Below are 72,089 nucleotides of genomic sequence, written 5' to 3'. Positions count from 1 at the left end.
TAAATATATTATAGCATTGTTTCCCTAGATTGCAGATGTATCTGGATTTCCCCATAACAGACTACTTATTTGTAGTTTTAAAACTTGGAAAAGATTTGGCCATTCTAGAGAGAGTGATCTCTGTTTCTTAGAACTACCAAACTGGCATTATATCTAGCAAATTTGACCAAAATGCTAACAAAACAAAAAGTGAGAGAATGAAAGTCTTCCAAAAGGAATGTCTCGGCCTCCTTCTTTCCACGGCCTTCCCTACTCCTCCACACCAAACGCCCATTACCACAAATGATGAGAAATCAGGATACAGAAGGAAATTTGACTTGAATGTTCATGTTTATTGTGTATCCAGCTGCTCTACTTGTAGAGCAAATTTCATAAACAAATGACCTAGCAGAAACCAATTTCTAAACTGGTCAAATTGGCATAGAAGTCCTTATTTCACATTACATTTTTATGTGTTTTAAACTATATACATAGTGCAGTTATGAAATCCTTATTTACACTGTGAGCATTTTAAGTCCACACTGTGAAGTAAACAAATGCAAATACAGACAGATTTGCATAACTTTGAGTTGTCTGTGATTTGTTTTTTATTAAAGTCCAAGATTAGTTCCTATATTAACATAATAGTGATAAATTAGTGACATATATATTTATGGATCATAATATGCTTCTGCATTCTGCTACTCACTAAAGACAACCTGAAATATCAGTTTCCTTCATCAGGGCCCCCTGCCAATGTGCATTATTTTCAGCAACACTTTATCTTTGACCCTGATAAAAACACAAAGAAAAACACTTGGTTGTAGAAAAAAGCTGTGAAAATATTTTTGCTATGCTTTCATGAAATGTCTTTCTTTTCCCTAGTAGCTCAGGGATAACAGGTAACAAAATGTTGCAAGTGCTTATTTCTTGTCTCTTGGTCTTTCCTACCTAAGTCTGACCTTTTCTAACTCTGTCTCTCTCTAAATATACACATACACATAAACACTCCTTCTCCACTCTATCGCCTATAGACACTCCCTTTCTCAGTCTCCTTTTTCTCTCTGTCTCCTACATACATATTCTTTGGTTCCCCTTCCTTTCCTTCTCCCTATGTCTACATACATAGGAAGAGTGGTTGCAGCATATTAATCAAGCATGTCCTTCAGTCTGAACATGCCTATCAAGGCAATAGTGCTGATGTCAGAATGCCCCAATAACACCTATGGGGGAGAAACTACACTCTCAAACTCACATAGCAAAATGATAAAAGACAGAAACCCATGTCATCTGTGAGTGAACACTTTTCACAATATGAAATTCATTCAATATTTGACCTCTCAGTCCTCATCCTCAAAGGAAACCAGCACAGCATCTTCAAAAGATGAGCCTGGGAGATTAAATTTGCAAGTTTGCTAGACACTAAAAATCAGGGACTGAAGAGAGACACTGGATTTTTTGTTTATTACAATAATCTGTAACCCACTATTCCCAACCCCAGCTTTTTTCCTTCCCTCCCACCCCCAACTCTCTCCATAATTGGAGAGATGTTAAATGGCCATTTCACCTTGAACAGTCCTTGGAAATATGTTTTAACTATTTATGCTAAACAATCTGTTCCACCTTGTATTTCACTGTGACACTCTCAGCACATTTCCCAGACTTGAAGAAGATATCTATGTAAGCTTGAAAGCTTGTCTCTCTCACCAACAGAAGCTGATCCACTAAAAGATATTTACCTCACTCATTTTATCTCTTTGATCCTGCAATGAGATCCATCTGGGTAGAACTTTGTATCCATGTGGAACTCCATTGACTTTAGAGGTCTGCCCACATGGAGCTGAATGCAGAACTGGCTCTGGTTTGTGTCACTCTCACTCACACACATGCATGCACAATCTGGAGGTGGAAGATAGCAAAGATTGAAGGGTCAGTCCTTAGTCTGGGAATGTTCATTCTCAAAAGAGATTTATGAATATGTTTATTGGTCCTCAAGTGAGCTGCTATTTTTGTGAATTACTGGTGGATATTTAAATAGTAGGCCTATCTGGTGAAAAAAAAACGTATTGAAATATCAAATGTACTTTGCATATATTTGAAATTATTTATGCACAATTAACAAAACAAGAAAGCTTATCTGAAAAAAAAGTGCTATAGATGCTGCAAAAAAAAGGTAAGGTGCTACCATGTATTATAAAGGGAAGATAGCTAGGGTAGTACATTTTCCGAAGCACCAATATCCAATTAAACCAAAGTGAGCTACCCTCTGGAATATTCACAATGCTGTGAAAGCAATTTAATGGGCTGCTACATTACAAATGGTCAATATTTTGTTTTTTACTCCTGTGATATGAGTGTGTGCAGTCAAGTTTGGATTCTATTACAAATGTAGCCAATATTTCAAATAGTAAATGTGCTAGTGTGATAAACCTGCACTCTTCACCAAGCCAGCAAGACTCCTCTCACTACACAGATGTAAGTATTGTTGTTCATTTTACTGGACTCCTCGGTCCTGTTTTTCAATATTTTTCATTTGTTGTTACTAGGCAACCAAAGCTATACTGTTTCACACAGAGAGAGAGATGCTTATCATTTATTTTAATAGGAAAGATCCATGACCAAAAGCAAAAGCTTTTCCTGTGACATTGTGACAAGTAATATATAAATGGGAATTTTCAAGGTAATACATATATTAACTTTTGTACCTGTTCTACCCAATGAACAAGCTAGTGTGCTGAATTATAGGTAAGATTTTTCAAACGGACTCAATGTTGACTTAACCCTTTTCCCATTTAAGTCAATGATAAAACTGACATTGACTTTAATGGGAGCAGAATGAGGCCCATGTTGAGTGTTTTGGAAATACCCACCCATCACAAAAAGTATTGAGCCCTCTCAAGACAGGTTTGAACAAGAGACATTCAGCATTCTAGGATAACAGTTAAACATATTCATGGTAAAGGGTAAAGATTCATAGATTCATAGATTCTAGGGTCAGAAGGGACCAATGTGATCATCTAGTCCGACCCCCTGCACAACCTATGCGTGAGTTATTGAAGTCTTCAAATTGTGGTCTGAAGACCTCAAGTTGCAGAGAATCCATCAGCAAGTGACCCAGGCCCCACACTGTAGGGGAAGGCGAAAAACCTCCAGGGCCTCTGCCAATCTGCCCTGGAGGAAAATTCCTTCCCGACCCCAAATATGGCGATCAGCTAAACCCTGAGCAAGTGGGCAAGACTCACCAGCCAGAACTAGGAAAGAATTCTCTGCAGTAGCTCAGATCCCATCCCACCCAACATCCCATCACAGACCACTGGGCATACTTATCTGCTAATAATCAAAGATCAATTGCCAAAATTAGGCTCTCCCATCATACCATCCCTTCCATAAACTTATCAAGCTTAATCTTAAAGCCAGATATGTCTTTTGCCCCCACTACTCCCCTTGGAAGGCTGTTCCAGAACTTCACTCCTCTAATGGTTAGAAACCTTGGTCTAATTTCAAGTCTAAACTTCCTAGAGTCCAGTTTATATCCATTTGTTCTTGTGTCTACATTGGTACTAAGCTTAAATAATTCCTCTCCCTCCCTAATATTAATCCCTCTGATATATTTATAAAGAACAAGCATGTCCCCCCTCAGCCTTCTTTTGGCTAGACTAAACAAGCCAAGCTCTTTGAGTCTCCTTTCATATGACAGGTTTTCCATTCCTCAGATCATCCTAGTAGGCCGTTTCTGAACCTGTTCCAGTTTGAATTCATCCTTCTTAAACATGGGAGACCAGAACTGCACACAGTATTCCAGGTGGGGTCTCAACAGCGCCTTATATAACGGTACTAACACCTCCTTATCTTTGCTGGAAATACCTCGCCTGATGCATCCTAAAACCGAATTAGCTTTTTTAATGGCCATATCACATTGGTGGCTCATAGTCATCCTGTGATCTACCAATACCCTTAGATCCTTCTCCTCCTCTGTTGCTTCCAACTGATGCGTCCCCAATCTATATCTAAAGTTCTTATTATTAATCCCTAAGTGCATGACCTTGCACGTTTCACTATTAAATTTCATTCTATTACTATTACTCCAGTTTACAAGGTCATCCAGATCTTCCTGTATGATATCCCGGTCCTTCTCCGTGTTAGCAATACCCCCCAGCTTTGTGTCATCCGTGAACTTTATTAGCACATTCCCGCTTTTTGTGCCAAGGTCGGTAATAAAAAGGTTAAATAAGATTGGTCCCAGAACCGATCCTTGAGGAACTCCACTAGTAACCTCCTTCCAGCCTGACGGTTCACCCTTCAGTATGACCCGTTGTAGTCTCCCCTTTAACCAGTTCCTTATCCACTTTTCAATTCTCATATTGATCCCCATCTTTTCCAATCTGACTAATAATTCCGCATGTGGAACCGTGTCAAATGCCTTACTGAAATCTAGGTAAATTAGGTCTACCGCATTTCCTTTGTCTAAATAGTCTGTCACCTTCTCAAAGAAGGAGATCAGGTTGGTTTGGCACGATCTACCTTTAGTAAAACCATGTTGTACTTTGTCCCAATTACCATTGACCTCAATGTCCTTAACTACTTTCTCCTTCAAAATTTTTTCCAAGACCTTACATACTACAGATGTCAAACTAACAGGCCTATAGTTACTCGGATCACCTTTTTTCCCTTTCTTAAAGATAGGAACTATGTTAGCAATTCTCCAGTCATACGGTACAACCCCTGAGTTTACGTGATTCATTAAAAATTCTCGCTGATGGGCTTGCAATTTCATGCCCCAGTTCCTTTAATATTCTCGGATGAAGATTGTCCGGGCCCTCCGATTTTGTCCCATTAAGCTGTTCAATTATGGCTTCTACCTCAGATGTGGTAATATCCACCTCCATATCCTCATTCCCATTTGTCACCCTTCCATTACCCCTAATCTCCCCATTAGCCTTATTAAAGACTGAGGCAAAGTACTTATTTAGATATTGGGCCATGCCTAGGTTATCCTTAACCTCCTTTCCATCCTCAGTGTATAGCGGTCCCACTTCTTCTTTCTTTGTTTTCTTCTTATTTATATGGCTATAGAACCTTTTACTATTGGATTTAATTCCCTTTGCAAGGTTCAACTCTACTTGGCTTTTAGCCTTTCTCACTTTATCCCTACATGTTCTGACATCACTAAGATAGCTTTCCTTGCTAATCCCACCCTTCTTCCACTCCTTGTAGGCTTTCTGCTTTTTCTTAATCACCTCTCTGAGATGCTTGCTCATCCAGCTTGGTCTACAACTCCTGCCTATGTTTTTTTCCCCTTTCTTGGGATGCAGGTGCAATTTAAAGTAATTCCAGGCCTCTTCCACATTTAGATCCACAAGTTCTTCAGTCCAATCCACTTCCCTAACTAATTTCCTTAATTCTTTAAAGTTAGCCCTTTTGAAATCAAAAACCCTAGTCCCAGATCTATTTTTGTTTATCCTTCCATCTAGTTTGAACAAAATTAGCTCATGATCACTTGAACCAAGGTTGTCCCCTACAACTACTTGTTATTGTGAAGTTGGAAGCTCACCAAAACCAACCGGCTGAGAACAGGCAATTGCCTCTGGTCTGAAAGCATCTAATTGATTTACCTTTTATAATGAAGAAAAGATGATGGGTGATGAGCACTACTAGAAAGGAGAGAAAAATCAAATAGATGAGAAATATTTCTAGAGATTATATTAAAAAATATAAGAAAGATGAATCTTTAAGTGATGCACAGCATTTTGGGTCTCAGCTGGAAGTACAGGGCTGTTTACAACCTGCCCAACAAATGAATCTGGCTCAGTACCTAAAACTACCTCTCTATAATAGTTAGTGCTGCAGGCATGTAATATAATGCATCAGGGTAACTATTTACACCTATAACAGAAATCATGATGTCGTTCACTCAGCTTTTACTCTGCTAAAAATATGCTTAAGTGACACTTAGGCCAGCAGCAGCCTGAGTTGGAATCAGCAGACACTGCTCTATAAAGCACTACCCCATTGCTGGCTTTACTGATTGTTCAGAAACCTAACTCTTTCTTGTGGGGTCCCCTATTTAACCCTCTACTCCCCTTCTCAAAGGCCTTTGTCTTTCTCTGTCTACCCAACAAGGGCAGGCTGATTCTCTCTACAATCCTGTCCACGTAGTTTATACTGGCCAGAGGTTAAGACAGAATTAAGATACTCCAGTGCCACAGGCATACCATGATAGGGGTTCCCCATGGCCCCACCTCCCACATGGAGTGGCAGGGACCCCTTTCCTTCCCAGGGAGGCAGGGCAGTGACATGAGGTCCCTTTCTCTACCCAGGAGTGTCAGCAGGCATCCCCTTGTACCACTAGTGGCAGGGTTGGCAGCAGGAGTTACCCCAGTAACAAGGGTGTGTCTTTTTGGGTGCATGGGCCAGTCCTGCTGAACTCTTCTCCTCCTGCCACACACAGAGTCCTCTGCTGGGATGGTATTTCTACGTCTTGTATCTTTGCTCTAGAGCAGTGAGTCTGGGACTCAGCCCATCACAAAGAGGAATGAGACAGTTCACCTCTCTCAAAGCTATTGTTGAAGGTTGTCCACAGACTTAGGAGGATAACACTGCATTGTTTGTCCACAGGTCACATTTTCAAGTTTTTCTTTACAACTATAGCTGCTGGAGTCTTACTTTTTTATAATGAAAGTTTAGATTTTGATGTAATCTCATGGCACCAGGATATGGGGCACTAGACATAGATCTATGGTGCCTAGGCCTTAATCTGGTCCAATCAGGCAAGGTATGCCTTAGAACAACAAAGACATTCTCTGCAAGTAATGGACTAGCTAAGAACTCAAACCCCCATCTTGTTCTGTACTGTTTACCTCTTGAAAAAAAGCGTTAGTAATTAAGGGCTGTCCAGAAAACAACAACTCCAGTTTGCAAAAATTTTCAGGTTTTGATATTTGTTTTCATTCCTCATTGTGATGAAGACAAGAACTTTCTACTTTGTTTGGATAGAAAGAAAGAAAGAAAGAAAGAAAGAAAGAAAGAAAGAAAGAAAGAAAGAAAGAAAGAAAGAAAAACCCACCCAAGAATAACCAGTTGCCCATTGGCTAGTATACACACCTGGATGTGGGACATTCAAGTGTCATAGTTTCAGGTTTAACTATACCTTTGACCCCCTCCCCTTGCTGGTCTTCCTTGAGGGCACCCACTTAAGTTTTAGACTTCCCAGACATTGCCTCTCTTGGGGCAGAAATCCACTTCTCACTCCTGTCAGATCAGGGGTTTAGACTTGCAGTCTCTCTTCACCTCATTGTCATTTCTTAGCAAGTCTGACTGGACTCCAGCACCTGTGGTTAACACTTTCTCCAGGGATTATAACAACGTACACCAGAAGTTAAAAGTTATCATGCAGCTCTTTCTATGCAAGCACCTTTTGTTCTTAAGACCAAAGCATTACAGAGAGAACATATAAAGACAATATATGTTCTTGTACATATACTAAAAGCTTACCAGAGGTCTTCTGGGGCCCTGGGAGGTCAAAGTCTTTCCAACCCTTCTGCAAGGGTTGGGCCCTTGGACAGAAAGTTCTCTCTATTTCTCTGACTCAGTTTACATGCAGCCTTTTTAACCCAAAACCTCTTCCTTTATTTCCTAGGTTTTGGAAACCCAGTTTGAACCAGTACATGCAAGCCTCCTCAGGTGGTGGTACCTCTGGTGATGGTTACAATGTGAGTGATTTATCTTACTTACCGCCCACTATTTAGTCCTGAAGGAGCTGTGGTAACCCTCCTCTGTGGATTAGAACACACTCATACATACATCCCCTAGCCCACAGTGATATGTACACATAATATAATATGTTACCCCAAAGATACTGCATGAATTTGCAATATCTATCGCATCAGGTTCTAGTCCCTTCTCTGAATCAGGCACCAGGCTATTGACTATTCAGAGGTGAGTTGTCCTCTCTCTGATTTTGACCAGAAATTCCATCCTGGACCTTAGGATTCTTCCCAGATATGGAGCATCTCCTTCTGGCAGCCTGGGGGAGTAAGAAAAGTGGTGTGACTGGAGCACCCTTTGTTCATCAGCAAACACCAGTTGCCATGATGGCTCCTGTGCCCTATTGCAGAGACCACAACTTAGGGCTGGTCTAGACAGAGAATTAATGTGTTGCAACCTGTTGTGTAAGTCTACAGCACATAGTATATCATGCATTAACTGTCAGTGTAGAATCTAACTTGTAATGTGTGGTCACAGGGTCCAATGGACTGTTATTTCACAGCACACTAATGCGCCATAGATTTAGATCCCAGCTTGCCGCACACTAACTGTTTGTCTAAACAAGTTCTTAGAGTACTCCTGAAACTCCTGAAACTGCTTTAAGTTCCTCCTTGGGACTGGAGCCCAGCAGATCAGGGAGACTGAAAACTTTACAGCCATCTTTACAGCATCCCCAGGCCTCAAAATGCCAATACCAAAAAGGCAGTCGTGAGCATCTGGCCCAGTATCCTTCTAGGGTTTCTTCCTCTTATTCATGTAGTTAAAGGCACTTCTCATGTGATGAGTCATAAGCAATGTCTGCAGATTTGGGCCTTATTTAGTTATTTCTTCGTTTATATTCAGTTGTCTATTTTGTTATGGAGCAAAATCATTCTGATAAGATATAAAAAGTGAAAGGAAATCTTTCTAAACTGTCTGTTTTTAATTTTCCCTCTGATTTCATGGTTTTTCCAAGGATGTACTGACAGCAGAACTGAAGGTTTTCTCAGCAGTATAATAAACTTTCCCCTGCTCTTTAAAGTGATTGAAAACCAGAAGAACCTTTATCAAATATCAAATAACATATTAAAAAAATGAGGAAACCTTTTTTTAATTACCAGGATGGTAGCTATTGGCTAGTCTGACTGAGATGTTCATATTAATACTGCTTTGTATAGCACATACAAAAAGAGGAAAATGAAGGAATTTGATATGAAATTAATTAGCAGAATAAACAATAAAATTAAAATATCTATTTCTCTATGATTCCTGTACCTAAATTCTGATTTTGCTTTCAGACCTCCCATGAATATCAAGGCTAAACTCTGCCTTCTTCTTTATTTTTGTACATTGATGGTCTAAATCTTTTATCTTGTGATGATATCTTTGGTAGTGTAAACTAGGATTGAAAGGTAACCAGTGATTTTTCCTAAGGAATTATTTGTATTAGAAACGTAGAGGCCCCAACCAGTCTTCAGATTCCTCTTCTACTTGGGGTTGTACATATACATTGCAAAAATACAGTTTCTACCTCAAGGAGATTTCAGTCTGGGTAAAGTATATGGGGTTTTTAGAGCCTCCTTCCACCATACAGCATGCCAGATCTAGCCTATGAGACCCATGAAACCCAGGCTGATAATGCTAGCATGGCTGCATGCTCCCTACCAACCTAGCTGTCTACATGTGAGCCTGGCTCTTCTTCTAAGCAACCAATGTAGCCTCTGACCTCAAGGAAGGGCAGGTAAATAGTATGAAAACCAGTCCTATAGCTGCTGACTTTTTATGGGAGGTTATAGGCCAAGCTTAGCCTAGTCCCAGTTCAGCACAAAACAAAGCAAATTTAGGAAAGGTAGTTTCCTGAGTGTCTGTGAGTCTTATAAGCTGTTGTAATGCATGTTGGGAAGAAGGATCAGGGAATATAAGGAGCAAGTTTAATCTATAATACCACAAGACTAGAATTTCTGTGGGGTTCTCCATCAGGAAAGTTGGGGAAGTAGATAGCTTGGGAGGATCTATGGAAAAGGCCTGTGAAAAGACAGCACAGAGAAGGACTGAGGGGAGGAATTAGATAAATGAAAGAAAAGGCCTGGAGTAATACAGTGCTGATGTGAGCATTATCCCTGGTGTTAACAGCTGGACCTTTAGAAGCCAAAGGCTGAGGCTTCCAGAGACAGCAGAAGGAAGTATCCTTAACTCCACTGTTTTAGAAGGTGGGGAGACTGAGCAGATTCTAGGAGATAAACTTTTGAGCCTGGGGAGACCCAAGGAATTTTTAACAGTAATATCAGTGCTGTCAACACAGATGAAGGCTGTGTCCTGAGCAATCTGTGTTTTGTGGTATTTGGACTCTGATTATCCCAGAAGGGGAAGGCTTTTGCTTTGGTTCAAGGACCAGAGCACTAAAAAAAATCATTCATCAAAATGATCCAACCAGCCAGAGTGAAAATGAGACAGAGCTGTGTGCTTGATACCAAAAAGGTAAGAACCCATTGCATGGGTTAAACGTGGTGCTCAGAGACAGGGGATTCCTGAATTTGACACTAAATCCTGCATGACCTTAGTTAAATCACTTTACCTTTCAGTCGTGGTTTTTCTGACCCCCATCTGTAAAATGACGATTATAATGCTTTCTGCCTCACTGAGGTGCTGTGATAACTAACTGATTTTTGTAAAGCGCTGTACAAGTGCCCAAACTTACCCAATTACACAGTGATTTTTTGTAGTGACCCAGCCACTCCCAGTCTTTATTCAGGCCTTATTTGATGGTGTCCAATTTGCAAATTAATTCCAGTTCTGCAGTTTCTCATTGAAGTCTGTTTTTGAAAGTTGTTTTTTTTTGTTGTTGTTGTTGAAGAATGGCCACTTCTAAGTCTGTTATTGAGTGTCCAGGGAGGTGATTGAATTGGCCTCGCTAACACTACAAAAAGTAATTTTCCCTCAGTTGATATTCATCCCTTCTTGTCAACTGTTGGGAATGGGTCACATCCACCATGATTGAATTGGCCTTGTTAGCACTGACCCCCTGCTTGGTAAGGCAATTCCCATCTTTCCATGTGCTGTATATTTATACCTGCCTACTTTTTTTCACTCCATGCATCTGATGAAGTGGGTTATAGCTCATGAAAGCTTATGCCCAAATAAATTTGTTGGTCTCTAAGGTGCCACAAGGACTCCTCATTGGGGTTTTTTTTTTAGTCTAATTTACACAGACAAATGCAATGGTGGGAAACAACAAGACTCACAGATGATAACAAAGGAATACCGTCACCATGGACATTAACATTGGGTTGGTCAGTTAATTATGGTTTTAAAGAGAGATTTGAAAGAGGAGAGGAAAAGTGCTTAGTGGATATGAACTAGAAGGCTGCCCCACACACTAGGGATGGCTAAAAAAAAAGTGTAAAACTAAGAGTGGGAGAATGCAAAGATCATAAGAAATTAGACCAGAAATATAGGCAGGGGAAAAGCCATGAGGGTGAAGAACTTGAATCTGTTGCAGTAAAAGACAGGAAGCCAGTGAAAATCTTTAAGGACAGAGTGGTATGGTCAGAGCAGTAGGAAGAGTAGAGTTAATTTTGAAAGAGGAGAGATGAGAGTGAGGGAAGCTAGAGGATGGGAGATGACCAGGGTTTTATCTGTGAAGATAGAAAGAAAAGGTTGGTTTACTTTTGTAAGTGTGTTTTGCAAAGAAGAAGCAAGCAGAATTATCAAGATCCTGGGTAAATTGAAGGGGAGAGAGAAATTGAAAAGCAAACCACAGTAATACACTCAGGTGGACAGGAAAAAGTGTGGAATTCTCAACAGTGAGAAAGAGAGTGAGAGAAAAGAGTTATTTGGGGCAGTGAAGGAGTCATGGGAGTGGTAATAGAATAAAGGGCTCTTCACTTCTAGCTCACCTGTTCAAATTCATTTCAGCTTTGAAAGAAAATTGTTAACATCTGATAGCTGCTCAGTGTTGTATGTAAAATGAGGGTCATGGACAAAGCCCTGTTAGCACTTTACAGAAGCAAACACAATTGGCTATAACTAGCACAAAAGTAATAAGAATTGAATGGCTAATGAGAGTGAACTTCCTACCATTCTTAGATTACATTGCACCAAATTCTCTGCTGATATAAAATCCTAGAAACATCAAAAATGTAGGACAGGATCCAGGTTGGTAAAGTCTTTGAGACAGCATGGGGAAACTTAGAATACAGCTGTCTATGCTATTTTTGTTTTGTGGTTAGACTGAGGACTTTGGTCTCTAGGGCTGTCAGTTCAGCACCTTCCACAAGCAATACATTTGTGTGTGTGTGTATGGAGCTAGGCTGTTCTCAATGGTGGCAGATGACAGAACAAGAAGCAATGGTCTCAAGTTGCGGTAGGGGAGGTCTAGCTTGGATATTAGGAAACACTCTTTCACTAGGAGGGTGGTGAAGCACTGGAATGGGCTACCTAGGGAGGTGGTGGAATCTCCATCCTTAGAGGTTTTTAAGGCCCGGCTTGACAAAGCCCTAGCTGGGATGATTTAGTTGAGGTTGGTCCTGCTTTGAGCAGAGGGTTGGACTAGATGATCTCCTGAGGTCCCTTCCAACCATAATATTCTATGATTCTCTGTGTGTGTGTGCACACATGTGCATGCAAACACACACAAATAGTCTGTTATTTATTTTGCTAATCTTACCATATCACATAAGCATATCTATGGTTGATCTTGCTACCTATGCTGTGGACCTCAGCTACATTTCCAACATCTTTCTCCAACTGGTAATTTCCATCTCCAAAGGTAAACTGGTTTTTGAGATAGACACATATACATAGTTCTTTTCATAAACAGAAAGAGGTGGGGGGAAGAGGAGAAGAAGCTTCTCCAGTTATTATTTCATGATCTCTGCTGGCAGTGACCATTTCTTGTTTGCTTATGTGTCTAAATAATAAGCTTAGTTTACAAATGGTCAAAGCAAACACGGTATGTCCACAAGCTGTGGGGGCTCTAATCTGCACAGCTTTTATTGACTGTTCTTTGCTGTATAAAACTAACATGAAAATGCAGTCCTGATATTCCAACTTTATTCTGGTTTCAGAATAGCAGCCGTGTTAGTCTGTATCAGCAAAAAGAACAGGAGCACTTGTGGCACCTTAGAGACTAACACATTTATTTGAGCATAACTTTATTCTATGACTCTGTTAGTGAATTAGGCCCTAATCCTGCAAACATTTATGCATGTGCTTAACCTGCTCATTGACAGTAGAAAAGTGAAGCATGTGTGCATTTGCAGGATCAGGAGGACTTAGTCTGTTTAGTTTTCTGGGTATGAAAATACCTGCTGTCAGTAGTTCCTTACAGATAGAAAATACTTATCCTCCTTCTCCCTCCCCTATCAATATAACTCGCTCACTACTACATGAAAAATTAGTCTATGAAACATTCTGTATCTCTTATGCTAATAAAGTGACCTATTAACACCAGATGGAAATTCTTCAAACAAGAGCGTTTTACACAAGTCATCTAATCATGGTTTTGGTAACTCATATATAGTTAATATTAACTTTGTCCATTAATGGGTACATTAAATAAAGAGTAATCCAATATTCTCTATTAAGAAATATATTAAATATTTTTATATCTGGTCCACTCAGAGGGAAAAACATAGTAAAGAGAAATGTTTATATGCCTATATGTTAATATGTTTATATTACTATTAGCTAGGCACTTTCCAAATACTTTATGATCTTAAATACCCTTTTATTTAGACTTGAAAGAATTGGATGAAATGGGATTTTTGGGTAGAGATGATAAACTACATTCTGATACACCCTTTTATAACTATTACTACATATTCTCTGACTCCAGGACTCCAATGACGGCTTTTTTATGGGGATGAGGGGATTGTTTCCCCCTTCCCCAATCCTCACCTTAATTCTGTGGTGGTCAGTTTGGTCACAGAAGGAAGAGAAGGTTTAACATGGATTCCAGTCTCCTAAATTACTGCAATTGATCCTGTAACAATTTTCTAAGTAAAATTCAGCACCTGATCCCCTGATAAGTAAAATATTGAAATCTTCTGTCCTTTGGCTCTGTATTAGAGATGTTAATTTTTTTTTAACCAAAAAGTAAACGGATGCTCTCACCCACTCTACAGGTGACACTGAGGACTCTCATGTGCCATGCTCACACTCTTCCACAGGCATGAATAATGTCACTCTTTAAACATGTTCTAATTTATTGCGGGCTCTTGAATGGTGTATCCATTGCAAATTGTCTTTAGTCATGCTGACTAAATGTGACTGCACAGCAGTCAGTAGCCTATGGTATAATCCGACAGAGGATGTCTAACATAATGAATACCAGTGAAAATGAGGTAGGATCAGAAAAGGCTAAAATAGAGAAAGAACAAGTTGAAAATTACTCAGACAAATTAGGTGTCTTTGAGTCACCAGGGTCTGATGAAATGCAACCTAGAATACTCAAGGAGCTGACTGAGGAGATATCTGAGCCATTAGCGATTATCTTTGAAAACACATGGGAGATGGGAGAGATTCCAGAAGACTGGATAAGGGGAAATATAGTGCCAATTTATAAAAAGGGAAATGAGGACAACCCAGGGAATTACAGACCAGTCAGATTAACTTCTGTACCTGGAAAGATAATGGAGCAAATAATTAAGCAATCAATTTGCAAACATCTAGAAGATAATAAGGTAATAAATAACGGTCAGCATGGATTTGTCAAGAACAAATCACGTCAAACCAACTTGATAGTTTTCTTTCACAGGGTAACAAGCCTTGTGGATGGAGGGAAGTGGTAGATGTGGTATATCTTGACTTTAGTCTCACATGACCTTCTCATAAACAAACTAAGGAAATCCAACCTAGATGGAGCTACTATAAGGTATGTGCAAAACTAGTTGGAAAACAGTTCCCAGAAAGTAGTTATCAATGGTTCACAGTCATGCTGGAAGAACATAACAAGTGGGGTCCCATAGGGATCAGTTATGGCTCCAGTTCAGTTCAATTATTTAGATAATGGCATAGAGAGTACACTTATAAAGTTTGTGGACAATGCTAGGTTGTGAAGGGTTGCAAGTGCTTTGGGGGATAAGATTATAATTCAAAATGATCGGGACAAACTGGAGAAATGGTCTGAAATAAATAGGATGAAATTCAATAAGGACAAATGCAAAGTAGTTCATTTAGGAATGAACAATCAGTTGCACACATACAAAATGGGAAATGTGTGCCTAGGAAGGAGTACTGTGGAAAGGGTTCTGGGGATCATGATGGAGCACAAGCTAAATATGAGTCAACAGTGTAATGTTGTTGCAAAAAAACCCAACATCATTCTGGGATGTGGTTTTTTTTGAATAATTAAATGGTTATTTAATTATTATTAAGCAGGCTTTGGTTTGAAAAATGCAATATTTCATTTGCTACATGGATATTTCATAAGCAAGACACGAGAAGTAATTCTTCTGCTCTGTTCCCCACTGATTAGGCCTCAGATGGAGTATTGTGCAACAAAAATGATTAAAGGTCTAGAAAACATGACCTATGAGGGAAGACTGAAAAAATTGTGTTTGTTTAGTCTGGAAAAGAGAAGACTGAGGGGGGACATGATAACAGTCTTCAAATATGTAAAAGGTCGTTACAAGGAGGAGGGAGAAAACTTGTTTTTCTTAGCTTCTTAGGATAGTACAAGAAGCAATGGGCTTAAATTGCAGCAAGGGAGGTTTAGGTTGGACATTAGGAAAAACTTCCTAACTGTCAGGGTACTTAAGCACTGGAATAAATTGCCTAGGAAGGTTGTGGAATCTCCAATACCGGAGATTTTTAAGACCAGGTTAGACAAACAGCTGTCAGGAATGGCCTAGATAATATTTAGTCCTGTCATGAGTGCAGGGGACTGGACTAGATGACCTCTGAAGGTTCCTTCCAGTCCTATGATTCTATGTCACTTTCTAGACCTGGTGTCTTCAGTCAGTAACTGGAATGGATGATTTCTGATGTATTTCAAAGGTTTGTTGATCAGGCTATGTGTTTGGCAGCATCATCAGGGATCCCAGCACAGCAAGAAGATGGGTGTGATTCACTTATGAATCATGGGAGGTTTCAGTGGTCATGTCCTGGAAAGGTCCACATCAGAGTCCATGATATGTTGTGCAATATTTCCACTTCTAACACTCCCATTCTGCCACTGATTATCATCATTATACTAGCACTTTAATTCTAATGCAAGCCATCCCCTAGACTAATCTACCTTTGGACACCTGAATAATCATTAGGACATAACATCCTACTCAGATCAGGGACAGTAGCTACTGCAACTTTAGATGTTTTAATTTCAAACTTTCCAGTCTGTAAAGTACTGATAAAACTATTTTTATAAAAGCTCTAGTAAGGGTTGGAATGGTGGTTTAATGATATCTGTAAGCACTGTTGCATAAAAGAACTGGGCCATCAAGCAGGCTGGCTAGCATTGATGCAAATCTGTCTGTGGGAAGGGGGCGGGTGTCACAAGGGAAAACAACATGTTTAAGATACAAACACATAGCCAATCTTAATAACTTTGGATGCAATGATGATAAATGGACTTAAACAGGATAATGACACTTAGCAATCTATAACCTTTCCATTGATGCCTTACATGACATACTTTGTACAAGATTTATTGCAACTTTGTAACAGTGTTGACTGAATGCAACTAGTTATCTTCCTTTTTATACAGTAAAAACAAAACTGTGACTCTTCGTCTTCATTGTGGGAGGCTTGCCAAATGCTATTCAGTGGTATGTTTCGGTCAGAGTTTGGCAAGCTGGGTGTCATAAACAGACAGCTAAGGGTTAATTCCTCTTTTACCTGTAAAGGGTTAAGAAGTTCACACTACCTAACTGACACCTGACCAGAAGGACTAATAAGAGAACAAGATACTTTGAAAGTTGGGAGGAGAGAAAACAGTCCTTTGTCTGTTCTGTGTGTGCTTTTGCCTGATGGAGGAGAGGAACCATCACACTCCTACAGGGTAATGAGTAATTAGAGAAGGAATGTACTAAATTACTTTTATTTCTATTTGTGATTTCTTTTTGCAAAATAGAAGGAGAATCAAATTGGGTTTCTGTGTAACTTTAAAGTTTTGCCCAGAGAGAAACGCTTTGTGTTTTGAATCTGTTGTCTGGGAGATTATCTTGCATGTTAATCTCACAGACGTATTCCTTTCACCTTTTTCTTTAATTAAAATTCTTCTTTTAAGAACCTGACTGATTTTTCATTGTTTTAAGATCCAAGGGTTTTGGATCTTTGTTGAGAAAGTGGAAAAGTTATTTACTTATTCCCATAATACAAGAACTAGGGGTCACCAAATGAAATTAATAGGCAGCAGGTTTAAAACAAATAAAAGAAAGTTCTTCTTCATGCAGCGCACAGTCAACTTGTGGAACTCCTTACATGAGGAGGATGTGAAGGCTAGGACTATAACAGTGTTTAAAAGAGAACTGGATAAATTCATGGTGGTTAAGTCCATAAATGGCTATTAGCCAGGATGGGTAAGGAATGGTGTCCCTAGCCTCTGTTCATCAGAGGATGGAGATGGATGGCAAGAGAGAGATCATTTGATCATTGCCTGTTAGGTTTACTCCCTCTGGGGCACCTGGCATTGGCCACTGTTGGTAGACAGATACTGGGCTAGATGGACCTTTGGTCTGACCCGGTACGGCCATTCTTATGTTCTTATGATCACTGTTCACCAGGAATTGGTGAGGAAATTCTCTCAAGTCTAACCAGGAAAGGGGTGTAAAGACTTGGGGGACGGGGGAGGAGGAATTAGTCTCAAATCTGCCCAGGAAAGGAGGGCAGTTAGAGACTTGAGAGAGTTTTGGGGAAAGGCACAGTTCCAAATGACTTTTCCCTAAACATGTGTTTATATCATTTGGTGGTGGCAGCGACTGTTTTGCCCAAGCTGGTAAAAATAAGCTTAGGGGTTATGCATGTAGGTCCCCAAATCTGTACCTGAAAGTTCAGAGTGGAGAGGGAACCTTGACACTGGGTCAGCAAGTTACCGTGTCATTATAAAATCATGCAGCAAGTTAGTCATTATAGGACAGATGTGACTTGTTCAGTTCTGCACAGTCGCTGGCTAAAAAGACTAATAGCACATCTTCTAACCCAGGATCAGGTTCTTGCCCATTTGACTTTGTTGATGATTATGTCCCTATTCTCTCTTTAATGCGGTACTACTAATGAATGCATTTTTGTAATAAGTCCATAACCCAGACAGATGGAAGGGATCATTTGATGTTTGCACAGGGAAAATAATGTATCTTAGAGCGTGAGTATCTTACAGTGATTGTGATGATCTGTATGACCAGAGATAAAAAAACTTTGCTCTGCAAATTGGAGTATATTGCATGCTGCTAAGAATAGCAGAAAATATTGGGACAAGAAACAGTCATGACATAAGAAAAAAATTGAACTATGCACAGGTGTGTTGTTTAGAAATTGACCTGTTTTATATAAAATAGTGTTACTTCAAAAAGGAGCACAGATTTCAGGACCAGGCACACGGACTCATTAGGAGGTCTCACAAAATGTTGGGCGCCTGTCACTGAAATCAATCACAGCTGAGAGTGCTCACCATCTTGCAGATTCAGGGCTGCAATTTAGCACTGGCATGGTAACTACTGGTGGCAACTTCTGGAAGAAAATCATAATCAAATAGTGCTAGTTCATTGGGATTCGCCCTTCTGCTCCCACAGAAGCTTTAAGTTAATTTTATGTCTCCTTCAATGCTGGGGCCACTGAACTATTCCTGAGGCACAACTTAGAGTACTCTTAGGTCTGGTCTACGTTATTCTGGCTGGTAATGGCACTCAAGGGGTTGTTAAAGCAACAAGGCTGGATATAGACTCTTCCCAGGAAAGTCATTGTTTTCCCTGAATATGCACTGTACATTAGGGTCTAGACTAGATATAGCATAATCACTTGAACTCAACCCTTGTTGCTGCCATTGACACCTAGCAGAAGGGATGCACATCCAGTGAGGAGAAAAATAGCAGCATTTTTATTATTTGCAGTGTGGTAGCACCTACAGCCCCAGTCATGGACCGGGACCCCATTGTGCTAGGTGCTGTACAAACACAGAACAAAAAGACAGTCCCTGTCCCAAAACAAATAACAAATTATGTATACAAGATCTAGTGGTGGATACAGGCAGATAGGGGAGCACAAGGAAATAATGAGAGAAGATTGGCCAGCATGATAGGCAGTATTTTAGCACACCAGTGGCCTAACCATTTTCATCTACACCCATTCAAACTAACCAATGCGTATCACATTTGCAGCAAACTGCTCATAAGTGAATTACAGACCAAGAAATAGCCCTAGAAGGTACTAGCAAACAGTTTTAAATTATAAAACTACCAATTGTTTGTAGACAATTTTGTGAAAAAGTAAACACTATGAACTCTACTATTCAATAAGTAAGTTATTAAAAATGAATTTTCAGAACATTTTATAAACATACTCATCACCATTCCTATCTCGTGTTCTAATTTGAAAGAGAAATGTCATCTTAGTTATGCTTTACTGCATGAAGTCTCATCTAATGATAATGTTTGAGATATTGGGAATGCAGTTTAACATTTTCATGCATGAAAGAGATGGGACTTTTAAATCTATTATTGTAAGAAATGTTCTATCAGCTATACTTAGTTTTTGGTTTTAGGGGTGGGAGGTGATTTTGGTTATCTGAACAACAATTTATGAAGTGACAAGATGATGTCTTCCCATTTATTATTCTGTATCACATTTAGATCACCTCATTGTGGATGTAGCATCAGAATTTGCATAGCAGTGTTGCTAAATCTAGATAATGTCCATCTCACATTTATTATTTATTATAAAGAAAACAGGAAGTTACATATTGATCATCTGATCTCTGGCATTTTTTATTCCCTTCAATAAGTTTACAGATGCAGGATCTAACACTTTAAATGACAGCTTGAAGAACTGCCATAAGGAATTAGTATGATGAAATTTCTCCGGTCATTTCCTCTTAGATACTTGCTTATGCCACATCCATACTAAGGGCTAAATTATGGCTTTAATCTAGTGCATATAAGGGCTGAAAAGGAGCCCCACATCAGTAGAAATCTTTGTAGGAATTCTGGCTGAGTATGAAGATGTGTAGATTGGAAGCTCTGCCACCCTTTTGCAGGGTGAAGCACATGCTTTCCCTGCTGGGGATCATCTCTTCTGGCTGGTACAAAGTTATGCGGAGCTTCAGCTCAACCCTTGCCTCATCCTTCTCCACCCATTTGAGGGAAGATAGTCACCTGTCTACCACTGAGTGCTAACCTGGACCAATCTTTATATTCAGTGAACACAAGAATTGCAGCCATGGCCAGACCTTGTGCTGGGGTTTGGAGTAAGAAGGTTCCTTATGTCTTCTCCCATTTCATTCATCTGTTCAGGGCCAGACAGCATCTGAAACAAATTTGTTTCTAGACAAAATCTGAGAACAAGGAAAAGGAATGGGCGATTGGGAGTTGTGTGGGGATGCACTATAGTATCACTTTAATGCATACACACCTTCTCTGTTACTCCTTAGCACATTTGTTATAGATACCCTCATTTATATTAGTGAAATAAAACAACTTTTAACATAGCATCACAGAACAGATTCTTCAGATTTCACACATAATCACAGCAAATGAAATACCTTATCCAAAAATCCATAGAATTCTAAAGTTAATTTCCTTGCATGTTAGTGATTTGAATGTAATACTCTCTCAATCTTTGCAAACAGATAAATGTTCATGGTACATGATATCAAAGGAATGCTGATTAAATTCCTGTGTGGCAGCTCACATGAGTCTAGACTGGAAAACTATTCAGAAGTTAGAGCAAAATGCAAGTGCACATGTGCTAGTCAGTGTGAGACACATGGAGCATGAAGAATGAAGAGCACTTATGTCACCTTGGAGACTAACAAATTTATTTGGACATAAGCTTTTGTGGGCTAAAACCCACTTCATTGAATGCATGCAGTGGAAAATACAGTAGGAAGATATATACAGAGAACATAAAAAAATGTGGATTGCCATACCAACTAATCAATTAAGGTGGGCTATTATCAGCAAGAGAAAAAAAAACTTTTGTAGTGATAATCAGGATGGCCCATTTCCAACAGTTGACAAGAAGGTGTGAGTAACAGCAGGGAGGGAAATTAGCGTGGGGAAATAGGTTTTACTTTGTGTAATGACCCATCCACTCCCAGTCTTTATTCAAGCCTAATTTAATGGTGTCCCATTTGCAAATTAATTCCAATTCAGCAGTTTCTCTTTGGAGTCTGTTTTTGAAGGATTTTTTGTTGGGTTTTTTTTTGGAGAATTGTGACTTTTAGGTCTGTAATCAAGTAACCAGAGAGGTTGAAGTGTTCTCTGACTGGTTTTTGAATGTTATAATTCTTGACATCTGATTTGTGTCCATTTATTCTTTTGCGTAGAGACTGTCCGGTTTGGCCAATGTACATGGCAGAGGGGAATTGCTGGCACATGATAACATATATCACATTGGTAGACGTGCAAGTGAACGAGCCTTTGATAATGTGGCTGATTTGATTAGGTCCTATGATGGTGTCCCCTCAATTCCCTGAAGACTGCACTGCCTTGTTCTGTGTTTTCAGGAGCAGGTTGAAGTGATAAGTCTGGTCTGTGAAACCTTGCCTTGTTTTAGTTCTGGCTACTTCAGAAACTAATTATTTCCCCATGATTTGGAAGAAACAGAATGTTGTTTCTGAAGTTGATGCAGTTTGTAATTTCATGGGCTTAAATTGGGCTACTCTCTATTTCCTACCCTTTTAAAAACTATATTGTGCCAGAACAGTAAATACTGGATATAAAGGGCTAGATCCACAAAGGAGATTTAGGCTCTGTTGCAAAGCTTAACTTTAGGTTCGCTGCCACCTAGTGAAATCTACAACCCTGAATTAGGTGCCCAGGCTCCCCATCCAATGTCTGGTGAGAGTTCTGTATCTAAAAATGGGATTCAGAACAGCCAGCAAACTGAGCAGGGAGCCACCTATGCCTAACTCTGGGCCAGGGGGACGCACTTCCTCTCAGGAGTCACAGCTATGAACCTCTCCTGGAGTTACATGCCTAGGGCAGATCTGGCTTTTGTTAAGGGATGGGAAAACTATTTTTAACCCAATAGTTAAGTAGTTAGAGCACTTACCCAGAATGTGGGCAAGTCAGGTTCAAATCCCACTACTGCCTGAGCAGAGCAGTGACTTGCATATAGCTCTTCCAAGCTAACCACTAGGCTATGGGATAGTCTGGAGCTGGCCTCCCTCAATTTTTTTGTTAGAGCTGGTCCACTTTGTATTAATGCTTTAATATTCAATTATCAGAAAGAGAAAGAGAGATTGGGAATGAATCCTTAACACAGTCAGTCAGGCACTCCACTGAGATGTAAGATTCAGGTTCAAGTCCCTACTTCAGTGACTATTTTAGCATCATGTGAATCCTCCTGGGGCCCAGGCATGAGCTAGGAGCTGGGCCTCAGGACTCAGTAGGCATGTGCACAGTGAGCTAGCCGAAAGCTAGGGCACTTTAGGGGCAGAAACCTAGGCACCTAGAGGGTTAGTGGGCAGCTGAATAGTAGTTTTGAGAATCTAAATTTTGGACTCAGGCACCTAAATCCTTTTGTGGATCTAGCCCAAAGTAGACTGGAATGATATTAATTTACTGTATGTCATTTCCTTCTTTGGATCAAATTCAGAAGTGCTGTAAGGTTCTGTTGGCCTCAGTGGATTTTGATACTAGTTCTTAATGTGACTGCTTGAATCCACAGCCTCCTGATGTTAGAAAGAAACAGTCACAGCAGAGATCAAGATTAAGGGCTCAATTCTGAGAGGTCCTGAATCTTCATAACTTCCACTGACTTCATGTACTCAGGGTCAAATCCTCTATTCAGCACCTGATCCAAGTGATCAGATATGAAACCACAAAGCAGTTGCAGAATCATTTGATGGAGCCTGCAGTAGGCTCCACAGTTCTCCACAGAGAAAAGGATAAGAGGATGCACACCAATGGATCATCTGGCTCTACCCCCTGTCCTCCTACAAGGCAAGCTCTGTACCGTTCAAAGTATACATAACTCTGCAGATGCCCACCTGAAAATGCACATTGATTCCACTTCTGATGGAACCTCCATAGCTGCATAGGCAGAGACAGGAATTTCTCCTACAGCTGTAATTGTTGCATTTGGTTCAGCTGAATGTTGTAAATGAAAGAGGAAAAGGTATTATAAATAGATAGTGAGGGCTTATGCGTGCTAAAGACAATGTGATTTAAGCTACTGACTTTTGCAAGGGCAGAATCAGAGCCAAAATTTGCATACTACTTAAGTATCTTTTTTCATCCAGTATTAGTGTCAATTTTTGGAACGGAGTTAACAAAAATGGACTCTGCAGACTTTACCTACTTCATTAGCTTTAAGCAAACTTACAGTTCCACGTAAGTCTTACTCCCCAAAGAAGCGTTCATGTTCACAGTTCTATTCATGCAAGCACTGGAAAAGCCCATTGAATTACACAAATACAGACAGAGGCTTTTTAGCAGTTAATGCACTTCTCTCTGGCTGAGCAGAAAGGGGCTATCAATCAATCAGGGAGCCTTTTAAAGCTGTGCACTGCCCAAAAAATATCCAGAGCCAGTGGAAATTTTCCTTTTACTGTAGCAGAGACCAAGTAATTTAAAAAGCACACTTCCCTAGCTGCCTCCCCTACCCACACCACATGTCTATAGATGTTTAGGCAGAAGTAACACGGAGCCAGAAAATTCATTGCAGAGCCAGAAACAAAGCATAAAAATAAGTTTGCATCTGGCATACCATTCAGCAGGGGAAGAGAGAGCTCATCTGAATGAACTTTACAATTCCTGAGATGCTATGCAATGCCCTGGGAGTTGTTGCGGCATGAAGGTAAACTTAAAAACAACAAAAAAGGTAATTTCCCAATGAATCAGTTAGGAGTGGGATGTGCAATGTCTAAGTCTAGAAGTTTACTAAATATGAAAGCTTAGGACTATTTTTAATGAACAGGACCCTTTATAAGATATTTGTCTTACATCATTTTTAATTCATAATAACTGTATCACTATTTTAACAGCGAATATGAAAGGAAGTGGGCCATTCAATATGTATATTTAATTAGAGGAATGCTTCTGAACTACAAGTTTTAAAAATGCACCTAGGTTATTCTTAGCTATATGCATTTTCTTATTTTATTTTTTTGAATCCAGTGGAAAACCTCTCAGGTCAGTTACTTTAAGCAACAGTTTCTGACATGTAGTGACTTAACTTGGATTGTGAAGTCACCTTGGAAAACTCATCTCACTGGAAACATTAAAAAAATGAAATAGGGAATGAAGGACTAGACAAAGAAAAAAATGGTGTTTTCAATAATCCTTTCTTAACACTGAGATTAGAGGTCATCAGAAATCTATACACTTTGCGACCCCCTGATCTTAGGGTTAAATAAATGTCTATGGACTAATTTATCTTTACTAAATAAGGCTCTGTTCCTGCGAATCTCCCATTGCCTTCAAGATTCAGGCTCAAGGAAGCATGTGATTTTGTGATTACGAAATCCAGAAGATGGAGTAAACGTTACATATTATCTTGCTGAGCAGATGGAAAAATGCCTGGATACAATTTGCATATGTATAAGCTGGGGCGGGGGGAAGAGTATAAAAGGCGTTGTATCAAAACCATGCAACATTATATAAAATGGAATGAAACTTACAAGCAATATGCACCAAGCAGAAAAATGTCTGAGATGACACTTCGTCTCCTTGCATCATTTTAGCCCAGGAGCTTCTAGCTCATGTCCAGCAGAGGGAAACAAACACAATAGAAAAATTTCCCTATATTTTTAGAACAAAATGTAACAGGGTCAATCCAGTAGGATTGTAAAACACCCTGAATCAATATAACATTCTTTAAACCAGTGAAACTCATATTCTTAAAGTATTTTAGGGATTTAGTCTCATTTTCAGTTAAAAACATGTAATCTAAGAAGCACCTTGAGTAAACTTCAAACTTTTACATATAAGGAGCATAATTTGCCACTAAATTTCTCACATCCTTAAAAATTCAGATTAAAGTATGTGGTCTGAGAAACAACACTAGGTAAATCCCCAAACAGATGCTTTGAGACACTTGACAGTAATGATACTATAAAAAGAAGTACTTAATGGGTGAGGTTTTCAAAAGTGCTTATTTTTGGCCTAATTCTACTCCCTTTGAAGTCAATGATAAAACTCTTGTGGACTTCACTGGCAGCAGTTAGACCAATGCTGAGTGCTTTTGAAAATCCCTACCCATATGTTTAAGTCTGTCCCTACTGAAATATTATTTCTCTGACTCCAGGCTTAGCTGAACAAAATAAAACACTGCTCTCTTGAGACCAAGAGAGCCAAAAGGCATCTGACTGAAAGGGTAATAAAACTAAGAGCAAGGAATAAAGGGCCAGAGTCTCAGCTGGTGCAAACACTGAAGTCACTAAAGCAATATGCACCATCTGAGGATCTATACCGCAATGCTTGATAAAATTTGTTTTGGAACAGTTTGAGGGCCCATGGATTTTTGTTGTTGTTTGGAATCGTAACAGGAAGGAAAATGTACCATACTATTTTTGTAACACAATTATTCTTGTTAGGTAATGGATCCAATAACAGCAAATGAAGTGTAATCTACAAAAAGGCAATTACTCAAATAATTACCTTTTTAACCTTCAAACTCCAAAAAGAGCTAATATATTATGGATACATGCATTATGGATGCAAAATCAACTTATTTCTTATGAATGTTCTAGAGTTTTGTACTCAAAAGAACATAGTTACAAACTGCTATAGCTATATAATCCCTAACTGCAGTCCCCTCTTCAAGTTCAGTAGTAATGTGCCACATTTGAATAGATTATGGTGCTACATTGCAAAATGAAAACCATGAAGGACCACTGCATTAACTTTGCATTGAACAGGGCTGTGATGGAATGCATCCTGTATTCACACCCTACACACTGTTGTAGTAATCTTTGTACAAGGCACGCCTTGTGAGGCATCATTTGAAAACACAACTTGCTGATTCGTAATATCATGGTAAAATGCATGTAGCTACGTTATGAGTAAAGTTATGAACACAAGCTAAAATTATGACTGATGCGCGTTTCCCAAATAAGACCGGGGAGTGGCTAAACCAGTTTCTCAAAGACAAAGGGCAAGCTGATGCTCCAGACAGGAATCAACAATGCTGATGGGCCATCACTTATCAAATAACCATTCTATAGCAAGAGAGGGGGTAGGGACAAAGATATGCATCTCAGTGAAGAAACAGTATCGGGTTTCCTTCCTCCACCAGACCTTATCCCTTGGTGCTCAGTTGGAAATGCTTTTCAAAGAGGGACTCAAACTATAAAAATGAAGATCAAACACCCCCAAAGAACACCTCTCTTTCTCCCTGACCATCTCATTCTCTGCATCTGAGAAAACAAAGGAAGCAGTCACTGGACTCTGGGGGAGGGTTCCTGATCTGAAAATTCGATCTGTAATGCTGGTGGAAGCATGTGGTGAGAAACTTTGCTTTGAATCGAATACAGTTTCTTAAGCTAGGCACTAAAGTGTTTTTTTATCTTTGTGTCCTTATAATCATTTCTGACTTTTATGCCTCATTGCTTGTACTCACTTAAAATTTCTCTTTTTATAGTTAAAAAAAAACTTGTTTTATTGTTTTATCTAATCCATTGTGTTTAACTTAAAGTGTCTGGGTAACACCATTTAAGGTGGCAAGCTGGTGTATATTATTCCCCTAAAGAAATAACAGACATAATATTCTTTAACTCTCTGGGAGAGGTTTGAGCACTACAGGACATACATTTCTGGGAGATATTCTCGGACTGGGGATATGTTGGGGTCACCCTGCAGAATAACCCAGGCTGGTGAAAACCAGTGTAACCCAGCTGTGGCTGGCAGCCTGTAGTTACACACACTCAGGATGTGGCTTGCATGCTGGGAGGCTGACTGTGAGCAGCCCAGGTGGTAGTAAGACATCCAAAGCTGCAGAACAGAGGTGATACAGCCCCACACTGTATTGCACCCCAGTATGTCACAAGTGTACAGGCTAGGTGGGAAATTTCATGAACTGCTGAACTTTTATGCTTCCTTTTCCTGTGTCTTATGACTTGTCTCCCTTCCTACACTCTAATAGGTCCCACTGATGATTACTTTTTTTGACACCCTTCTTTTTTGGTGGATGACCAGGTAGCTTGCTTCCTCCCTCTGGTCTCAACTGAGTGACGTAAACTAGTAACCTTTCTGGTGGCTCTTTCCACCACGGTGCTGCAGTGCTGTTGGGCCAAAGATAGGAAAGTAGTTTAACATGATTTATATAGAACAAGAAAAACTGGTTGGTAGATAAAAAGGCAAACACAGAATCCAATGAGAAATTAAAGTTCCAGAATAGTAAGAACCTACTTCTTTGGGGGAAGATAAAATCCTCAGTTGCCAATATTGCTGCAGAATGTCCGATTTGTGATATTAGCATGGTATTTGACCCTGCCAGCAGGTAGGGGATCTTGGGGGACAACTATTGCACTGGTGGGGTGCAAAATAAACTTTATTAAGAAAATGCAAAAACAGGGAAAATTCAATAGTGAGGGGTATGGGGTTTGTTAAGGTAGACAATTGGGGAGGGGTTTCTTTTAGTAAATAGTATAGGGGGTTTCAATAGTGGGGTACAATACAGTTGGTAACCAATTAACACTGAAGTATAAATGTAACAGGTAGCTAACAATTTCTATGTAAAGGGTGTGTCACAGCAGCATATAACCAACTAACAGTTATGGGTAAAATGTGTTAAATAATCAACAACTTTAGGTAAAAATTTGTCACAGTGGTGTAAATGTAAAATGTGAGGTGTGTCAAAGAGAAGAAGGGTAACCAATGGGGTTTTATACTAGACTTCAGTAATACAATTAAGGTTTGGCAGCCGTAAGAGCACGGTGAACACGTGGGGGAAGGGATTAAAAGAGAGAGAGAGAGAGAGAGAAAGGCAGTGGTAGAGGAATGAAGTTGGAGGATGGGGGAAGAGGAGCACGTGGTGGAGCAGAGACCAAAGGCAGAGGCGCTGCAGAGGGAGATTTAAACTCAGGGAGACACAGAGGGCAGACAGGCTGCAAGTTTAAACAGCAGAATGACTGCAACGAGTGACTGGGTAGCTCACGGGAAGACACAGGCAAGCTTGTGGGGGGGTTAGGGCAGCGGGAAGACAGACTTAACCACAATTATACAAACACAGCAAAATCTTATTTGTGATCTAACTTAACCAAGACTACACAAATTAGCAAGTAACAGAACACAATGCAACAATTCTTTTTTAAAACCTAACTTACAGAGCACAATACAAACAATTCTTTAAACCTAACTTAACCACAGCTATGCAAAATGAAATTACAACTTATCTAGACTAAGAATCTGATTCTAATAGGTGCACCTTACACTATGCCGATTCTTTGATCGGGAGGGGGAGCAGTTCCAGAGGGCAGAGTGGTGTGTGCCCAGGGTACAGCCCTTGGGGGGGAGTGGCTGCAGCAGTGGGGCAGCAGTCCAGGAAGGCACAGCTCAGCAGCGGCACAGGCTTATTTTTAGCAGCAAAGACGCTGCGGAGCAAGAAACAGATTACAGTTACAGACCAAGGAGTTAGCTTGGGTCTGTCTGCTGGGGAAACAAGGCCAGCAGCTAGGACAGGGGGAGTCTGCAAGAGGGAGTTCTTACCAATCCCCAGGACAGCAGCAAGCAAAGAGGCAGGAACAGCAGTAGCATCGGAGGATCGAGAGAGGACTCGATTCACTTACAATAATCAGGAGATCTCCAGGCACAAATTCGTTGTTTGTGGGAGGGGAGTTTAAAAATGGGGGTACGCTCAAAAACAAACGAGAGCAGGGAGAGGGCCCCCCAAAGACCCCTAGCTGATCAGACCAGGTGGCAAAGCAAGGAGTGATATTTTCTATTTCCTGCTTTCAAATCTTCTGTTTACAAGTTGTGAGTACAAAGATGGTTTGTTGTTTTGTATTTACATGTCTATAGTTGCTGGAGTGCTTTGAAATGTATTCTTTTTAAATAAGGCTGTTTATTCAATATTCTTTTAAGCAAATGACCCTGTATTTGTCACCTTAATACAGAGAGACCATTTTAATGTATTTTTCTTTCTTTTTATATAAAGCTTTCTTTTAAGACCTGTTGGAGTTTTCTTTAGTGGGGAACTCCAGGGAATTGAGTCTGCAGCTCACCAGGGAACTGGTGGGAGGAAGAAGTCAGGGGGAAATCTGTGTGTGTTAAATTTACTAGCCTGACTTTGCATTCCCTCTGGGTGAAGAGGGAAGTGCTTGTGTTTCCTGGACTGGAAATAGAGAGGGTGGACTCCCTCTGTTTAGATTCACTGAGTTTGCTTCTGTGTATCTCTCCAGGAACACCTGGAGGGGACAAGGTGGTGTTGTAGATTACTTCTTTCCAGGTGAAAGAGACATTAACCCTTAGCTATCTGTTTATGACACGGGGGTATGCTCAAAAACAAACGAGAGCAGGGAGAGGGCCCCCCAAAGACCCCTAGCTGATCAGACCAGGTGGCAAAGCAAGGACCTTCTCCGAGGTCTGATCAGAAAATGTCCGGCTTTAAAGGCAAACTCAGGCGGTTTCCCACCAGTACTTTTGATTGGCTCCTCTTGATACAGGGGAGGAGAGAAGGCAGGGAAAGGCTACAGGTAAGCATAGGCATGCCTGGACATGTTCTGAGCCACAGGTATGACTCATATGCTTAATTAGTTGGTCACTTCAGGTCTTGCATTTCTGGGCAGCGCCCCCCACACCGAGCTCGGGTCTGAACAAAGGAGCCAGACAAAGAAGCAAGAAACCCCCCTCCTAGGCAGAGCAATGGCTTCAGTTAGTCTGTACAAGCCATTCCTATGAATAGGGCCGTGACTTTAGTTAACACAATGGCCGGGAGGGGCGGCCACACAGGACAAACAGAAAGGAGAGGAGGAAAAAGAATGCAGCAGGGGGACAGCTGTAACAGACAGTATTTTCTAAAGCATTCAGTCCTGGCATATGAACTGATGAAAGTTTTACAATTGAATGGAAGCAGTTAGGCCAGTACTGAGTGCTTTCAAAAACCTCAGTTAAATTCTTAATCACTTTGCAAACCTGTTTGAGGTGGAACTGATGGGAAAATGGGGCAACAATACTGTGAACAATTTCAAAGTTGTTTGCATTTTACAGGATTGATATGGATGCATTTTCCAATTTTTCATGATTTTTTTTCTTACTGAAAACAGAGTTCTCAATAAACTCATTTTGTTTAAATGTTGCAGAAAATTATGCAAAAATTGGAAAGCAGAGATAATGTCAACAATTTTTCATGCCAGCTTTAGTTTTTGGGAAAAGGCCTATCAACTGCTCTGACCTGAGGATTTCAAACATGAATAGAAGAACCTAGCAGAATTCGAGGATTTGCGTCTTGAACACCATTTTTGGGTTTGCAATGTTAGTGAGTTTTCAGACTTCTGCACAGGTATTTTGAGCCGGTGCAGAATTTCCCTGCACTTAGAATAGAAAACTAACTGCTGTCAGTGATGTATTATAAAGTGGCAACTGTTGGTAAATGTTGACTTTTAATGATTATACATTGTCTACACTTTTCAAGACACATTTACCACAAAATTACATATAACACACTGTAGTGACACAGCAGTGTACTTACATTAGTTACATGTGTTTTGTACTGTAACAGAGTGTAAATGGCAGTGATAATGGGAATACACAGATGTTTAAAACACTAGCTCTATAGATGCAAAGCGTTTTATTATTATTGCATTCAGTAAGGCTAATGGGATTCTTTCAGTATAAATTTTTATATTTAATTGTTTATACAAGGTTTGAACATGTAAATCTCTGTATCTGTGTTACTTCTTATAATAATAGTGATTAATAATAACTCCTCAATGTAACCCTTCTGCCCCTCTGAGTTGGCAGCAACAAGGGCCGGGTTCAGTATCCAGGGGTTCCGTTTTAATTACACCATGCATAACCGGCTCGAGCCCCCACCCAGTGACCTGGAACACTTACATACCACACCCTTCTGGGCGCCTCTAGGAGGCAATTCTTCCCCTCTCGCAAGCACGGAGTCTGAGTGTAGCAAAATCCTTTTAATAAAGGAAGGAAACAATGCAGCATTTCATTGGAGAAACACCACAAACAGGATTATAACACAAACCATAAACAAAACCCACCTCCAAGTACATTTGGCAATGTCCTTTTCCCCTTAGGGTCTTAAGTCCAATTACCCCAAAGTCCAACAACCCAAAAGTCTCTGGTCAGTGCCACCCCAGAATTCAAGAGTTTATCTGCAAGAGTTTATCTGCCATGCATCTGACAAAGTGGGTATTCACCCATGAAAGCTTGTGCTCCAAAACGTCTGTTAGTCTATAAGGTGCTTTGCTGCTTTTACAGATCCAGACTAACACGGCTACCCCTCTGATACTATCTGCAGAGTTTTACACCCCCCCATCCTGGGTGGAAATGGGGGGTGGGGGAGTCCACACAGGATGTTAAGGGGAACCTTACATGGGCCAGGGCAACTGCTCCGCCTCTCCATGGAGTTCTGCTGCAGCCTTCACCACGATCCGCTCCACCACACCAGCTGTGCCACTCCTCCAGCTGTCCTTGCAAACCACTTCACTCCGCTCACTGTTCCATGGGCTGCTCCAACATGCTGCAAACTGCTCCGCTCTGCCAGCCACTTAACGATAGGTCTTCAGGCTCCCCCACTGGTTAACACAGCACTCAGTGATTTCAGCTCTTAGTAGGGAAGCCCTGGTGCTGGTGCACCATTGGCCCAACATGAATTCAGCTCAGCAGTCTCTAGATGGACTCCTAATGGAATCAAAATTAGCTCTACTCTTTAACATTGGAGAGAGGAGAATGTGCAATTGGTGTTTCAGGCCCTCAAAAGGGGTTCATACCACCAGGTACACACACCAATCCCCAACCTCTCTCAATTCATGGGGTTTTGGAACCCATGTCCCATGTTTAGCAAGTACCACCCAACTGAGGTTGAGTCATTTCTGTCACAAAGCAGTCCCACAGCTCCCCATTCACACAATCAGGGTGACAAACTTTTTTTCCTCCTGCCCCAATAACAAAGAAATTGGAGATCCCAGCTGTTAAAATAACCATCCCAGTCTGCTGTGGGCTTCTGCTAAGTGGGGAGTGGATGCCAATGCAAATACTCGAAATCTCTTTCCACACTCTTTGAAATTCTTGAAATTCTTTCCACACTCCCTACAGTTCACCACCAGATGTCAGGGTAGTGCTCATCCTGACTCTGCTTACATCAATATCACTGAAATTATCAACATCCTCAATGGACTGACATCTTTTCATGAAAGACTTTAGATAAGGAGATACAGTGTGGAAGCAGGGCTTCATTACCTTGAGATTCTAGTGAAAAGACATGGAGGAGGATATAAAATCCCTATAGAGGCTAGCCAATTTCTTAGAAATCTCCTCTTGTGTGGCTAGCTGGCTGGATAACCATCTCCAAAGCAAATAGGATTGTCCGAAGGAGGGACTGAGATTAATTTAAGTGAATGGAAAAACCTTAAAACCCTGACCCTGCAATCTGATATACGTGGGTGGGGCCCCATGGAAACTAACATGGCTCCATATAGAGGCAACATGATGGTGAATCTGTTGCAGAATTGGGATCTTTAGTGTTTAATGGGAGATGGTTGAATTCAGGGTTCTGTCCTTCTGATGAAAGAATGAAACTCATAGGACAAGCAGATGCATTCATTACATTTCAGCAATAAAAGTATGATACAAGTGCTATGTTTCTCATTCTATTAACTAAAGTACAAGACGGAGACACATACAACCCTGAACTCAGATATCTGCAGGTAAATAAAAGTGGAGCTTTTTTTCCCCTAATGCTCTCCTTCAAAATGTATTAAACATACATACTGTGTATTCTCATAGGGGCCCTCTCCTTTGTGGCTACAAAGGGCACCAGGCACAGAAGGACCTATATGGTTCTGCTATGTAAAGAAGAATAGGATTCAGGAGGCCTTGCAGGGGATGTTCTTTCTGCATCACTGCAGAGGTGTGCTTGGAGGGAGATAGTAGGTTTGTGACTATGATGACAAAAAGGTATTCCTCCTCCTCCTCCCCCATACAAGGGAATGCATGGACTTCAGAAGATACTGTAATCCTGAGACATCAGCAGCAGCCATGAAGCAGCTATGTAGCCTAGGGAGGGGATTATTTTGTCCCAGTCCACCTCTGTGGAGCCAAGTCCATTTACTCAGGCTGAATGCATGGGGAAGCACATCATTCCCTTGATGAAATGAGGTTTTTAACAGGAGTATCTATTGTTTTACAGAGCTTCCCCTTTAAATTAAAGCTAGAGATGATTGCTTATAGTAAATAAATTAATATGTAGGTCTCTCACTTCTTGGAAAGTGAATCCTGCTGGAGGAATTCTCCAAAACTCATCTTCAGATTAAAGAAGGATCTTTGATTTATAAACTGGGGGTGCACTAGCTCTGAAATCAATGGATCAGCCATCAACTGGGGACCCAGGCCTTCTGCATTTGGATCCCCAGATGTATCACTACCAGATGAGCTGCCTATCTTGTTTTCAAACCATCATCCTCTTTCTTTGAAGTTGAACTCCTCCTCCTTCTGCTGCTTTTGCTGATAAATTATATATGTTCTTGTTCCAAAACTTCTGCATTCAGTCACATATTTCAAACACCACTTGCCTCTGTGGCTTACAGCTGTATGAATTCATAGTCATACAAGGCAATTGTGTTTCCTTGAATAGGTTGCTATGCCTTTATGACATGCACTTCCAAAGAGAAGGTACCTCCTGCAAACTGTGTGGCAGCCCTGCAGATTTCTACCTGGTGTTGTGATACATATCAGCGACAATGTGGAGGTTTTCACTGACAAAACCTTCTTGAGCCTAATGGCAGGACTTAACTTATGAAAATCAAGCTGATCAGTCAATGGAGAATTATGCTGCAAAGATGGAGCAGTTCCTTGGCTGTCTGAATTTTCTGTGGTGTCCAGCTCCCAATAGCAGATACAGCTGTCATCTTCATTTGTTGTCTCGACAAAAAATAAAGCACTAAAAAAGTGCAGAGAACAGGCAAGAAAGTCTTGTTATGTGGGCCAAATTGTGATCTCACGTTAACCTAGTGTAACTCCGCCAGTATCAATAAACTACATTAGGTTTATGCTGGTGTAAATGCGAATTTGATGCTTGTTTGGTCTCTGAACCAAATACCAAAATCCCAAATGGAAATCAAGGATATTGACTTACAAGGGAGTCGTTCCAATGATATCAGTGGGCTTTCGACTGGGATCATGTTGTATGCTGCCAATACATTTCAAATGACTATCCTTTCCTATTAATTCCTCCACAACCCCCACTGCAACCATGTTTAAAGGAAATTAGCAACCGCAAATTATTAGGTGAAGAGACAGTGGTGAGTGGTGCTATTTATTTATTTTAAAAAAGATTCAGACCACATGATCTCATTACTGCTGCTCAGATCCTTCATCCCCAGATTGCCTCCAAATAGTAGTGTTGCCTTAAATTTGATAATAGCAAAGCGGTGAGCCTAAACTCTTTGAAACAGGAACTGTGTATTTATATGTATTGGTCTAGTGCCCAACACAATAATAATAATAGAATCTGGAATGAACCAATATCTGTCTGTCTAGAACTATGAAGGATTATTTTTACACAAAGAAGAATATTGATTTTTTTCTCCAGTTTAAGGGAGTTTGTTTCCAACTGCTGCAAGTGGATGACGTAACCCTCAGGTTTAGACTGATTTTGAAATGAAGTAGAATACTTTCTCTTTAGTAAAGGTTTTTTTGTTTGTTTTGTTTTGTTTTTTCTTTAAAGGTAACTAACTACATTCAAAGAAATCTTCACAATAGGTCTGAAATCTGTTAGTTGTGGATTATTGGGAAAGGAGTAATTCAAAAATAAGTTCTTTGAAAGAAGTAGGTCAAAAAAGCAGTCTCAATACTCAACCATAGATCTTTTCTAGGGAGCAGAAAGCTTCTTTGTTGCAAAAGCCTAACAGGATAAGTCTTTGGCCAGTCCCAAATCCTGTTGAAGTCAATAGGTGTTTTTCAATTGGCTTTGCTCCAGTCCCATTGAGAGGAAAGAGAATGTAATCAAAACCGGGGTCAGTGTAGAATATATTTAACTTTTGGGGGGAAAGAGCATTTCTGGATATTGTAGAGAGAGAATTTGTGATAGTGGTGCCCACTCTCCTGGTACAGATGATGCACCCTCTTTCAAAATAGGTCCTCAGTTTGGCAGAAGGAAATGTCTTTTTCCTTGCTGACTTCCCACAGGAAAAGGCAACGACGTTTCTCTTCACTCACAAGCTGTCAGTCATGCAGCAGTGAACATAGACACTAGATGAGTCACTTTTCTTTCAGCTCTAATCTCTGTTTATAGTGACAAAGAAATCACATAAAATCAATTCAATTCTGACTCTGAAAATCTTCTGAGAGTTCATTGGGGGAGCAAAAAGAGAAAAAATAAGATGCTTGGGATTCCAAATTAGGGAAAGTAAAAGTTATAAGTATAGATCAGTTAAGTTAAACAATTCCTGCATCTGAGGGGAAAGAGGGGGATCACATGACCAAGAAGGTTGCCTGATTCCTGAACACCCACACACTAATCCTCATCAGTTAAGGGCTCCCAGGTATCTAAACTGTCACTTTCTATCAGAAATTTACAAATTAGACTAGGAAGACTCTTTTCTTGGGTTATTTAGGATGCTGCTGGGAAAAATAGAAATGCAGAATGATCCAAGCCTGAGTCTCCAAAGAAAGATAAGTCTGAGGAAACCCAGCAATTTCTCACACAGGACTTTGCATCTATGAAGGACTTTCTAACCACCAAATTTGATCTCTATCTCCAGATATGCATGAGATCTCTAAAGACATGGGAGAAGTCAAAGCTTATTTGACCTATTTATATAATGAACTATGAAAAACTGCCATAGAACTGAAAGAGGTTAAAATAAAGAATGCTTCCTTCAGGAAAAGACTAACCAGTCTTGAGGAGAAAAAGGCTCTTGAACAGAGTGCACAGGAATACTTTGCGGTAACTGCGGGTCTCTGAAGAGCTGGAAGGAAAACACATGATTAGATTTCTCTAGAATACCCTCTCTGAGGTACTGGGATTGGATCCTGGATTGCCTCCCCTGGAGACTGAAAGGGCTCTTCGAGTGGCAGGGGCCAAAAAGAGAGAGAAAAATAATAACCCTAGGCCCATCCTTTTAAAATTGCCCAGATTTAATGACAAAGTTAAGCTGATGTCTGTTTCTAGGTAAAAAGGAACTCAAGTATAAGGATTTTAAATTTTATTTGTATCCAGAGTTCTCTGTAAATTTAAGCAAGAAGAGAGCAGCATTTAATGGCATCAAACAAGGATCAGATTTAAATACAGCCTTAAATATCCTGTGATCTTCATAATGAATCTGAAAGACTCTGAAATACTTCAATACCCTGTCGAATCCTTGGCAACCACTACAGGAATTGAGACCAGATCTCACTAAGGTAACAGCATGAGCCTCTCATAAAAGGGGGGAAAATATGGAAATTATAAATCTCGAAGAAAAAGAACTGTGATTGGGAAAACCAGGCAACTCATGTACATATATCTGATATATCTAATAGTATTATAGGGTATAAGTAGTACTGTTAGACAGATATTTAATATAGCTCAGGGTTTCTATATCTATATATTCATAATTATATCACTTTTATCTCCTTATTTCTACTTAAATTAATATCTATATTTATGTCTATTTATATGTTTTAATATAAAATGCTAATATAATGCTTATATTTATAACTATTTATTTACATGTTCTTTGTGACTACCTCTATCACTTTATATGGGCACTTGTATGTTTTTTTCTACATTTCTACCCATATATTTGTATGTGCGTGGTAATAATATATTCATATTTATTTATTTGCATACATATCATTTGTCACTTCATGTTTAACTTTTTTATTAATATATTGCAGGGTTTCTCAAACAGGGGTCACTGCTTGTGTAGGGAAAGCCCCTGGCGGGCTGGGCCAGTGTGTTTACCTGCCCCGTCTGTAGGTCCAGCCGATCGCGGCTTCCACTGGCCACGGATAGCTGCACCAGGCCAATGGGAGCGCTCCCATTGGCCCAGTGCAGCAATCTGTGGTCAGTGGGAGCTGCGATCAGCCAGACCTACAGATGGGGCAGGTAAACACACAAGCCTGGCCTGCCAGGGGTTTTCCCTACACAAGCAGTGACCCCTGTTTGAGAAACCCTAACTTATGCAGTCATATCTATGAAGTAATAGCTTTCATTCCTTTATATAACCTGGCACATTTAGAAATTTGGTAAATATGAGTATATTTCCCACAGATTCCTAATTTATATTGAGCAAGTATATACCATCTGAAGTCTGAATGTGCCTGTATTGGATGCTGAGGGTTAGGTGGGTGATGTATGGGCTTGTCTGGTTGCTTGTTGGGAGGATGTTTGCATGGAGAAGCCCTTGGAGGCTCTCAATCTGTCAATTAGTAGCTGAACAATCACTGATTTTTCATGAACTCTATCAAGTTCTGTTACTGAAGTGTATAGGGGCTTAATGTACCCATGTTGTGAGGCAAACATGCCCTGTCACCCTCTGGGGTGGGGGAAAGGGTGTTATAGCCCTGTGGCTGAGTCCAACTGACCTAATGGCCAGAGTCAATAAGGTGGTCCTCCTAGCAAGAGCCATGTGGCCTAGTGCCAAGAATCAGTATGGCTGCCATCCCTCGCAGCGCTGTGGGGGCTAAGGACCAGAGTCTATTGGGCAGCCCTCTGTCACAGGGATAGGTAGTCTAAGGACCAGAGTCAGTACAGCTGCCCTCTGTTGCAGGATTGTGTGACCAAATGGCTTGAAAGGTTTGGGACACCACCCAAGACTGGGCTGCCAGGATAAGGGGACCCTGAAACTCCCTATTCCACTGAGTCCCAGCCCAGAGCCCTGCCAGCGGTGAGTGTACTCACCACTGAGTCAGTGGGGTCCAACCAAAACATGCAGACTTAGTTTTCAGTCCTACAACCAAATCGCTGCTAGTCCTCCTGGACTGCTTCCTACCCTGTCTTCCAGTGGTGTGGTCCATCATTCTCATGGGCCTCCAGGGTCTCTGGCCTGTGAAGCTTCTGATGGTCATGACACCGTTTGGGTGTCTGTAGGTAACTGGGTATCTGCCCAGGTCTTGGCAGGCTTGACCTCTGCAGCCTGAAGCTCTGGCAGCTCCTTGGAGGAAGCTTGCATGGCACGTCCTCTCTCCTCGGTGGTCTCTCACAAGTTAAAAAACAACAGTCTGAGCCTGAGAATTGAAACACATTCTTTGCTAATACCATAAAGATTTTGAGAGAATAGTTAATATATGAATGAAATTAAGATATAAAAAGAAAAGAGTACTGAAAGGGTTACTAACACGTACTAACAGCATAAATCTGGACTCACCACACATAGTAAAGGTTGAAGATATGACAGCTCCATGCAAACTTGTCTCATGCAGTCTTTTAATGTCAACATATAACCACATTTTGGAAGGAATTATGTGGTGCTCTATAAGGTAACTGGGGTAGGGGTTACACCTACATCAAGCCTCTGGGTTTTGGGCATTGTAGAAGATGTACCCTGGTCAAGTAATGCCAGGAAATGGATTGCTGCAGCACGTAAAGTAGCCAAAAGTGTCATTTTACAAAAATGGAAATCTAGTATTTCCCCCCACCCCATTCTTTGACTGACTAACTGACCTAATCAACAATACCTCATGGAAAAACTAACAGTCTATAGAGGCACAAGATCCTACTATGACAACACTTGGTCTTTCATGAGAGCATTACAAGCTAACTCCAGGTAGACTGGACTTCAGATCTTATTTGTTTTTAACTGAAATATTTATACTGGTACAATCTCAGCTGTGTCCACAGCTATTTCAGAATAAAAGTGCCTTACACCTGAACAGGAATAGCTGCACCAGGACAAACATCTATATATTGACAAAACTGTATCCTCACTTGGGGTCATGGAGGGGTGGGGTGGGGTGGTGCGCAATTGTGCCACTTTAGATACCTGTATAGTTAAAGTGGTACAATTTATGTGGTAGACAAGGCCTTAGAAAAAACGTTTCCCATGTCTCCCCTTATCCCCATTAGTTCATTTTGCACATTTATAGAGCATTCTCACTGTTTCCCCTGCATTGCCAAGCAGTGAGTTTACTCTTTTGTCCAAGTGGTTCTTTAACACAGCAGCTGGGGAGAAAAAAAAGTGCTTAAAAATATGAAAATGTGAATGGGGAAAACCATAACAATTGTCAGATGTGGCTTCAGCATTTGTAGCACGCAAAACTGTATTTAACTCAATTTTATGAGTTTAACTAGAGTTCAGACTGATCTCCCTTGATGTAACATCAAAAATAGTAAACAAGAGAATTTTGCTGGTTACTTTGCATCTAATTTTAAGCAAGGCAATAGCAGCATTCCTGAAGAGAACTGTAAAAAAAGGAATGCCACAAACCTTGTAATAGCCAGTCTTCATTTTGGCCATCTGTGGTGTATTGAAAACTGTAGGCTGTAACTTTACATTTCAGGGTTTTCCTGGTCCTGTTTGTAGGCTTGCGGGCTCTGTAGGGATGTGTGTGATCTGGACCTAGCAACAATCAGTCTGAAAACAGGCACCCTCAGGTTAGATAGTCAGTTGTGCCTGTTATAGGGAGCAACCTGCTTTGTTTCTCTGTGTTCTGAATTCTAAAAAATAAAATAATGTTATATTGCAAACTTCCAGTAAGAGTACTTTGTTTTTATCTAACTTCTTTTTGTGTTATATTTCCCAGCATACAATCTCATGTCCATTAGTCCGTTCATCTGCTAATCATACTGTAAGATACTTCTAGTCTGGAGTTGGGGGACAAGGTGCTTGCATCAGGGCTTAGACTTCAGAAATTCTGATCCTAGCCTCTTCCTTGTAAAACTTAAAACACGTTGACAAAAAAGCCTCAACTATACAACACAATAAAGAATTCTGTGTAACTGCAAGAAGATTGATGTAATGTAGTTTTAAGACATCACAAGATAATGCATCAGCACAAATATAAAAGCCCATAAATAATAAAGGCCTTAAGTAGTAATATACCCACTCTTCTTGTCAACATTATGCATGATCTTCACTTATGAAGATACAGCATCTAAATTCCTGATGAACTGTCTGGCATGTGTTCATTAGACACATTTACTATCAAGTAAGTATACACCATAAGTTCAGTGCTCCCATTTCTGTTCTGAAAACACGTGACCTAAAGCCAAGGAAAAGTAAGAAAATGCTTCTGAAAATACATTTGGGAACAGACAGTGCAGTATGTGTCATCACTCCAGTTCTCAATTACTTAGCTTCAATCTTTAAAGATGTGTGATATTTTTAGGACAACAGAAGACACCAGCAAGAGAAATGTTCAAACCTGTAACTACTGTACAGCTTTCGATAAAGTGTAATTAAATGTGGATTGGTGGACTGTGGAAATGTGGACGTTCACATATGGTGAACAGTAAAGTGCTGAAAAACCCTCTAAGAACAATTGAAGCATAATACAAAGCTGAAAAGGTATAGGACTAAACTGGTGCTATGATTATTAAATGCAGTGTAATGTAAATAATCCTCAGAGCAGAAATTTTTATATTTTGAGTTATACTAAAATAAAATACAGAAAAAATACAAATGCTATCCTTTTTGTTAATCCCCATGGAAAACCAAATTCGTCTATTATCTTTTTTCAGGATGAGAGTTATAAAAAATGTTTTTGTTTTTATTTATTTTTTAATCTAATGTTCAGGCTTAAATGACTTTCAACCCCTTCCAATGTGATACATATGTTCAGTGAGAAATATAGATGATCACACACATTAATGTATTTTTATATACAGGTCGCTACTGAGTACAATCAGAGTGGATTGACAAATATGCTGCCAGGATACTGGAAAGATCATGTAATTTTTCAAGTGGAATAATGACATCACTTTCAAACTTTTACAATAATGTCAACTTCTCTAAAATACATTCTAAGCTACATAACTTATTCCTAAAATGTAAATTTCATGTTTGTATTCTGTTGTGTTGACAGTTTGCATTAAAGGAGCACTAGCTAATGCTGCAAAGGGAGAACTGGTCTTTTCTTTATAAACAATGTGGGCCAGATACTGCTGTCATTTACAGCAGTAACTCTGACTTCAATTTCAGAGTGGTAGTAACTCTGTTGGTTCCAATGACGCAGTTACTCCAGCTCAATACTGCTGAAACTGGAAGCAAGAAGTGCATATAACTCAAGGGCCCATTTGGGGACAATAGGGTAATGTAGGAGGCAGAAGAGAGTTAAAGCATAAGATTAAAACTGATATATAATTTGGAAATGGTGGTGTCATATGTTAAAACTATTTTCCAGATGTAAAGTACCCAAAATAAACTTTCCCGGCTTTGAGATATATTTGTCAAGCTCTACGTAAAAACAAAAGGAAATAATTCTTAAAATGTTTCATTTGTTAAATTTAATTTATTTGCATTTTTCCTCTAAATCTCACTCAGAAAATGTGGTTTATTAAAAGAGCTCCATCTTCTGGTAAGTAATAACAAAAAATCCTCCATAGTCTTAGAAGAAAAGGCTTAAAATCATTTACAAAGCTTAATGAAAAATTGATCCTGGGTGACGAATGTCTAGAACTGCATTCTACAGGGAGTTTGTGACATTGCTGTGTTATAGCAATTTGTTATTTGATAACCTTCACCTCTAACCTCTGGTCAGAAAGTGTAAAGATTATTGAATTCAAATAAAAGGGCAACATATTTTAGCAACTTTGAAGAAAAGTAAGAGTCTGTATTGATTGTCTTTGTTTGGTTTCAATACTAGGTACTGTTTTCAAGCTCCTAGCTAGGTATATTCTTGGGCCAGAATAATGCCTCTGAAAAAAATGTTCAGCCTTCAGCAAGGAATAGAAAAACAAGCACATTGAAGAAATTTGATTTAATTTCTTCTGTCTGTCCTATAAACCTAAAATGTGCCTATCTCTGGGCTCCATTTAAACAAGCTAAACAGAACAAATTGCATGAAAGAATTACTATACTTCATTGATTGTATTGCTTTTTAAGCAGGGTTGTTCTCATTATTTTTGTTTCCTGGGGGAATGTTTCAGATCTACTAAGGAAGGCTATGCTGTCCCCAAGAGAGTCGTTTCAAGTTCTGCCAATGATCCCACTGCAATATCCATCTACAGCAGTGGTTTTCAACCTATTTATCATTGTGGGCCACATATGCAGCTCTCTGTGTGTTATGTGGGCCACATCCACACAATATATATTCTACTTGTATGGCCCTGAGGATGTCATATGGGCCACAGCTGTATGCTGATTGGGCTGCAGGTTGAGAACTGCTGATCTATAGGATGCTACATAGTCAGAGGCCGTATGAGAAGTTAAATTGATATTCTTACTGCTCCTCTCTGGTGGATATATAGGCAGACATTAAAGACCTCAAAGCATTTTCTGAAAGTGTGAAGGTACCAGAATCTACCCCCACGAGAGAGAGTTTTAATACACTCAGATCGGAAAACATCAAATCAAGAGTGATTAAAGGTGTCATTAAAACATCAGACCCTGTTTCTGCAAACAGCAATGTGAAGATGGATCGCCAATAAAATCACATCCATGAACCTGCAGTTGCAGGATCATGGCTTCTAGAGCATCTTGAAACACTGATAGCTAAAAACTGCTTTCAAATTAACGGTTAAAATTTGAGAGCTGGAAATAAAATATTTAAACTTGCAAACTATTATCCTATTGCAAGAATTATAAATACAAGGCATTGATTGTTTGCATTGCTGTTTCACTGTTGCTAACTATTTTATTGCTATTTCATCATTACTGACTAATTGCATGTTCTGTCAAATTATATGAAGAGTGTGTTTCAGAATAATTATTGACTATTCATCCTGTAATGACATAAATAACCAACCAGGAAAACTGTTTCCCAGATGATCCATCAGATTTTGTTGTTTAGACTTTAATAATTTTCTGTCAATGTGTGTCTGAGAAAGTAATTAGTGGTTTAGCTTTTTTAAAAAATCAAATATCTTTCATAGTCATCTCTAAAATGACTGTTAGACATATTGCTTTTCTTTGATTTTCTTTCAGCATACTTAAGTAATGTATGTAACTTCAGAATTGGAGTCTATGTCCACTTTGGACTTGGTCCTGACAGTCTTTGGGTAGTGTGCAGCAAGAAATACCAGGATATTATGCTCTAGCACACATATTACCATAGACTGCCCATGGGCATGAGTAAAGTTAAGCATTACAGCCCAGTTGTTCTAAATAGCCACTAATTTTGGGGTGTCCAAAATAGAGACATGTTAGGTCTGATATTCAGAGATGCTGAACACCCATAACTCACATACGCTTCAATTCAGTACTCCTGAAATTAAGGCCCAAGGAATCTCTAGCTGGCTACCTCAGAAGAGATGAAGGCAAAAATCAGTGGCCATATGTGAAAATTTTGCTCTAGGAATAGTCCTCCATGATGCATAGTAGATCTCAAGCCCCTTGCTCTCAAATACAGGGTAAGAAAAAAAATGGGCAGAATGCTTATGGTGGCTGGGCCTGTCTGAAAAGGTATGGACTTAAGTGAGGTCCTCAGTATACAAATATAGCACATACCTATGTGCTCATCTCCTAGGCCTTACTCCTTCTACTCAGCAAGAGTAGCTTTGAGGCTGCACAAGAGGTCTGTCATTAATGTATGAGTGCATTCCACTCTGCTTCGTGTCCTGTTTAGCACTGTTTTTCCTTGAGCTTGTACATACAACACTGCATCTGAAGTGGAGTTTTTTACCCACAAAAGCTTTTGCCCAAATAAATCTGTTAGTCTTTAAGGTGCCACTGGACTTCTCATTGTTTTTGTGAATACAGACTAAGACAGCTACCCCCTGATACTACATACAACCCTGTGCACCCACATAGTGCAGGATCAAACACTTCAAGGAAAACATGTCCGTTATCTGAGTCCTTTGTTACTATCATTTGCATGTTGGTCTTTCACTTTACCTAGAATGTGGTTTTCTGGTTGGTTACTTATTTCCCCCCACTGATTCAGCTTAGTGGAATGGCAAACCCAATAAGTGTGGGTATATACAAGTACACTTGCCTTTGAGCCATTTACACAAAGATCTGAAAAGAATCTGTCATATCTATTGCCTAAAAGCATGGGTCTGTCTTTCTGCATAATTTTCCTAAAAAGTACACCTCTACCCCAATATAATACGACCCGATATAACACGAATTTGGATATAACGCGGCAAAGCAGCACTCCGGAGGGGCAGGGCTGCATGCTCCAGTGGATCAGAGCAAGTTCAATATAATGCAGTTTCACCTATAACGTGATAAGACTTTTTGGCTCCCGAGGACAGCGTTACATCAGGGTAGAGGTGTAATAACTCAAAAGTATCCTTGAGCTTGTTACAGATTTCACTGCTACTCCTGAAATTCCCCAAACTTCAGCTTGGTTCTAGCTTTATTTTTGATTCAATAAGTTTTAGAGCATAAGCAGCAATGAAATTTGGACCTGGGTCCATTTTGGGATTCCAGCACCTTCAGAATTTCAGATTTATTGTGATTGGGGAGGTTCGGCTTAGCCCCATCTCAAAAAATACTATATTTGCACTGTATTATAGCAGGAGAAGAAAACTACAGTTGCTAAGATTGAAAATCTCTATAATTCACTCTTAACTTTCCGTAGCTTTCACTTTTGATGCTGAAAATGATTAGGCTCTGTTTCTGATCTTCATGGAAAGTTTGATTAAAACTGTTTCAGACACTTCTGTTTGCAGTGAACATGGATGGGAACATTTTTTGCATTACAAAATATTCTTGTGACTTTATTTTTGTTAACAGTCTTACAGACAAAAACCACTGAAGTTTGAGAACTGGAGATATCTCTCAGAGAAGCAGTGCACATTCTTATTACAAAGGTAATTTGTTTTGAGTTTATCAGGTTATGAAGGGTTGACTATCTAAGAAAAAGCAAATGACATAATAACTGGCACATTATAGGACTTGAGAACTCTTGAAAGATAGGCACAGTTAACATATGACAGACCTTTCATATTAAGCAGCTTTACACATAGAGCAAGTCCTATGGCTCTTCAGTACTGTCCCAGACAAGGACTATGAACTAATTCCATGTTGCTAATCATACCCGGAGACCAACAAATCTGTCTGGTAACCTTGTAATGACACAAAACAGAAGCACCACATGAAGGTTGTCATCTTGCCCCAAAGATGCCCAAGACCTGGCATGATGTGATAGTCATTGCCATCCTCAAACGTGGAAAATTGCTAAATGATGTCACCCACAGTCACCTTCTCCCAACTCGCAAGGTAACAGAGAGAGTCTTACTGGTCCATTTCACCCGCAAAAGGAATAGGCTGGCTTTAAACCAAGATGAAGCTGCTGTGACCAGGTTCTTGCCATTACTAGTCACATTGCAACTGGCTTCCTGCTTAATCTAAAAACCAAAACAACACTGACAGATTTGTCCACTTCCTGTGCTAAGGTACGGAAATGTGGGCTATTGCTCAAGTCATCGGGGTCATCGAATGCCATAGTACTATGCAACTCCTGGTCACAATGTATGAGCAACCTTAGACAGCATGTCCTTTAGCATGGGCAGATCAGCAAAGCATGCACCCTTGATGGTTTACCTCAGAGATTTGTGCTGGTTCCTTTTTACCATTCAACATCTACATTTAGTGACTTATCTGACACAATTTCATGCAAGTTCTTTTATACTAACAACATTGGCCTTGTGATAAAAGGAAAGATCTCATCACTAGTGGCAATACCCTCTCCACCCACCTCATGATAATGGTGGAATACTTTTAATATTGGAAGCTGCACCCCAGTGCTTCTAAACCATGGATAACAGCTTTTCACCTAATCAGCAAAGCCACCAAGAAACCCTCAATGTCACTTTTTGCAGTCAGGAGGCCTGAAATGAACCATATTCAAATTACTTGAGTGTAAACAGGGACAGAAGCTTAACTTTTAAAGATCATCTGGAAAAGATATACAATAAGGTAAAAGCAAGGACTAGCCTCATCCAAAACCTTGTAGGCACACCATGGGGTGTTGATACACACCTACTTCAAACAGCAACTCTAGCCCTGGTATACTCGACTGGTGAATATTGTGCACCAGCCTGGTCAGGCAGCTCACATTCTAACTCTGAGGATGTGCAATGTAATGTCACATTGAGAATCATAATTAGAACATTAAAATCAACAGTGGTGCGATGGTTGCCTACTCTGGTACATATATCCCCACTCAAAATTTGCACATGCACACACACACACACACACACACACACACACACACACACACACACACACACAAAGCTTGTGTGGCCATGACCAGATTGAATTTGCCAATTCATGAGGCCCTCCATAATCTTTCAAAGATATGTCTGAAATATCACAAGTATCTTTGTTATTGGGCTAAACTCTAAAAAACAACCTCATTTAATCCTGAGGCACATTGGAAAAAATTCTGGGATAATGCTAATGTCCCAAACAAGCATTCGATGGCTGACCCCACAAAAGAATTTCCAGGCTTCTCTGGAAACAATGATCTACATTGAACTGTTTCAGAACATTGCATAGCAGATGCTGTCATCTTTTTCTACCTCTGGAAGATGAGAGACAGTGCACAATGTGACTGTGCACACTAGTCACAAACTACGGACCACATTGTAAATCAGTGTCTGCTTTAATTTCTTGCCAGTGGCAACTCAGATTTAAGACAAGTCATGTCCAAAGCTATCCACTGGCTCGCTAATTTGCACTTGGATTATTTGAATGTTACTAATCACCTGTCTTACCACAGGAAAGGAGAATCTAGATCCTTGATTTTAAAGCAAAATTGCACCCAAAAAGGAGGCTGGATTAAGGTTATTCTAACAAAATCAGACTCCAGGTATATATTACATACAAAAATAATATTAGCATTATTATAATGCTAGGTTATAGAAACTCAAATCAGCAAACAACATTGATGTTAAAAATCAGGTACACAAAAGACAGAGGCAGTGTGGTCTAGGGCAGTGTTTCTCAACTTTTTGATACCAGAGACCAACTTGCTGCCTTCCTAAACTGTGTCAGGGAAATCTCGGGGACTGCGACCAGTCCATGGACTGGTCATTGAGAGAAACTGGTCTAGTGGATGGGGCACTGGACTGGTACTTTTAGGAGAATTGACTTCTGTTCCTGGTGTGGGACTTCTGTTCCTGCTGGGTTATTTGGACAATTCACTCTATACCTCTGTTTTCTCTGCCCTTCTTCCTCCCTTTTGTCAATTTATAATGTAAACTCCTCTGCACAGGGACTGTCTCTTGCTATGTGATTTGTAATATAATAATACCTTTCATTAATAGACTCATAGACTCATAGACTCTAGGACTGGAAGGGACCTCGAGAGGTCATCGAGTCCAGTCCCCTGCCCTCATGGCAGGACCAAATACTGTCTAGACCATCCCTAATAGACATTTATCTAACCTACTCTTAAATATCTCCAGAGATGGAGATTCCACAACCTCCCTAGGCAATCTATTCCAGTGTTTAACTACCCTGACAGTTAGGAACTTATTCCTAATGTCCAACCTAAATCTCCCTTGCTGCAATTTAAGCCCATTGCTTCTTTTTCTGTCATTGGAGGCTAAGGTGAACAAGTTTTCTCCCTCCTCCTGATGACACCCTTTTAGATACCTGAAAACTGCTATCAGCTCCCCTCTCAGTCTTCTCTTTTCCAAACTAAACAAACTCAATTCCTTCAGCCTTCCTTCATAGGTCATTTTCTCAAGACCTTTAATCATTCTTGTTGCTCTTCTCTGGACCCTCTCTAATTTCTCCACATCTTTCTTGAAATGTGATGCCCAGAACTGGACACAATACTCCAGTTGAGGCCTAACTAGCACAGAGTAAAGCGGAAGAATGACTTCTCGTGTCTTGTTTACAACACACCTGTTAATGCATCCCAGAATCACGTTTGCTTTTTTTGCAACAGTATCACACTGTTGACTCATATTAAGCTTGTGGTCTACTATGACCCCTAGATCTCTTTCTGCCATACTCCTTCCTAGACAGTCTCTTCCCATTCTGTATGTGTGAAACTGATTGTTCCTTCCTAGGTGGAGCACTTTGCATTTATCTTTATTGAACTTCATCCTGTTTACCTCAGACCATTTCTCCAATTTGTCCAGATCATTTTGAATTTTGACCCTATCCTCCAAAGCAGTTGCAATCCCTCCCAGTTTGGTATTGTCCACAAACTTAATAAGCGTACTTTTTATGCCAGCATCTAAATCGTTGATGAAGATATTGAACAGAACCGGTCCCAAAACAGACCCCTGTGGAACCCCACTTGTTATACCTTTCCAGCAGGATTGGGAGCCATTAACAACTACTCTCTGAGTACGGTTATCCAGCCAGTTATGCACCCACCTTATAGTACCCCATCTAAATTGTACTTTCCTAGTTTATCTATAAGAATATCATGCGAGACTGTATCAAATGCCTTACTAAAGTCTAGGTATATCACATCCACCGCTTCTCCCTTATCCACAAGGCTCGTTATCCTATCAAAGAACGCTATCAAATTAGTTTGACATGATTTGTTCTTTACAAATCCATGCTGGCTATTCCCTATCACCTTACCACCTTCCAAGTGTTTGCAGATGATTTCTTTGATTACCTGCTCCATTATCTTCCCTGGCACAGAAGTTAAACTAACTGGTCTGTAGTTTCCTGGGTTGTTTTTATTTCCCTTTTTAAAGATGGGCACTATATTTGCCCCCTTCCAGTCTTCTGGAATCTCCCCCGTCTCGCATGATTTCCCAAAGATAATAGCTAGAGGCTCAGATACCTCTTCTATTAACTCCTTGAGTATTCTAGGATGCATTTCATCAGGCCCTGGTGACTTGCAGGCATCTAACTTTTCTAAGTGATTTTTTACTTGCTCTTTTCTTATTTTCTCTTCTAAACCTACCCTCTTCCCGTAAGCATTCACTATATTAGACATTTCTTCAGACTTCTCAGTGAAGACCAAAACAAAGAAGTCATTAAGCATCTCTGCCATTTCCAAGTCTCCCGTTACTGTTTCCCCCTCCTCATTGAGCAGTGGGCCTACCCTGTCCTTAGTCTTCCTCTTGCTTCTAATGTATTGATAAAAAGTCTTCTTGTTTCCCTTTATTCCTATAGCTAGTTTGAGTTCATTTTGTGCCTTTGCTTTTCTAATCTTGCCTCTGCATTCCTGTGTTATTTGCCTATATTCATCCTTCGTGATCTGACCTAGTTTCCATTTTTTATATGATGCCTTTTTATTTTGTAGGTCACGCAAGATCTCAAGGGTAAGCCAAGGTGGTCTTTTGCCACATTTCCTATCTTTCCTAACCATCGGAATAACTTGCTTTTGGGCCCTTAATAGCATCCCTTTGAAAAACTGCCAACTTTCCTCAGTTGTTTTTTCCCTCAGTCTTAATTCCCATGGGACCTTACCTATCAGCTCTCTGAGCTTACCAAAATCTGCCTTCCTGAAATCCATTGTCTCTATTCTGCTGTACTCCTTTCTACCCTTCCTTAGAATTGCAAATTCTATGATTTCATGATCACTTTCACCCAAGCTTCCTTCTACTTTCAGAAGTAGAAGCGCAAAGCACTTAGAGCGCAAAGCACTTCACAAAGGATTTCAATATCATTATCCCCATTTACAGATGAAGAAACAGGCACAAAACAGTGAAGTGACTTGCCCAAGGTTACTCAGCCTGCCAGTGGCAAAGCAGAGAATAGAATATTGGTCTCCTGAGTTCCATTCCAATGCTCTGTTCACTAGACCATGCTGCCTCATTTGTAAGTACCTAGTATAATGGGCCCGATCTTGGTTTGTCCACTAGATTCCACTGAAATGCAAATAATTAATAACAATAAATGAAAAACAGCAAAGTTCAGTCTTGCTTTGGACAACTGTCACTATATGTGCAATACATGCAGTCTCCACATCTTTTCTGTATATTTCACATGGGCTGAGCATACTCAAGGATCACATCTTGCTAGATGTTTGTAAAGTGCCTAGCAAATTGATGACCCATTCCTAATTTGGACCTTTGCCATTGTTACAATACAAATAATAGACACACTTTACAAATGTCCTGTAAATCACATTGCCATTCACTGTATTTTTATTTATAATAGTATTTGGAAAGCGAGGACAGCAAGCTCTCAAACCATTAAGTACATCCTTCATTCAAACAAACACCCAAATATTGTGCTGTGTCTTGACATCTTATACTGACTCCTAAATCATCTTCCACCTTGATTAACAATTAGCGGGGAAAGTATTTGTCACAGAAATGCTGGAAGAAGCTTAAGCCAGCTGTAGATGAGGTGCTAGAAGTAGCTCAAAACATCAAAGCTAGATAAAGGGTCTATCATGTTGCTGAAGGGAGCAGGATTTTCTCTATCCCTTACAGAACCTCTTAAAAGCATCAGGACTCTGGGAGCCAGATTTTCCACCTGCACAAGTACCAAGTAACACAGAAATGGAAGGGAGGCAATTTGCATCTCCTCAATGAGCACAGGTGGGAGGAGGGAGTAGTTTAAAATACCCTTTGGGCAATGGTTAAAATAAATGGAAGCGGGCTGGGGAGTTCTCACTGAACTAGCCAAGGGAGATGCAGGGGAGCTGTGCAGGAGCACTGCTTACCTAAGGCAGAGAAGGGGAAGCTCCCATCTGCTTTTAGCAGAGAAGGGAGAATTCTCCTCCCTTCACTACTGTCATGTTCTGGGGTGCAATCCAGACCAGTAAGGGGTTGTGTCTCAAGATGCTCTGTGGTTCTCATGTATGAATGCTTCCAGCCATCAGACAAGGATGCAGTGTCCTCAGTGTCTGTGTGCTATGCAGACTTGGTTCAGCACTTTGACCCCAGTAGTCTGCCTACAACACAACAGCCCCACTCTAGTCTCTATCACCCAGTTACCTTAAGCAGGAGTGATCCCAACATACTCCCAGTCCTGAATTTTCCCAAAACCATGTGTTCCACAATGTCCAGCCCTCTCCTGGACCATTTAGAGAGATATTAAGGTTTGTTTGTTCCTTTGAACATATAATACCCAACAGCTTGCTACATTAACTGGATTTAACATTCACTTTAAATCAAACACAGCACTGGGCTGGTTTAGATTAAAAGTAAAACAAGTTTATTTAGGAATTGCTACAAGCAAATAAAAGTGAAAAATGCTTTCTAGAAGGTAAGACTTAACAAAACAAGCTACAGATTTTGTTCAAGGTAGTTTCCTTACCAATCCACCTTCCAGCAAGATGGCTGACCATCCATTTTATTAGGAACTTCGACAAAGTCCAAAGTGCTCAGTTCACTTGTCTTCTTAGGTGAAATATAACTTGGGGTTCTTTGCCTCTCACTTTGGCCAATGAACCTCTGAAATGAATTTTTGAAGGTTAGCCCTTAAAGTTCATTCAAAATTTGAGAAGTTGACATGGAGTCTCTTGGTGAGGAAGTTTCATGCTGGCTTCTTCCCCTAATAATGTTTGCTAAAATGCAGATTGATCTGTTTCCTGAAATTTCCTCCCCCAGCCGTCTTGATAGTCCTGTTTACCTTCTATGTAATTTGCATTCACATTGTCTCTTTTTGTACCAGTGAAATGCCTTCCAGATGGCAGAACCTTTGTCTATGGTGGAGTAACTTCAGCCTGCGTGGCAGATACACTTTAAGAACACAATTCCCAATATGGCTGTAATTTTGAATTTGTCCTCTGTACATACACCATGTAATAATATTAATGATCAGAATGTTATTTGTTTTCTATTGATATTTTACATGGTGCCTTTTAGATACATTAACCAGTGGGGGTACACTGAACTGGGTCAGGCCAGCTGAAACTTACTACCAGATATCACTGAGTCCCCATAGCCTCTTGCATGGGGAAGTTGTTAGGGTCACAACTGCCCTTTGTTTTAACCCTTGTGTGAGGGCAGTCCATGTGATAATAGCCCCACAGAGATTGGTAATGATATAGAGCAGTGGTTCTCAAACTTGGGCCACCGCTTGTTCTGGGAAAGTCCCTGGCAGGCCAGGCTGGTTTGCTTACCTACTGCATCCACCGGTTCATCCGATCGTGGCTCCCACTGGCCAGAGTTCTCTGCTCCAGGTCAATGGGGGCTGCAGGAAGTGGTGCGGGCCAAGGGACATGCTTGCCACCCCATTGGCCTGGAGCGATGAACCGCAGCCAGTGGGAGCCACGATTGGTCGAACCTGCGGACTCGGCAGGTAAGCAAACCAACCCGTCCCACCAGGGGCTTTCCCTGAACAAGGGCAGTCTTAGTTTGAGAACCACTGGTGTAGAGTAATCAGGGTGAGGGACTGCACTGGCCATTGGTCAAGACTTATTGGTTTCCCTGCCTCTGCCTACCCCAGAAATCTCTCTTCATTTGTGTGACTGCACAAAGCTGGTGAATTTGGCTCTGCACCTGGTATACAGTCAGTACTGCAATGGAAGAATTCTCGAGGGGGGGGGTTACACTTATAGAATTCTAGGTCAGTGGTTATGGAATCCTGTTTCATGATCATGGAATCAGAGACCCCAGGTTCCCTGAAAGTCTGTTATTGACCAGACATCAGGAGAACTGAAAAAGGAGGTAGTTAGGCTGGAAGCAATGCAGCCACATGGAGAGACCAGTTCACAGAGTTTAATACATTTCCATTCAGCTTCACTCTCTGCAACTTGCATTCAGCTTAACTTGCATTCAGCTTCACTCTCTGCAACTGAAACAGATCCCTGCAGTGTGTTCAAAAAAAATTATTGACAATAAATTAAGAAAACAACCTGCACACCACATTTAGCGCGAGTGAGGTACAGGTCATCAGTGCTCCCAGACTATGGGCTTGTCTACATCAGAAAGTTGCAGCGCTGGTGAGGGAGTTACAGCGCTGCAACTTTGAAGGTGTACACATCTGCAGGGCATCACCAGCGCTGCAACTCCCTGTTTGCAGCGCTGGCCGTACTCCCGTTTTGTCTCGGGTGTAGAGGATCCAGCGCTGGTGATCCAGCGCTGGTAATCCAATGTAGACACTTACCAGCGCTTTTCTTGACCTCCGTGGAAGGAGGAAGCCTCTGGTAATCAAGCGGGTCTCCTTTCCCGGTTTGCTCTCGCGTTCCCGGAACGCCGAGCAAGCAGGTCTCCTTCCCTGCGGTTTGCTGGGTGGCTCTGGGAACGCGAGAGCAAACCGCGGCGAAGCGGGTCTCCTTTCCCGGTTTGCTCTCTCGTTCCCGGAACCCCCAGCAAGCAGGTCTCCTTCCCTGCGGTTTGCTGGGTGGCTCCGGGAACGCGAGAGCAAACCGCGGCGAAGCGGGTCTCCTTTCCCGGTTTGCTCTCTCGTTCCCGGAACGCCGAGCAAGCAGGTCTCCTTCCCTGCGGTTTGCTGGGTGGCTCCGGGAACGCGAGAGCAAACCGCGGCGAAGCGAGTCTCCTTTCCCGGTTTGCTCTCTCGTTCCCGGAACCCCCAGCAAGCAGGTCTCCTTCCCTGCGGTTTGCTGGGTGGCTCCGGGAACGCGAGAGCAAACCGCGGCGAAGCGGGTCTCCTTTCCCGGTTTGCTCTCGCGTTCCCGGAACCCCCCTTGAAGCCGCCCAACAGCGCTGCAGTGTGGCCACATCTAACACCACTTGCAGCGCTGGTTGCTGTAAGTGTGGCCTCTCTGCAGCGCTGGCCCTATACAGCTGTACTAATACAGCTGTAACAACCAGCGCTGCAAAATTTTAGATGTAGACATGGCCTATGTCCCACAGCTCTAATGCACCTAACTCCCATAGTTTGTTAGGGTGGACACTCACACATTCCCAGAATACCTGATATTCCAGTACTTCCGGGAATGGTGTGGGGCTTTCCCTACTGGTGTGACCTTGTTCACATCATGTGCACGAGGTCACACCACATGGAGGATGCCATTTTGAAGAGAGTGACACTCCGCTCCTGCTGGCGTGAACTCACATGCACAGTGCATGCAAGATTATGCCAGGGTGGGACTGAGCAGCGCACTCTTCAAAATTGCATCCCTCCGCTGAGTACTGGATGATGGATAAACCACCCAAAGAGAAGCCTGTCTGGTTTAAAACCAGGTAAATGGCCTGCCTACCCCATAATGCCTGTAGGAGAAGACCATGCTAAGTCAGACAACAACATTGATTTTTAGGGTTAACTCCCAGCAAAATGTCCTGGCTGGAATGTGTCCCTGAATTGCAGCGATTAGGCACAGCTGAGCCTAGTTAGGCTCAGAACTTTAAAAGAAGGTGCTAGGTTGTTCTCAGAAGAAGGAGAGGTGGCTGTTTGGTATTTATGAGCTATGACAGGGAGTTCTAGAGGTAGGAGAGCTGCCTTGTTTATATAGCTTTATGGTTGAGGATTAAAGCTGTATTCAGGGAACATGATGAGAGACATTTGAATATTTTTGTGTCCTTTTGATTGTAGAAGAATGCTCAATATAAACCTGAAGCCCTGGAAATGGAGAGTGTTTTTTTTTTTATTTGTTTGTTTGTTTCTGTTTTGTCTTAACTTGGGAAATTGTATGATGTTTCCCTCCAGCTGTACAGATCCTGTTCCTGCCACAAGGTCGAGTCAGGCAGGTGTTTAGTGTTCTCAACACCCAGGACTGGGCCCCAAAGTATAGTGAGCAAGATGGGAAAAGTGTTGATGGGGTAATTCGTGCAGCAGATTGCCAAATGGGAGCCTTTAGTCACTTGAATAAATTATGTATAAAATCAGCTCGGAACATACTGCACAAGCTAGAAAGGGAAATGAAAACCCTTTTGCCTACTGCAGCACATAAAGAGTGATCCCACTGTATCCTGGATGTTTCTCTATGCTGCAAAAACTGCACAATCAGGGCCATCTACTGCCAGTAAGTGTCTCTCCTCCAAAGTTATTTATTTTTGTCTCTATTACTGAAACTGTATAATAAGGACAATTTAATCACAGTGAGAAGCTCCAAGGACTTTTTCACAGTATATCCAATAATTACGTATTGAAGTCGATGAAGTAATAGTATCCTGTGATGTAACTTCCCACAGAGGGATCTGCAAAAAACTCCACTAGAGCCAGAAAAAAGCCACAAAACCTGATACAAGATAATTACAGAAGAATAGCAAAGATCATATTGCCCAAATGTTCTTTCCTTCACACACTTAAGAGAATCAAACTGTTTGAAGAAAACAACTAACAAAGATCAGCCAAAAAGGGGGGAAAGATTCCCAAAGTGAGAACTTGTACAAAGAATCAAGCTTATTGTTCATTATATGTGATTGAACACATATTTTCTTTTTTCTCTCTTGACTTATTTCTCTGTACCAGGAACTATGTACCAGAGAAACTATTAGAAATACACAAAAGCTGCAAATATTTTATTAGGCCCTGCAGGAAAATTCTTTTCTATAAAGTGATTATTGCACCACAAGGTTTTACTGAAGAGAAAATGTCAATCTACAATTCCTGAAAATTTGATTTATTTGGATTATTAAATTTATTATAATTGTAGCCTCCACCTTGCAATGGGATCTGCAAGCTCTGATTTCAGGATTAGAACCAGTAGTGGTGTTTTGAGTGTGTTATTTTTTAATCAAAGCTTTTTTTCCCAATACATTTACTCACTAGTGTAACTCACTGAAAAATACGCTGAAGAACATGTGACAATAGCTGTGAATTTTCTTTTGTTATATATGATGGAGCTATGAAATGTGCCAAAAAATATTTACACTCATTATTAATTTATCCTGCAGGAAAATCAGCTGTGAATTATCCTCTGGCATGGAGTAATGTCCACCATGTTCCCAGTGTCTTTTCCTTATGCCCCTCAGCAGTGGTCAGAGTATATGCAGCACTTGCAAGTTTGCATGTCCTATTAACTGCCTTCCCAGTAGCAGCCTGTGGACTCACACCGCCGGATCATGATTTTCCCAGCTGTGGCCAACATGTGCCCTGAGCAGAAATTACTTGCTGAGATATCAAACCAAAAATTTGTGAGTACAGCAAACACAGCAGCATTGCCTTTTCCAGGCTGTATTGTGACTGAGGATTCCTGGTAACAGTGTAACCTGTAAAGGAAACCAATGTTTGAGTTGTTTGCACACATACCAGCTGCTTAGCTTGTACTGAGCATACTCACACAGACTGAGCATACTCAGTAACACTGCTGAAGGCTACTCTGCCCCCTTGCCACCACTATCAGCAGGCATGGGTCATCTCTGCTCCCTGAGGATCCTTTTTGGGGAAACCAGTTTTAAAGTAGAGCCAGTTCCCCGTCACACTGTCTGAGGCTAGCCAGGAGATAGATCAAATTCTTACATTTCCTAGCCATCCTTTATCTTGCCACTTCCCATCCCACCCTGCCCAATCTGGCCTTACTAACTTTGTGAGCTGTGCTGGGTGGCTCTAGCCCACCTCTTCCTCAGCAGAGTGGTGTTTATGGTGCAGCACCGTTGCTCCTGGTGGACTTTCTGTCAGTGAGACCCTAGAGTGGCATCAGCTGGCATAACTCAATCAGTGAATCTGGCCCAATATCTGTTTCCAGATCATTCATGAAAAAATAAAAGGGCTGAAATCATCAGATAATTTATTTGCTATGAATAGTTTGCCCAGCTACTAATAGTTCATCTAGCAGTGGTGATATACAGTACAACCTTCTGATCCAAATCTCTATGGATCCCATCTGCACTAGTCCAAAACACTCATGTTTTACCTTTCCATCCACTTGTTGTCAAACCTAAGTCCTCAACATAAGAAACATGTCCAGCCTTGATTCATTGGTCCACAGAATCTTGCACTAGTCTTCTCGTGTTCATTTAGAATCATTTGTAGGACACTAATCTTGTTTGCTGCTCCCAGGAATGATTCTCCAGCAGCTACCCTCTAAGCCCTTCTCCTAATGTTGCCCTTTCATTCTTCAGCCTACCAGCTTGTACTGTGATCCTTTCAACTGTTGCAAGCTAACAGAGTCACAGATGGTCAAAAGTTAGATGAGAATTCTCCAAAAAGCAACTGAGTGCAGAAGAAAATATTGTTGATAACTCAGTGACACTTCCTAAAGCTGATAGAACCAACGCCCCACATGGCAATACGGGAAGTGGGACACTGAAGGTACTGTCTTTCAAATGTAATAGGAAACTGAGATTTTGTCCAAAAGTGTTTTATCAGGGTCCCTCAGTACTTTTCATATGAATTGTGATGCCTGATGTCTGGGCCAAATTCCAGTGTGAGCGAAGCAATTATAGTCTGCCTACCTAAATTCTTCCTGTAGTTTCAGTTGGAGATGGTATTATTAATTTCATACCTGTCTAATCTAGTTTTCATGCATGTTAGTCTAGTCACTTTGCTATCGAAAAGTTTTCAGTAGTTTAGGACAGGAACACTATATAATTCTACTGTGTGTTTTAAACAGCTGTTCTAGTCCATTCCAGAGGTGGCTGCATGAAGCAATCCTTTTACCTGCCCCACCAGGCTTTGTTAGGCTTAATTATTGTTTGAAAAGCTCATTGAGATCTTCAGTTGAAAAGATACTATACATACAAAGTATCAGAATTTTTATTTATCATTCTCATACAAAAACTTACATTTATGGTTCCTCAGGTGCATTTTCTATCAACACCTTCACGAAGAGTAAAGGAAGTCACCACTCAATCCACCTTTAACACCCAAACCCACCTCAACTCACAGCTTTTAATACAGAAACATTATAATATCCAAACAACTCCCAGGATGCCAAATCCACAACAAACTCCCTTTAAACTACAACATAAAACCAGCACAAAGCACACATCCAGATCCTCATTATGTCATTCAGTGGCACTGTCATAAACAGATGGTTGAGGGTTAATGCCTCTTTTACCTGTAAATGGTTAAAAAGTTCACCTAGCCTAGCTAATACCTGACCAGAGGAACCAATGGGGGAACAAGATGTTTCCAAAGGAAGGAGGAAAGTTTTTCCTTTGTTGAGGGTTTCAGTTTCAGCAGGAGTGAAAAAGATCAAGGAACCAGCCTCTGATCAGAGTAGTAAGTTTTAGAAAGGAATAAATAGGTTTATGTTTATTTCTTTGTAGCCTGTCTTATGCAAATTGAGGTAGAATCAAATTGAGTATTTGAGGTTGGTTTTTTTTGTGTAACTATATTTGTGCCCAGGAGAACATCCTCTGTGTTTTGAATCTGTTGTCTGTGAGAGTAGCTGGTATGCTAATCTCTCCCAGAGGGTTTTCTTTTACCTTTCTTTTCTTTTAATAAAAGTCTTTTTTCTTAATACCTGATTGTTTTTTCCTTGTTTTTTAGATCCAAAGGGATTGGATCTGGACTCACCAGGGATTGGTGGGGGGGGGAAGGAAGGAGGATGGTTAATTTCTCCTTGTTTTAAGATTCAAGGGGTTTGAATCTGTGTTCACCAGGGAATTGGTGAAGTCTCTCAAGACTAACCAGGGAGTAAGGGGGTTCTTGGGGGTGGTGGCAGCGATACCAGATCTGTACCCTAAAGTTCAGAGTGGGGAAGAAATCTTGACAGGCACAACCTGAACTCTGACCCCCTCTTCATTAAAATATATCCTTTATAGACATGTGTACTGGTAACTTTTATAATATCTTATTTGTATGTGAAAGGTATAAGCTAGCAAGTACAATGGACAGCCCTGGGAAACCCCTCACCAGAATGATGCACCTTCACACTTACACACTGAAACCTCACTCTTGGGCTCTGACTACAGAGTCAAAATCTAACCCTTTATTTGTAAGTACCTCACTATTGACCATTTTGAATTTTCTCTCATAACCTTTACTCAGATCCTAACCTTTGATCTCAAGGTACCTATATAGGGGTATATTTTACACCCCAGGTACACTCTAAGGACAAGATCCTAATCTTTTCCAGAGGTTCACACTGTGCAGACAGGAGGATAACAGTGATTTCAAGTGACTGGCATTCTTTCAATCTCCTAGGGACTGTTACACTTTCTGAGGATTGCTGGAATGGCCCCTGCACAATCAAGTGCCTGGCACGTCCCCTGTGCTGAAAGGAGCCAGGAGAGGGTGGTGTAGAGCTGGCTATATGATAATCAGAGATGCCACCCTCATTTGGGGATCCTGAGAAGATCCCTCTTTCCAGCTGCCTTTTCAGAAGAGCTAAATCTAAGAACATCTATACTGGATTAGAATAATAGTTCATCTAGCCCAGTATGACAGCTTCAGGGTGAGCATGCAGAACATGTGTTCACTTTTGCTTTGTCTCTCCAGCATTGTGGACGGCTGTCAAAAATCTGTTTGTTCTGATAAGTTTGCAGTACTCTAGCTCATTCTCTGTATTGCTAAATCAGGGCCAGATTAAGGTTATGAGGGGCCTAAGACTAATGAGAGGGAAAGGCCTAAGCATGAATTACATATTGCAAAAAAAATTACAAAGTCATCAAATATTTATCTGCATAAATATTTACATATTATTTATTTATATAAAATTAGTAAGTTTATTCTACTCTCACTACACTTAATTCTTCAAACAGATACTTCTGAGTAAGAGGTAACATGAAGGATGCTATGCCCGACTTCTCTTAGGCCTCTTTCCTCCTAGGTAGTGGAGTGCTCCTCTATATGAGGATGAACACTGCAACATTCTCCTTCTTGCTCACCTTTTTCACCTTGTGCTTCTACCCTCAGCTCTCCACATGGCACAGTGCAAAGCCAAGCCCAGCAGTGTTTCCCCCAAGCTATGGACTCTATACCACATACCCTATTTCACTCTGACTGCAGTTTGGGAGGCAGCCAGCTTTTATTATGTAATAGAAAACCACTCAAGTGTAAGTAAAGGAAGTAGCAATGGGAAAATTACATTGGGTGGCATTGTATTTTAGAATCATAGATTAGGGTTGGAAGAGGTCACTTAGTCCAACCCGCTGCTCAAAGCAGGACCAACCCCAACTAAATCATACCAGTCAGGGCTTTGTGAAGTCAGGCCTTAAAAACCTCTAAGGAAGATGTCGAACAACACTGGCCCCAGGACCAACCCCTGGGGCACTCCACTTGATACCGATTGCCAACTAGACATTAAGCCATTGAGCCTCACAATCTAGCAGCTTTCTGTCCACCTTATACTCCATTCATCCAATCCATACTTCTTTAACTTGCTGGCAAGAATACTGTGGAAGACCATATCAAAAGCTTTGCTAAAATAAAGGTATATCATATTCACAGCTTTCCCCATATCCACAGAGCCAGTTATCTCATCATAGAAGGCAATCAGGTTGGTCAGGCATGACTTGCCCTTGGTGAATCCATGTTGACTGTTCCTGATCACCTTCCTCTCCTCCAAGTGCTTCAAAATGGATTCCTTTAGGACCTGCTCCATGATTTTTTCAGGGACTGAGGTGAGGCTGACCGGTCTGTATTTCCCTGGATTCTTCTTCTTCCCCTTTTTAAAGATGGGCACTATATTTGCCTTTTTCCAATTGTCCGGGACCTCTCCCGATCACCACGAGTTTTCAGAGACAATGGCCTATCACTCGGCAATCACAGCAGCCAACTCCTTCAGCACCCCCGGATGCATTGCTTCAGGCCCCATGGACTTGTACATGTCCAGCTTTTCTAAATAGTCCTTAGCCTGTTCTTTCACCACTGAGGGCTGCTCACCTCCTCCCCATACTGTGCTGCCCAGTGCAGCAGTCTGGGAGCTGACCTTGTCCATGAAGACCAAAGCAAAAAAAGCATTTGAGTACTTCAGCTTTTTCCACATCCTCTGTCACTAGGTTGCCTCCCCCATTCAGTAAGGGTCCCACACTTTCCCTGACCTTCTTCTTGTTGCTAACATACCTGTAAAAACCCTTCTTGTTACCCTTCCCGTCCTTTGCTAGCTGCAACTCCAATTGTGCTTTGGCCTTCCTGATTACATCCCTGCATGCTCAACCAATATTTTTATACTCCTCCCTAGTCATCTGTCCAAGTTTCCACTTCTTGTAAGATTCCTTTTTGTGTTTAAGGTCACCAAAGATTTCTCTGTTAGGTCAAGCTGGTCGCCTGCCATATTTACTATTCTTTCTGCACATCAGGATGGTTTGTTCCTGAACCCTCAGTAAGGATTCTTTAAAATACAGCCAGATCTCCTGGACTCCTTTCCCACTCATATTAGCCTCCCAGGGAATCCTGACCATCAGTTCCCTGAGGGAGTCAAAGTCTGTTCAGGATCCTGAACTCGACCATCTCATGGTCACTGCTACTCAGGTTGCCACCCTGTGCTGTCTTGCTCTGAAAGCTGTCTCCCAGTGTTGCACGGGCTGAGGGCAATGAATTACTGTTTTCACATTGAACCCAAATATTGGTTGTGGGATGATACCCAGTTTGTGTAGTTAATCTCCAGTGATTCATCACATCAGGACATTCTGTGACCAAGCTCTTACACAATTAGAATCATAGAATAGATTTTAGGATTGGAAGGGACCTCAAGAGGTCATCTAGTCCAGTTCCCTGCACTCATGACAGGACTAAGTATTATCTGTTCTAGAATGTGTGATCAGCAGCTCTGGTGTGAAGTTTCTTTAAGTACCAGCCCCCTACCGTTTGCATTTGTTTGTTTGCATTTGTTTGCTTTAAGCTTTCTGTAAGAAAAAGGTAATAGTTAGAAGGGACACAGATCCTTAGATGGTTGCCCAGTCATAACATTTAGCACTTTCGTACTATGTTAGCTTTTCAAAATCACTGTATAAACATTAAACAAACTCAGGCCATGGCTACACTAGAGAGCTGCAGCGCTGGTGGTAGGTTTACAGCGCTGCAACTTAGTAACTGTCCACACCTGCAAGGCACATCCAGCGCTGCAACTCCCTGGCTGCAGCGCTGGCTGTACATCTGGTCTGCTTGGGGTATAACGATTGCAGTGCTGGTGATGCAGCGCTGCTCATCAAGTGTGGCCACCAAAAGAGCTGTTATTGGCCTCCAGGGTATTAGGAGGTATCCCAGAATGCCTGTTCACAACAAACCGGAAGAGTGACTGAACTCCATCCTCCCCGGAGCTGCTTATCTAAAAAACAAACACAGCTCCTGTTTGCTCAAGAAGAGGCAGGGGAATTGCTTTGGAATGTTCACAGCTGTTTGCTTGAGTAGAGAAGACACACAGCGGAGGGGGAGGGGGAGTCAGTGTTGGAGCAGCTACTTATGTGGTCTGAAGGCTGTTTAGGAGTGCATAATTTGCATTTAGTGAATAAGAGAGGGGTGGGGGAAGGGCTCAAAACTTTTAAATTGATTGCAGGTTGGTGATGTGTATGTTCCAGTCCTTAGAACTTGCAAGGCAGGGAGCTGACAGCTCCAAAAATCCACACTCTCTCTGTCCCCCACGCTCCCCCTCACCCTCCTCTTTTGAAAAGCACGTTGCAGCCACTTGAACACTGGGATAGCTGCCCATAATGCACCACTCCCAACAGAGCTGCAAATGCTGCAAATGTGGCCACACTGCAGCGCTGGTAGCTGTCAGTGTGGCCACACTGCAGCGCTTTCCCTACACAGCTGTACGAAGACAGCTGTAACTCCCAGCGCTGTACAACTGTAAGTGTAGCCATACCCTTAATCTAAAACCTTGCAGATTTTGAATGACTAGGAGTTGACAAAACAGAGCTATTCCCTGTTGTGTTTTACTCATAGACTCATAGATTCCAGGGTCAGAAGGGACCAATGTGATCATCTAGTCTGACCCCCTGCACAAAGCAGGCACAGAACCCTACCCATCCACTTCAGTAACAAACCCCTAACCTATGTCTGAGTTACTAAAGTCCTCAAATTGTGGTTTGAAGACCTCAAGCTGCAGAGAATCCACCAGCAAGTGACCCATGCCCCACGCTGCAGAGGAAGGCGAAAAACCTTCAGGGCCTCTGCCAATCTGCCCTGGAGGAAAATTCCTTCCCGACCCCAAATATGGCGATCAGCTAAACCCTGAGCATGTGGGCAAGACTCACCAGCCAGCACTCAGAAAAGAATTCTCTGCAGTAACTCAGATCCCATCCCATCCGACATCCCATCACCGACCACTGGGCATACTTATCTGCTGATAATCAAAGATCAATTGCCAAAATTAAGCAATCCCATCATACCATCCCTTCCATAAACTTATCAAACTTAATCTTAAAGCCAGATATGCCTTTTGCCCCCACTACTCCCCTTGGAAGGCTGTTCCAGAACTTCACTCCTCTAATGGTTAGAAACCTTCGTCTAATTTCAAGTCTAAACTTCCTAGTGTCCAGTTTATACCCATTTGTTCTTGTATCTACATTGGTACTAAGCTTAAATAATTCCTCTCCCTCCCTAATATTAATCCCTCTGATATATTTATAAAGAGCAAGCATATCCCCCCTCAGCCTTCTTTTGGCTAGACTAAACAAGCCAAGCTCTTTGAGTCTCCTTTCATATGACAGGTTTTCCATTCTTCGGATAATCACAAAGATTCACTGATTGCACTCCACACCTGGCTGAGCAAACAGGAAGGGGATTTTTAAAATTCCCAGGACATTTAAAGGGCGGGTCTGATGGTTGGTAACCTGAGGACAGGGTAGTAGAGTTCGAACTGATGAGCAGAGTAGCTGAACAGGCATTCTGGGATACCTCCGAATACCTCTGGAGGCCAATAACAGCGCTTTTGGTGGCCACATTGGCGGAGTAGCACTGCATCAGCAGCGCTATAGTCGTTATGCCTCAGTTCAAGGTGGAGTATAAACAACGCTGTAGCCAGGGAGATACAGCGCTGTATGTGCCTTGCAAGTATGGATGGTGAGTGAGTTGCAGCGCTGTAAAGTCACCACCAGTGCTGCAACTCTCCAGTGTAGCCAAGCCCTAAATCAAGAAGACCTTGCTTATTTTTTTTCCTTAAAAGTGCTCAGCATTTAGGGGAGGAAAGTGAATGAGATTCTGCTTATACCAGGTGTGAAAAAGCAGAAGGGACTAGGGTGACCAGATGTCCTGATTTTATAGGGACAGTCCTGATTTTTGGGTCTTTTTCTTATATAGGATCCTATTACCCCCCGACCCCCTGTCCCGATTTTTCATACTTGCTGTCTGGTCACCCTAGAAGGGACTAAAATCTATTCTTGTGCAAAAAACTGTTCTCCCTGAAGTCAATAAGGCTACACAGGTGTAACTGTCAGTGGAAACTGCCCTGTGTTCTCATTCCCTTCTTGAATCACATTCCAGGCTTACCCAACATTTTCCACTTGCCAGAGAAGTTAGTTAGAGTTGGGGCAGAAAAATGAGGACTTACCTCAGGTTTATTTAGCTTTACGTTTTGGAATGAAACTCAAAAGAAATCAAATGTGAGGTACTTTTATGATGGATTGAACTGCTGCAGAACCAGCAAATGGACAGAACCTGCCTTTAGCCTGTTCACTCAGTCTTTCTGTCATAGCCTGCTAAGAAGTGGATTTAAAATTCTTGAGGGAGAAGGGAGGGAGAAAGCTACAACGAGTGCTGAGCTTCCACCAGTGCTTTTGCAACCCCTTAAAAGCACAAAGATGCATTGGCTTGTAGAACTAGGCTGAGCGTAAGGAAAGAACTTGATTGCCTGTGCATCCCAGTACAGAAAAATATATCAAAGAAAAAAATTGGATTTCTTTTATAGTTCAATACAGTATTGAACACAGTGCACCATACATCTGAAGCCCCTCGATGGAAGGTACTGTAAAAGTTAAAGTACTGATATCCAGAATGGCATGTTTTGCTTTTCCTACAAATATGTGAGAATTCATTCCTTATAAGTGGGAGGGGCAATAGGTCTAGCTGAATAGAGCGTGTGCAGGTTCTGTGCAAGCTTCCCACCCTTCTGTGCTGGTACTGTCTCTTCCCCCTGCCACTTCCTTGCCCTGCCCCCCCCCCCAAGCACTCACCAGTTGTCCAGAAACAGGACCCAGCACACATAGAAGATGACTGTGACAGGCACTAGGACCCAGGAGGCAGTGTCCTGGAGCTACCTGCCAGCCTCAGTGGAGGAGAAGGACAGAGAGAGCCTCATCCCTCCCTGACAGCTAAGCAGAGCTCTGGAGAAATCAGGAGGTGGGGGCGCTGGGTGTGGGGACAATGCCCGCTCAAACTACACCCGTGGTAACTGGATTTTTAGTGCCCGGTCACCAGTGTTAACCGGATACCTGGCAGTGTGTTCCTGCAGCATGGGTAGACACAGATAGGAGGGAGCGAAAGCAGCTGGCTGCCAGCTGACCGAGCTCCTTTCAAGCCACAGGGGGCTGCTTTGCCTTTCCTGCTGGCAGTAAGCTCGCTCCCCCCACACACACCTGGCCCCAGCCATGCCCCCTGCCTGACCAGTAGGGCCTAAAAAATAGGAGGGCCTAAGGCTATAGCCTTATTAGCCTCATGGTTAATCCAGCCCTGCGCTAAATATAATCTGTATTTAACTTTCTAATAGGATCAAACAGCAGAAAGAGATTATTACAACAGATACTTGATAGCAGACATGCCATGTGTCCCTATTCAATGGGAACAGTTCTTTTATTAAGTAAAAGTCAGATATTTGCTGCATTTCTCCAAAGAGTTGAGGTTCAGTGATTTTCTTTTCAGGATAAATATTTTTCCTAAGCAGTACAAATTCTTATTTTTCTCAAAATTACTATACATTGATGCTAGCTTGGGATACCTTCTTTTTCAAAACCAGTTCTTGTGTTCAGCATGTAGGACTATATACAGTATCAAAACCTCACAAAATCATAAACAGTAGGGCTAGAACAAAAACTAACCCCCTGCATTTTGCATTATCTTATATCATTAGATGTGCTATCTAATCTCTTCTCAAACATGCCTAATGATGATGATAGCTTAAATTTCTCCCTGGGTAATTTCTAACACTGCCCAACTGCTAGAGACTTTTTCTTAATGTCTAGCTTAAGCTTTTCCTTCCTTAACTTCAGCCATTGCTTCTTGCCATACCCTCTTCTGAGACTGAGTAATTCCCTTCATTCATTTTTATTGTTACCTTGATGGTATTTATATATCCCCCTGGAGTCATCTCTTTTCTACACTATAAAATGTAGTTCTTACTCTTATCCTCAGACCCTTGGACTGGATCATTCTTGTTGATTTTCATTGTGTTTTCTATCATTTTCTCTATATTCTTCCCACACTCTGGGACCAGAGCTGAATGCAGTTTTCTAAATGCTATGCAGAGTGACACTCAACTCCCTTAGTTTCTAATGTGATGACCTTTATCACAGAAAGACACTTTGACTTTTTATTTTTTAAAACTGGTTGTATCAGACTATGAGCTCATACCTAATTTAATAATATCAGTTTGTATTCTTACTTGTTTTTCTTGTATCTGTCCCTCAGATTGTGTATGTGTTTTTTATTTCCTCTCCTTAGGGGTAAGATTTTGTATTTATTTATTTTTTTTACAATGAATCTCATCCTACTGTATATGTCTCATTGTTTTACTATATCAACTTTGCAACTTGCATTTGCTTTCCAAGTGGTTTCCTATCAATCCATTTTTGGTGCTGAGAATGTGTGTGTGCATCATTTTCTCTGGATGCCCAGAATTATGGATCACCTTGTTATCCCCTGGTTTAGTGATCGATAGACTTGCTGGTGCTAAACTGGGAGTCAACTTCCTGTCACTCCAGTTCTGTTAGCCACCCAAATAATCTCCCCAGAAGCTTTGCCAGCCTTTATTTTGCCCTTGAAGAGCATTCCCCTGTAGTATCCAGCTTCCTAGTTTCCTGTCACTGGAAACTCACAGAAATTACCAAGTTTGCTGTCTCCAAAGAGCGTGTACACACCAATCCATTTGGTTCAGCTGAGGATTCACACTTAGTATTACAGCTAACAGCAGTGAGATAAATTTATAATGAAACCAAGAATAAGTTTATTAATAAAGAACAGAGATTTAATTGATACTGAGTAAGGATAGTGAAAACAAAAAAAAATTACAAATAAAACAAAGATAACAGGCTTCTACAAGGCTAGCAATTTAATCTTTTCTGAAGCAGGGTCTCACGTAACACCTTTCACACTGAGCTTGCTAGTTTTCAGTCATAACCAGCAATCAGATTTTTCATGAACCATCCACCTCTACCAAGGGTGTTCCTCAGTGAAAAGGATAACAAAATGTCTTTTTGATTCTCTTTATACTTCCCCAAAACTCCATTGTTTTAACCTGAGAGACAAGACAACCCCTGTGATTTTAGTCTCCACTGCCTTCCCAGGCTCATTTTGTATCCCGCTATCAATATGGCTTTTACATGCAAATACAGCTCCTATTTTGTTTGGGATTTTACAAAGTTTCATTTACCTCAGAGATGTAGGCAGACAGGTAAATCACCATCCCTTTGTCTAAGACAGACTTGTTTATCAACCCTGCCTGCTTACATGGTTTAAACATATTTTTAGTACATACATACTTCTTAATTATCACCCGTTCATACCTCACAAAATGCTCATGATGGCCATGTAAAGTAAGCTTTAATTTGATACTTCACACGGCCTTCTTTACAGACAAATACTATGGCAGCAATGTGTTAGGTTTACTGAGTTTGTCAGGTCTGATAGGAGTTGTTGTGACAGGACAGTGAACCCTTTGCCAGTTGGCACTCAGGGGCTCTTATGGTCACTGCACCATCTCCTTAAGAATGAGAAAGGGGATTCTGGGGAAACAGAGCAGAAGTTAAGAGTAGAGCTGTGCAGCAACCAGAATTTCCATTCCATGAAAATTTCACATTTCTGGAAAAAAAAAGTTGAATGGAAACAAAAAGGCAGTGATGCAAAAGTTTCTAAGAGATGAACGTTTTTTTTTAAATGCCATTTTGGAATAACTGAAACAGAATTTTTGAAAATATTCAGTCTGAGCTTTTGGGGGCTGCCTGGTTTCCATCGAAAGTTTAAACGGAATTGACATATTCCTGAGGAACTGTTCAACATTTCAATTTTGTCAAATCTTTTCCTATGAAAAACAGTTTGGCTGGAAAATTTTCAACCTGCTCTAGTTAAGAATACTTACCACGTGGTAGAAAGGAAGATACAGCCAGCAGCAGCCAGATGCAAAACAACCACCCTAGAGAGGTGCTTGCTTGGCCCTGCTAAATGTCATAGATTTTTGAGGGTCTGAAAAAACCTTCTGGACCTTCAATGTTGCTGTAAAAAGGCAACCCAGCACTGAGGAGAGTTAATAAGGACACAAAAGAAAAGTGTTCCTGGGGAAGGAGCTGTATCTGAGTATTGCGTTACCCTGCCGATATCACAGATGTCACTTTCAAATATAAATACAGTTTAATTATCTATAGGGTTGGAGCTTTCTACTGAGGGATTAGGAGTATATTTCTTCCATGCAATTTATCCTATACACTAGCTGGAATTAACAATTTACAGCAGCTCCCTCAGCTAAGTAGTCAAGAAGGAACTGGTTAAATATGAGAGTTTAGCTAACTCAGAAACATGAGGATATCATATGGATTTGCAACACTAATTGGAAAACTTTAGGTCCACAAACCTGGTAACAAATTACATTAATCTCAGTGGTGCAAGTAGGGCAGTACGGTACGGTACGCTGTACCATATGATATTTATTACCGAAAAGACACAGGAGCAGAACACGCGGCCACCAGCAGTTCCTTCCATGCAGCTGCATCTCCTGTCTGGGTCTGTACAGCCTCGCCGGAGGACAGAGCTGGGGCAGGGCTGGAGGTGGTACCAGTACAGCCGGGCTGGAGGAGCTGCCAGCACAGGGCATTTGCTCTGGGAGCACTGGCCCCACGTCTGCTCCATTCGCCGCTGTGGTTCCAGAGTGCCCTGCAGTTCAGAAATCTGTATCCAGCGCATCAGGAGGACAGAGTCCCCCCACCCCAAACCCACAGTAACATGGGATAGGGAGGGGATGGGGAGGAGTCACATGGGGGGTCATGTGGGCAGGTCACATGCCCCCACTTTTGCTGGTGCCCCCCCCCTTTTTGTCCCTCCCATGAGTCGACTATATGCAGTGTACCAGTAGGAAATAAATTCTACTGGCGCCACAGGTTAATCTATATCTTTAAATATGTGTATCTATATGTAATACAAGTATAATAAAATACTAATAAGTTGTCTGGGAGAACAGAACTGAAATTACCCATATATTTTCATGTCATATCTATCGTTTCAACAATGTACATACTACATGCCACAAAATTTTGCACTAGGGTATGAATAAAGACAGAGGAAACTAGACTTCCAAATGCCATCCACTAATTAACTCACCAGGGAAATTGTTAGCCAGTCTTCATTTGCAACCTGCACAACCTGCAGCTGGGAAATCTGACAACCAGCTGAAGAATCAAGATAAAGGGTCAAAATCTGTTCTGTGTTACACAAAGGTAAACCCAGAATGACTTCAGAATTATAGAATAAAAACATCCACACAAAACAAGAGCCACTTCCTACCATTCTACAAAATGGAAATTACTCAGTGTATGAATTATCCTTATTCAATAGATACATATTTTACAAATTTTCCAGGAAATATAATTAAAACCTTGACTAACTTCAGGGTCTGATCCAAAGCCCATTGAATTTGATGAGAAAACTCCCATTGGAAGCCAAATTAGATTCGCTGCCTTTTATTATGTATTTTTAAAGTTACTTGTTAATTCTTTTCAAATGTTTTTCTCATTATTTCACTGACTGCTATCTGGCTATACAGACTGTGCCTCTGGAATTATTATGAAAGCTGAAGCAGGAACAAATGTGCTGTATATTTGCTACATGAAAGTAAATCTACTTGGGAGGGTGGGGGCAGCTGCATGCCAGGCACTAGATCAGTTCCAGTAATGTTGCTGTTAGCTCTGCTCTCAGGTGAAGTTCTTTATATGTTCATTCTTTTTTTGGCTTCACTTCAAACAAAGAAATTGATTTGCAACTCAACTCTCTGATATAATAACTCTCATTCTGTGGGTTTGTGTGTGCATCTTTTTTTCTCTTATTATTTTTCATCCCAAGATAATACTTTTAAACAAATTGATTAAAAACAACCAGCCCAATAAACAAAACCCACCACCTTTCATGTGTACCTGGATCTATTTCACTCAGAGGGTGATCTACACTATTACTTGCAACTCTTTACAAAGTGCAAATATCTGTCTCTGAAAGAGCTTGTTGTGAGTTATAAGCATCAAGTTCTTGCATTAATAAGGGAGGAGAGTATAGGAATCAGTGATTCATTTTTCTTTTTAAAGTTTATCCTCTGTCAATCAAGTTAAATCAACCAGCACAACTTTTAGTTCCAAAAATTACTAATAAATATTAACTATAGCCAAACATATTTTGTATAAAGGAATACTCAATGGGATTAATTATGAGGAAAGACATTGACAGCTGTTGGATAAACATGACACTTCACTCAACCTTTTTATATACCCTCCATACACAGAGGCACATAAGAGATTTTGCTACGCTGACCTGCATACCGTACTGCAGCTGAAAAGTCATCAGTTTGAGTCTTAATGCCATAATCACAGCAATTAGTGAACAGCTTCTGGATCTCAACACATTAGGCGAGGGTATGAGTCTCTGTAGACACAGTGAGAGGGAAAAATAGTGCAGAAATCTAAAGCAATCCTGCAGTGCTGATCCTACACATGTAGACAGATCAGCATCTGCAAATGACTCGGTTTCATAATCTGTAGCACAATCAATTAACTCTTGATGCCAAATCCAAGACACTGCAAACTAAAAGAAGACCATGGAGCAGGAAAGACTTAAACTAAATAGAGTTGTAATTTTTTATAATCAGATAAAAAATAACACTTTTGGGACTACAGCCTCTGGGAAATTTAATAAAAGACTTTCTCTTGTTATTTACTTGAATGACGAAACATACAGCAAGCATCAGTGCTTTTCTTTAGATTTATGTTGCAATCAAGGGGTTAAGTTAATCATGAATTATTTTTGTCCCTTAAACGGCACTAGTTCAATTTACTTTTAGTTTGTGTAAAAGCCCAGCTGCATAATGGAATGCAACATTTAAAATAGGGAAGGAAGGACTCGCTTATTACCAGTGTAAGGTACCTACAGCTTGTACTGTCCTGTACTGTATCGCTGCCACTTAGGATGATATGACAGTGCTATTCCAGCATGTTGTATCAAGCAAATGATCTCTTATAGGAGCAAATAGACGTATTATAAATAAGATTTTTTTCACAGTTATTTTTAGTAAAAGTCACAAACAGGTCACGGTCAATAAAAAAAAATTCATAGAGCTTTGCTACAAATAATCAGAGGCAGGCCTAGGTAGGGGGAAGGAATGGAGTCCCATGGGTGGGGGGACTGACAGGCCGAGCCCCAACTCCAGTGGCCGCAGTGAGGGGCGCAGCCACAGGGGACACACAGCCCCTGCTGCAGAGCTTGCTCAGCTGCAGGACAGGGACGTGGGGCCCCTATTGCGGCCCCCACTAAGCCCGGCCACAGGGGAGGCACATGGCCCTGGAATGCCGCAAAGGGGGGTGCATGGCCCCAGATGCAGCCACTGGCTGAAGCTGCGGGGTTGGGGCACATGGCTCTGGCCGCAGCCCCACCAAGCCCAGGATGTCACAGGGCTGGGGCGCACAGCCCCTACCAAGCCCCGGCCAAGCCTGGGATGCAGCTGGTCTGGGGCGAACGACCTGGGTGCAGCCCCATCAAGCACAGGACATCACAGGGCTGGGTGCACAGTGATGTCACGGGGCTGGGGCGCACAACCTGGCTGCAGCCCCACCAAGGCCAGGATGTCGTGGGGCAGGGGTGCACAGCCCCCGCCAAGCCCCCACCAAGCCCGAGATGTCATTGGGCTGGGGCGCACAACCTGGCTGCAGCCCCACCAAGCCTGAAATGTCATTGGGCTGGGGCGCACAAGCTGGCTGCAGCCCCACCAAGCCCGGGATGTCATGAGGCTGGGGCACACAGCTTGGCTGCAGCCCCACCAAGCCCAGGATATCATGGGCCTGGGGCGCACAGCCCCCGCCAAGCCTGGGACGTCGCAGGGCTGGGGTGCATGGTTCTCACCAAGCCCCCACCAAGCCCAGGATGCTGAAGCCCCCAGATGAAGCCACAGGTCTGGGGTGCATGGTCCCAGCTGTAGCCCCTGCCAAACCCCAGA

This window comes from Gopherus evgoodei, chromosome 1 (genome assembly GCF_007399415.2).
Source record: "Gopherus evgoodei ecotype Sinaloan lineage chromosome 1, rGopEvg1_v1.p, whole genome shotgun sequence".
Taxonomy (NCBI): domain Eukaryota; kingdom Metazoa; phylum Chordata; order Testudines; family Testudinidae; genus Gopherus; species Gopherus evgoodei.
This window is presented reverse-complemented; position numbering follows the sequence as displayed.